Source organism: Triticum urartu, chromosome 1A, assembly GCF_056163025.1.
Source record: "Triticum urartu cultivar PI428250 chromosome 1A, HENAU_Tu73, whole genome shotgun sequence".
NCBI classification, from domain to species: Eukaryota; Viridiplantae; Streptophyta; class Magnoliopsida; order Poales; family Poaceae; genus Triticum; species Triticum urartu.
In genome coordinates, this window is record NC_141873.1 from 255,162,118 (window position 1) to 255,234,206 (window position 72,089).

Consider the following 72,089-nt stretch of genomic DNA (forward strand, 5'->3'; position numbering starts at 1 on the left):
TACTGCTTAGTATAGGATGCTAGTGTTCCATCAGTGGCCCTACACTCTTGTCCGTCTGCCATGCTATACTACTGGGCCGTGATCACTTCGGGAGGTGATCACGGGCATTTACAATATACTTTACACAGTTACCTTACCTGTGATACTGTTCAGAGATGGGGGCTGAAGGGGCAGGTGGCTCCATCCAGGTAGTGGTGGGCCTGGGTTCCCGATGGCCCCCGACTGTTACTTTGAGGCGGAGCGACAGGGCAGGTTGAGACCACCTAGGAGAGAGGTGGGCCTGGCCCTGGTCGGCGTTCGCAGATACTTAACACGTTTAACGAGATCTTGGTATTTGATCTGAGTCTGGCTACTGGCCTATACGCACTAACCATCTACGCGGGGACAGTTATGGGCACTCGACGTCGTGGTATCAGCCGAAGCCTTCGTGACGTCAGCGACTGAGTGGCGCGCGCCGGATTGGACCGTAAGCCTGCTCTTGTATTAAGGGGGCTAGTTCTGCTTCCGGCCGCGTTCGCAACGTGCAGGTGTGCAAAGGGCGATGGGCCCAGACCCCTGCGCCATAGGATTTAGACCGGCGTGCTGACCTCTCTGTTGTGCCTAGGTAGGGCTGCGACGTGTTGATCTTCCAAGGCCGGGCATGACCCAGAAAAGTGTGTCCGGCCAAATGGGATCGAGCGTGTTGGGTTATGTGGTGCACCCCTGCAGGGAAGTTAATCTATTCGAATAGCCGTGATCTTCGGTAACAGGACGACTTGGAGTTGTACCTTGACCTTATGACAACTAGAACCGGATACTTAATAAAACACACCCTTCCAAGTGCCAGATACAACCGGTGATCGCTCTCTCACAGGGCGACGTGGGGAGGATCATCGGTTAGGGTTATGCTATGCGATGCTACTTGGAGGACTTCAGTCTACCCTCTTCTACATGCTGCAAGACGGAGGCTGCCAGAAGCATAGTCTTTGAAAGGACTAGCTATTCCCCTCTTATTCCGGCATTCTGCAGTTCAGTCCACATATGATAGCCTTATTCCAGTTGATACCGATGCATACATATGTAGTGTAGCTCCTTGCTTGCGAGTACTTTGGATGAGTACTCACGGTTGCTTTCTCCCTCTTTTCCACCTATCCCTTCTACCTGGTTGTCGCAACCAGATGTTGGAGCCCAGGAGCCATACGCCACCTTCGACGACGACTCCTACTACACCGGAGGTGCCTACTACTACGTGCTGCCCGCTGACGACGACCAGGAGTAGTTAGGAGGATCCCAGGTAGGAGGCCTGCGCCTCTTTCGATTTGTATCCCAGTTTGTGCTAGCCTTCTTAAGGCAAACTTATTTAACTTATGTCTGTACTCAGATATTGTTGCTCCCGCTGACTCGTCTATGATCGAGCTCTTGTATTCGAGCCCTCGAGACCCCTGGCTTGTTATATGATGCTTGTATGACTTATTTTATTTGTAGAGTTGTGTTGTGATATCTTCCCGTGAGTCCCTGATCTTGATCATACACGTTTGCGTGTATGATTAGTGTACGATTAAATCGGGGGCGTCACACGAGTTTGGCATACAATTAAGACATTGTGGAAATTGTTTCACAACTAATACCGCCTGGACCACCATAGTGTGATGGTGTGTCCGAACATCATAACTGCACCCTATTGGATATGGTGCATACCATGATGTCTCTTATCGAATTACCACTATCGTTTATGGGTTAGGCATTAGAGACAACCGCATTCACTTTAAATAGGGCACCACACAATTCCGTTGAGCCGACACCATATGAACTATGGTTTAGAGAAACCTGAGCTGTTGTTTCTTTAAAGTTTGGGGCTGCGACGCTTATGTGAAAAAGTTTCAGGCTGATAAGCTCGAACCCAAAGCGGATAAATGCATCTTCATAGAATAACCAAAAATAGTTGGGTATACCTCCTATTTCAGATCCGGAAGCAAAAGTGATTGTTTCTAGAAACGGGTCCTTTCTCGAGGAAAAGTTTCTCTCGAAAGAATTGAGTGGGAGGATGGTGGAGACTTGATGAGGTTATTGAACCGCCACTTCAACTATTGTGTAGCAGGGCACAAGAAGTTGTTCCTGTGGCACCTACACCAATTGAAGTGGAAGCTTTGATAGTGATCATGAAACTTCGGATCAAGTCACTACCAAACCTCATAGGTCGACAAGGATGCGTACTACTTCAGAGAGGTACGTAATCCTGTCTTGGAAGTCATGGTTCTAGACAACAATGAACCTATGAGCTATGGAGAAGCGATGGTGGGCCCGGATTCCGACGAATGGCTCGAGGCCATAAAATCCGAGAGAGGATCCATGTATAAAACAAAGTATAGACTTTGAAAGAACTACTTGATGGTCATAAGGCTGTTGGGTGCAGATGGATTTTAAAAGGAAGACGGACAATGATGGTAAGTGTCACCATTAAGAAAGCTCGACTTATCGTTAAGATGTTTCCCGACAAGTTCAAGGAGTTGACTACGATGAGACTTTCTCACTCGTAGCGATGCTACGAGTCTGTTGGAATTATGTTAGCAGTTACTGCATTATTTATGAAATCTTGCAGATACGATGTCAAAACATTGTTTCCTCGATGATTTTCTTGAGGAAAGGTTGTATGTGATACAACCAGAAGGTTTTGTCAATCCTGAAAGATGCTAACAAGTATGCAAAGCTCCAGCAATCCTTCTAAGGACTGGAGTAAGCATCTCGGAATTGGAATGTACGCTTTGATGAGATGATCAAAGATTTTGGGTTTATACAAAGTTTATGAGAAACTTGTATTTCCAAAGAAGTGAGTGGGAGCACTATAGAATTTTTGATGAGTATATGTTGTTAACATATTGTTGATCAGAAATGATGTAGAATTTCTGGAAAGCATGCAGGGTTATTTGAAAAGTGTTTTTCAATGGAAAACCTGGATTAAGCTACTTGAACATTGAGCATCAAGATCTATAAGGATAGATCACAAACGCTTAATAGTACTTTCAAATGAATACATACCGTGACAAGATTTTGAAGAAGTTCAAAATAGATCAGCAAAGAAGGAGTTCTTGGCTGTGTTACAAGGTGTGATTATTGAGTAAGACTCAAGACCTGACCACGGCAGAAGAGAGAGAAAGGACGAAGGTCGTCCCCTATGCTTTATACGTAGGCTCTACAGTATGCTATGCTGTGTACCGCACCTGAAGTGTGCCTTGCCATGAGTCAGTCAAGGGGTACAAGAGTGATCCAGGAATGGATCACATGACAGCGGTCGAACTTATCCTTAGTAACTAGTGGACTATGGAATTTTCTCGATTATGGAGGTGGTAAAAGAGTTCGTCATAAAGGGTTACGTCGATGCAAACTTTGACACTAATCCGGATGACTCTGAGTAGTAAACCGGATCCGTATAGTAGAGCAGTTATTTGGAATAGCTCAAAGTAGCGCGTGGTAGCTGCATCTAAAAGATGACATAGAGATTTGCCAAGCACACATGGATCTGAAAGGTTCGGACCCATTGACAAATAAACCTCTCTCACAAGCAAGATATGAACAAACCCCATGGGTGTTGGATTCATTACAATCACATAGTGATGTAAACTAGATTATTGACTCTAGTGCAAGTGGGAGACTCTTGGAAATATGCCCTAGAGGCAATAATAAAATGGTTATTATTGTATTTCCTTGTTCATGATAATTGTCTATTATTCATGTTATAATTGTATTAACCGGAAACCGTAATACATGTGTGAATACATAGACCACAACATGTCCCTAGTAAGCCTCTAGTTGACTAGCTCGTTGATCAATAGATGGTCATGGCTTCCTGACCATGGACATTGGATGTCGTTGATAACGGGATCACATCATTAGGAGAATGATGTGATGGACAAGACCCAATCTTAAGCGTAGCACAAGATCGTGTAGTTCGTTTGCTAAAGCTTTTCTAATGTCAAGTATCATTTCCTTAGACCATGAGATTGTGTAACTCCCGGATATCGTAGAATGCTTTGGGTGCACCAAACGTCACAACATAACTGGGTGGCTATAAAGGTGCACTACAGGTATCTCCGAAAGTGTCTGTTGGGTTGGCACGAATCAAGACTGGGATTTGTCACTCCGTATGACGAAGAGGTATCTCTGGGCCCACTCGGTAATGCATCATCATAATGAGCTCATTGTGACTAAGTAGTTGGTCACGAGATCATGCATTACGGAATGAGTAAAGTGACTTTCTGGTAACGAGATTGAACAAGGTATTGGGATATCGACGATCGAATCTCGGGCAAGTAACGTACCGATTGACAAAGGGAATTGTATACGAGATTGCTTGAATCCTTGACATCGTGGTTCATCCGATGAGATCATCGTGGAACATGTGGGATCCAACATGGGTATCCAGATCCCGCTGTTGGTTATTGGCCGGAGAGTTTTCTCGGTCATGTCTGCATGATTCCCGAACCCGTAGGGTCTACACACTTAAGGTCCGATGACGCTAGGGTTATAGGGAAAGTTTGTACGTGGTTACCGAATGTTGTTCGGAGTCCCGGATGAGATCCCGGACATCACGAGGAGTTCCGGAATGGTCAGTAGGTAAATAATAATATATAGGAAGTGAGGTTTTGACCACCGGATGTGTTTCGGGTGTCACCGGGACCACCGGAGGGTTCCGGGGGTCCACCGGGAGGGGCCACCAGCCCCGAAGGTTTGCATGGGCCAAGAGTGGGAAGGGACCAGCCCCTGAGTGGGCTGGTGCGCCTCCCACCAGGGCCCAAGGCGCAGCTAGGAGGAGAAAGGGGGAAACCCTAGGCGTAGATGGGCCTAAGGCCCACCCTAGCCCTCCCTTTCCCCCTCTTGGCCGCCCCCTCCATCCCATCTAGGGCTGCCGCCCCCTAGGGGTGGGAACCCTAGAGGGGGCACACCCTCCTCCCCTCTTCCTATAAATAGTGGGGTTTTTAGGGCTGCCGAACACACGAGTCTCTCCCTCTTGGCGCACCCCTACCCCTCTCCCTCCTCATCTCTTGCAGTACTTGGCGAAGCCTTGCTGGCGTGCCACACTCCTCCACCATCACCACGCCGTCGTGCTGCTGCTGGACGGAGTCTTCCCCAACCTCTCCCTCTCTCCTTGCTGGATCAAGGAGTGGGAGACGTCACCGGGCTGTACGTGTGTTGAACACGGAGGCACCGTTGTTTGGTGCTTAGATCGGAATCGACCGCGATCTGAATCGCTGCGTGTACGACTCCACCAACCGCGTTCTTGTAATGCTTCCGCTTAGCGATCTTCAAGGGTATGAAGATGCACTCCCTCTCTCTCGTTGCTAGTATCTCCTAGATTGATCTTGGTGACACGTAGGAAATTTTTGAATTATTGCTACGTTCCCCAACATCTTCTTAGGCTATAGTGATGAGCATAAGGGATACCATTCTTGGCATCCCGTCGGTCGTCGGATGCATATTTCTCGGGGTGTGACTTTTGATGAGTCTTTTCCCCTCTACCCGCGTTCATCTTCCCCGACCTTTTTAGTGGAGGATATCTCTTTCCTCAGTTTTTCTGACACACCTATCACTCTGGGTGAGCCCTTGTCCATCTGTCCCATTGCCCCTGCTTCTCCCACTATTGCAGATCCGATGCTGATACGTTTCCCACGTATCTATAATTCTATTGTTCCATGATGTTATATTATCATTCTTGGATGTTTTACAATCAATTTATAGAAAATTTATATCATTTTCTAGGACTAACCACTACTGCAGGATGCTGCTAACGCGACACTACGATCAGACACCCTTCGAGAAACTGTGTGCGATGCCATAATCGCAAACGGTGCTGTATGAAAACCGTCAGAAATGTGTAAAACATTTGTGATGAAAGATGCATCAAACACGGTTCAGGTTTTAGTTGCGTGTGAAATGAAGGGCATACGGTTCAGTTTAATCAACTGTTTGAGATGAGGAGGAACAAAAGAAACGGGCAGCCAGATGAAGGCGTGTGCGATACACAGCATACAGTTCACTCGGATGAACTGTTTGTGATTAGGCAACACAAAAGAAACGGTCAGCCAGATCAAGGTGTGTGTGATTGAGGGCATATGCTTCAGAAGGATTAACTGTTTTCGATTAGGCAACAGAACAGAAACGGGTCAGCCAAATCAAAGTGTTTGCGATTGATGGCATACACTTCACATGGATGAAATGTTTGCGATTAGCCACAACAAACTGAAACAGTTAGATAGATCAACGTGTGTGCGCTAGACGGGCACACACATTCTAATTAAAAGAACTGTGCGCGATGATGCTAACATTGCCTATTGCGGTGCACCCTATGGTGTAAACGCCATGTACGCGGCCGAGAAGGCGTACGTGCCCACGTTATGCCTTCCGAGAATAGTGCTGCACTTATAACCGTCAGTAAATTTTGAGCATGCGTCCCATCACAATTTTTTTAGAAGAACAGGGAGGCCGCATCCTGTCACATTCCAAATTGCAAACCTGTTCACACCGATCAAAACCTAAACGGTTTCCCACTTAGGAGCGTATTACTACGCGGTTATAAATACTACTACTCCAAGATGACTGCACATTCCTCCTCAACTCCTCATCCACAAAAAGTCAAAAACAAACAAGTCATTCATCATCGTTCCCTTGCGTCCGCCATGGCCAGCGTGAGTTCTGGGTCGAGAGATTGCCACCAGGGAGAGGTGAGCCTGGAAGCGGGAGCACGAGAGATGTCCCGCCTCGCCGCCAAAGCAGCCAACATGTCCCGCTATCATACAGTTTTATAAACAAAGGTACGCAGAGAGATATGTTATATTACTATTTAACATAAGAAATGTCTTCCAAAGAAAATAGTCCCGCTATCGATTCCTTTCTTTGGGTTGTCATGCTAAGCATGATCATGAAACCTCAGCTCTAATGTAAGAGCAAAATAATGAGGATTTAGTTTGGGAGGCCAGTTACTAGCCCCCAGTAGTGTTCGGCGACAGTCGAGGTCAAGCCATAAACACTTTGGCCAATGTTATGAATGGCCCATCATTTAACACAGTCATCGGATGCTGACTAGTTTACGCTTATTTGTGACAGCCAGTTTTTGGCTTTCTCCACTGAGGTGCTTAACCATGTGAGCTGGAAGCACAATCGCAGTGGTTCTCCCTTTGCACACCTAGCTGAACAAAGCGGAACGTAGGAGGCAAGCGCAGGAGCCAGGCAACCCAACTATTGACCGAAGACACAATTCGAAACCGATGCATACATAGCAATATCCGAGAATGTTTTTGCCGAATCTCTAAAGGTGTCCGGCGTTGCACTGCGAGACTTGTGCTGAAAACACACAAATAGTTTAAAAGTGCCAAAAGCTTGGAAAACCAAAAAACGTCAGTAAAAACATGACGTCCGAACAAGATCAAGTGTTCGGTGCCAATCCAAAAATTGGAAGAGAAAAAAAAGTGTGCTTCTGTCGTGTTTTGACAACAACCAAGAAGAAAGCACATTTATAGCTCATATATAAATTTTAAGAGCCCCAAGTGACATGGGTAAAAGAATTTTATATACAATGATTGTATGTACCGAAGTACTTATATCATATCTGTGTTCACCTGAACTTTAAACGCATCTTAACCGACCGTCGACTTCTCCCTCTTCGGCCAAGGGCCGAAAAGTGTCATGTACTCTGCCCGTCGAGAGTATTGACGGTGTTTCCGATGACCAGGCAATCAGGCCATAAGGCTGTAACAGACAAAGCGCGCTCAGGGAACTTATGCTATATTACTAACGAAGTGTAAGAAGCATCTTCGAAGAAAATAGTACCCCCACCGATACCTTTCTTCAGTGCTCATTATTACTATGAGACTTGTGCAATAGATTTTTTGTACTCATGAGTTCCGTTGTGTGCCAACCATGATTGAAAACAATAAGAGCGCTAGCTTTCGGCTTCACCCAGTCTGAGGTTAGAGCTCAGATGGCCCGGTCGTGACAATCGCAGAGGTGCTCCCTTTACTCCCTAGCCGAACAATCGGGAACGTAGGGGTAAACACAGGAGCGAGGCAACCCAGCTTGCAAATCGCTTAGGTCAATATGGTGCATATTGTGGCATAATACACAAACAAGGAATGAAGCCATACAAGTATAATCATATGCGAGAGGAAAAGCTCCATCAAGGGAGCCCCAAAATAAATGGGGTATTTGAATATGCGAGTCACAAACAATGTTATGACAAGGAACTTTGTCCCAAACAATTTTGTGCCGAAAAGTATAATGCCTGGTCGAACCGAACAAAACTTAAAACTGAAAGTTTTTGAGCATGAAAGCGACTTAGCTGGTTAATGTGCTTGATGTTGATGACGCAGGCCGAGATTGTGGCGGGACGAGATCCTAGCTCCCAAGCCGGTCCCGAGATGTCTGAGTAAAGAACTCAGCTTGATGAAATGGTGACACAGCATAGTCGATGGGCGAGGCGAAAACCCCAGTCCGACCACGGCGATGGAGCAGGCCGACAGTGTGACGCCGAAGCCCCCAGCGTGTGTTAATGAAGTGATGATGAAGCCCCTGGTCAGCCGAGGTGACGTGGTACATCGGTACGCTATGGTGATAGCGCTGCTCGGATTATCTACCTGTGCACAGAAAATAGTGCAAGCCGGAGATAATAGGAATAATAAAAAAATTGTTGCATAATCAATAATTTATGCAAAGTGAGTAATAAAATAAATGTGGCTTGTGCGCCGAACACTTGATGAGGTAGAGCTCTCTCGGCAATGCCGAAGTCCCCGAGGCAACCGAACTCGTCGGTATGGCAACACGACCAACAAGGTGATCACGCGAGGCGATTTACGCCGATTAGGACAACGACGTCGGCTTGCCGAAGAGACCACGTGACGCAGTCGAAGTCGATCACCTACACACATAAAATAGTGCGGATAATTGCTTTTCGCAAAAAATAATTTATTGAAAGAGATGTGCACTGGAGCCGAAGTCATGTCGATGCAGGGCGTCGGCGTGACGCGGTGAAGGCGTGGCCAAGCCCGAATTCGCAGGCCGGTCTGAGTTCCAGATGCGGCATTCGCCGAACTGTATAGGAAAACTGACCGAACCACCACGCGGCCGTTGTTAATGCGGCCACCATTTGATAGACATGTGTATAGATGATGAAACAAACTGGAGTAATAATTCCTTGGGGAAAATAAACCCAAGCAAGAAAAAAATACTAGGATTAATAGCACCTGGTTTATCTGTTGTAGCAATCTGGAGAAAGGTTACTCCCAAAATTGGGGCTTGATCCGCACACCCATTGCCTAATGGGTGATGAAGCGGTGGCATGGCGATGCTAGCAAAGGTTGGCTCGCCGAGAAAAAGCCCGTGGTCCAGCTAATGTGATGAAGTTGGTCGGCTGGTGACGCCGAAGTCTCCGAAGTTACTTGATGAAGAGATGGTGAAGCCCTCGGTCTAGCCGAGGAGACGGAGCAGGTCAGTAAGGAGACGTTGCAGCTGCCGTGTCAGCCGAGGTGTTGAAGCAGTTCGGCATGATGGACATCGGCTTGAAGAAGCAACAGTGCAGCCATGCCGATGCAGGTCGTAACTTGTGACGCGGTCAATGCCGGCTTGATGAAGTGACCATGCGGCGATGCCTGTGTTCCCGCTCCGTGTATTCCGTGGGGCGGCGATGTTGGTGATGATTTATCCTTGGTGATTCCGAACTCTTGTTCACTCGCCGAGATGATGATCCGAAGTAGTTGAGCTCGGCTCAAAAGGTGACGACGTGTCGAGCGCAGGTCGGTAGCCGTGGAGCAGTATTGCCGTACTGGTTTGACACCAGTATGATAGTGAAGACTGCCTCATAGGAGGCTTAAATTTTTATGGGCACGTGTTTAAAAACAACATACAATACCCTAGGAGAAAATTTCTTTAAGAAGGTTGTTGTCGGTGTCAAAACCGGCGGATCTCGGGTAGGGGGTCCCGAATTGTGCGTCTAGGCCAGATGGTAACAGGAGGCAGGGGACACAATGTTTTACCCAGGTTCGGGCCCTCTCGATGGAGGTAAAACCCTACATCATGGTTGATTAATATCGATGATATGGGTAGTACAAGAGTAGATCTACCACGAGATCAGAGAGGCTAAACCCTAGAAGCTAGCCTATGGTTTGATTTTACGTTGTAGTTGATGTTCTACGGACTAAAACCCTCCGGTTTATATAGACACCGGAGAGGGTTAGGGTTATACAAGGTCGGTTACAAAGGAGGAGCTATCCATATCCGTATTGCCTAGCTTGCCTTCCATGCCAAGTAGAGCCCCATCCGGACACGGGACAAAGTCTTCAATCTTGTATCTTCATAGTGCAACAGTCCGGCCAAAGGATATAGTCCGGCTGTCCGGAGACCCCCTAATCCAGGAGTCCCTCAGTAGCCCCCGAACTAGGCTTCAATGACGATGAGTCCGGCGCGCAGATTGTCTTCGGCGTTGCAAGGCGGGTTCCTCTCCAAATTCCGTGTACCTGTTTAAATAGTGTCCGGCTTCTCATGAATGTTGCGCTCCTTGGCTTCCACGCCCAATAATGGCCACTTTCCACGTGTCGAGCAAATGCGAAGAGCCAGGGTGTTTTTACTTTTACCCCCCTAGCTGTGCGAATGAGCTGTCTATTAAAGAGACGAGGATTTAGATCCAAATCACACCATCCTCCCTTGGCGAGCCTTCATCGGAGCGCATTCGACAGAGATCCATTCCAACATGGCTGGTCGACGTAGCTCCTCTGGCCCCAAGCCCGGAGATTGCGAGAGATGTTCCGTCCCACATGACAAATTAGTGATGCTTCAGGCCAAGAGATTTCTTCCCCCAGCATACATGGTCCCGGTTCGAGCCGGGCTCGCCACCTATAATGGCGGAGAGCAAGCGGAGAGCCTTCCCAACCCCTCCAAGGGAGAGCGGGTATGCCTCGTCCCTCATTTGGTAAGAGGGCTCGGATTTCCAATTCATCCGTTTCTCCGAGGGCTCCTGGATTTCTACGGCCTCTAGTTGCACAACCTTACGCCTGCCTCCATATTGCATATCGTGGGCTTCGTAGCCCTTTGTGAGATGTTTTTGGGCTGTGAGGCTCATTTCGCGTTGTGGAAGAAGTTGTTCTGTCTGGTGCCCCGTTCTCAGGAGGGGTTAATATATCAAGTGGGCGGAGCCGAAGTGTGGCGCATTGCTGGGACCGGATATCTATCCGGAACCCCAAAGAAGACGTCCGAAGACTGGCCTTCAGAATGGTTTTATATAGAAGACGTCCCCCTCCCGGACCCTATTCGGATCGGCCTCCCTGAGTTCAACAACGCCCCTTAAAGAAGCGCCGGAGCTGGCGTCCACGGAGCCCCCAGGAGGAAGATGACAGGGACGTTCTTTACCTGATGAGCCGGATAAGTTTTTTAGCTTGATCCGAATTGACCATGATCGAGGTCATGGCCACATGTATCATGCGGGGGGTGCAGCCGCTTCAGTATAGAGGCCACCCCATGTGGAATTTCAACCGAGAGGATGACGCCACCCGCTACGGCCGTAAAGGGCCGAAAGTGGTTGCTGATCTAACAAAGATCTTATCCACTTTGTACAAGGGAGAAGAGGAGGAGTTCCTCCGTGTCAACCCACAGGGCGGATTTTCCATGTACAATCCGCTGAGCTGGGTAAGCAGACTCTTTTTCTTGCCCATCCGTTTCATATTCCCATAGTTAAGTATTCAGTCCAGCGATTTCAACGCAGGAGTTGCGCCAGGCTGTAAGGGAGATAAACAACCCTCCTCCACAACCCGAGGACCCGGAACGGTCCCTTGACCCAGCCTCCCAAGAGGATCCGGACATATCTGTGAAGCTGATTGATGGGGTATTTTACCAATCGAGCAATGACAACGCCTTGGTGGACATTACAGCCGATTACCCTAGGACACTTCCAGCCTCACAGGTGACTGAGACCGAAGTCCCAATACTTCGAAAAGGGATCCGTCTTTGATTACCGTATAACAACCGTGTTCTGCAGGGGAGGCCCTCGAGGCGGAAGGCCGAGCCTGCGGCGACTAGACAACAAGGGGCCACGAGGCTAGGCAGGCTGAAGAGACACACGGTCTGGATTGAGACACCGGCGCAGCGGTATGGTGCGCCGTTTTTATTCCAAGGCATTATTCTTGGAGGCATACTAACAACCGTGCCTTCTTTTTAGGAAAAAGAGCGCTCGCCGGAGTATATCCGGAGAGGCTACTAATCACGCCTCCACCAGCCAGGCTCCAAGGCAGGATTCGAAGGCGGGAATGAATACGAGGCGTGTGCCGGGCGGTCCTCCAACAGAGGATGCGGATAGACTGTCTGCCACCCATTCCGAGGTGGAAAGTGCCATGAACCACAAGCATTGCCGGACTGTTCTTCGTGACGCTTGTTTCTCCCAGGAGGCATTGGATGCCTTCACCTCGGGAGATGCGTACCTCCGTGCCGCTCAGAATGGTCTAGCCAGAGCCATGGAGCAGTATGTAAAAGACATAGTGGTGGGAAAATTTGGTGATCATATATATCAGTAGCCCCTGAGACTTGAAACAGTTAGAATAACTGATTTAAGGATCATTTGTTATACAGGTTCTTACAGAAAAGAATACCCAACTGTCCCAGGAGCTAGAAGGGTGCAAAGCCCAACTTCAGGCCGCACTAGCCGCGGCGGGGGAGCCCAAAGAGACCCCCTCTGGTAATATATTCGTCAAATGATAAGTATCATATAAAGTGCGGCGTATATGCAGATCTGACGGTAAAATTGCAGATGATGCTAGAGTAAATCCGGATAGGCAACAACTCCTATGCCAGCTAAAGGCCGGTGAGAGCGTGCTTACGAGGGTGAGGCAGGAGAAGAACGATCTCCAAGATGCCAACACCAAGCTGGGCGTGGAGTTAACAGATGTTCGTGCCCAACTATCGGACTCTGTTAAGGAGAACCGACGGCTTTGACGCGGCATATTTAGTAAGTGCTTGAACGAACTTTGAAAAAGAGTTCGGCGAGGAAGCTGGCTGACAGAGTTATGTCTGTAGGTATGCTAATAGGTCATCCTGCCGAGGAAATGCCCGGTTCTATGGGTGACCTTCTTCCCGAGCTCTCACAACTGCACGAACGAGTTCGGCAGGTGATGCAAGGCGTCGCCCAGGCCTTGTGGCCTTCCGTCTCCATGCCCGAAGGCCTTGGAGAGCTTGCAGAGAAGATGAAGGGAGCGCGGCGGCGCTTCCGATTATGGAAGATATCGGCCTGCCGTCAGGGCGCCAGGGAAGCCTGGGCCATGGTGAAGACGCGGTACACGAAGGCTGACCCAAACCACATGGCCGAGGTCGGACCAGTGGGGCCCGATGGGAAGGAGATCCCTGTGAGTTTAGTGTACGGCCAAGTAGAATTGGCCGCAAAGTATTCCCAACAGGACTGTAGACTAGACAGCCTATTGGATGGTATTAAAGAGGAATTCAACCAGTCAAATTGACTATGTAATTTAAAGTGACATGTATAATGCCTTCTAGCCGGATTGTAGATCGTTTGTCGTGGCGGACCTTTTCGCTTCAACCTCGGGACCCGACGGTCCGGAGTGTATCCGAATACCCTCTCGGTTATGGAAGAACCGGGGCATGCATGGAGACCAGGCGTAGGGGTCATTAGTGCTTGAACAGACAAGTGCCCAACTAGTTATGTTATATTACATGGTTAGTAAGAAACATCTTCCAGGGGGAATAGTTCCGTTAGGGGTTCCTTTCCCTGGGAGGCATGCCCTAAAGTGCATGTCTGGACTGCGAGAAGAGACGCAGAAAAAACATCTGGGGGCGTATAAGTAAATAAGTGAAAAAGTCATCTTTAGTTCACCGACCGAATATTCCCTTAAGAACGCTAGCTTTCGGCTTCACCCAGTCTGAGGTACACATCCGGCTGACCCAGCAGTAACAATCGCAGAGGTGCTCCCCTTATGCCCTAGCCGAATTAACGGGAACGTAGGGCATATATACAAGAGCCGGGCAACCCAGCTTGGCCAAAACTTAAGTCATATCGATGCATATAATGGTGAATAAAGGGTACATGTGGAAGGGTAACACATGTGTTGGGCATCAAGCCCGTATCAATAAGCTTCTGTTAAAGAAGCCCCCAGGTACAATGAGCGCGGGTAGCGCGTCAGTTGTGTGCAAACGAGGCACGAATGGGCCCTTAAAGACTGTGAGAGAAAAGAAATGGAGAAGGAGAAACATAGAAGACAAATAGTGTATATAAAAAATGGACAAAGGAAGGATACGAACACAGAGTCTGGCGTTAAGCGTAGAATCTTCGGAGTCGGGCTGCGTTCCATGGGTTCGGCTCGAGTCGGTTATCCGCATCCCGCAGACGGTACGCTCCACCAGTCAGGACTTGGTCAATGATGAATGGACCTTCCCATTTGGGCTTGAGTTTGTCCTTTTTCTTATCCGGCAGGCGTAGAACTAACTCACTAACATTGTAGGTTTTGGCCCGTACTTCTCTACTTTGGTATCTTCGAGCCTGCTGTTGATAGAATGCGGAACGGGATTTTGCCACGTCACGCTCCTCCTCCAAGGTGTCCAAACTGTCCTGCCGATCGAGCTCGGCTTCTCTTTCTTCGTACATGCGCACTCGAGGTGAGTCATGAATTATGTCGCAGGGCAGAACTGCCTCTGCGCCGTATACCATAAAGAATGGTGTGTATCCGGTAATGCGATTTGGCGTGGTCCGCAGCCCCCAGAGTACGGAGTCGAGCTCCTCTACCCAATACGTGTTAGATTCCTTGAGGGACCACACTAATCTAGGTTTGATGCCGCTCATGATAAGACCATTTGCCCGCTCGGCCTGACTGTTGGTTTGTGGGTGATAGACGGAAGCATAATCGAGCTTGATACCCATGTTTTTGCACCAGAGTTTTACCTCGTCGGCCGTGAAGTTCGTGCCATTATCAGTGATGATGCTGTGGGGGACGCCGTAACGGTGTACTACCCCGGATATGAAGTCTATCACCGGTCCGGATTCGGTCGTCTTAACAGGCTTGGCTTCTATCCATTTGGTGAATTTATCCACCATGACCAGTAAATATTTTTGCTTGTGGGTTCCTCCTTTAAGGGGTCCAACCATGTCAAGCCCCCAGACCGCGAAGGGCCAGGTGATGGGGATAGTGCAGAGGGCGGTGGGTGGCATATGGCTTTGGTTTGCAAAAAGCTGGCAACCAGCACAACGTTGGACTAAGTCCTGAGCGTCTGCCCGGGCCGTCGGCCAATAAAAGCCTGTACGGAAGGCCTTGCTTACAAGGGCCCGAGCTGCAGCGTAGTGACCGCCGAGTCCGGCATGAATTTCCGCCAGAAGATTCCACCCTTCCTCTTCGGAGATGCACCTTTGAAGGACTCCGGTGGTGCTTTTCTTATAAAGCTCTCCCTCATGGACTTTATAGGCTTTAGATCGCCGCACTATGCAGCGTGCCTCGTTTTGGTCCTCAGGAAGTTCCTGCCTAGTTAGGTAGGCTAGGAATGGTTCTGTCCACGGGGCGATGACTGCCAGTATTACATGGGCAGAAGATGTTATTTCGTTGGCAGAGCCTCCAATTATGTCAGAATGTTTAGTGTCGGGCAGTGCGGTTGGGTCCGGGCTATTACTTCCGGGTTCCCCCTCCCATACTATGGATGGTTTGAACAGCCTCTCCAAGAATATGTTGGGGGGGACGGCGTCGCGTTTTGCGCCGATGCGTGCTAGGACATCTGCTGCCTGATTGTTTTCCCGGGCTATATGGTGAAATTCGAGCCCCTTGAACCGAGCTGACATTTTTAGGACGGCATTGCGATAAGCTGCCATTTTCGGATCCTTGGCATCAAAGTCTCCATTTATTTGGGATATCGCGAGGTTCGAGTCCCCGCGCACCTCTAGGCGTTGAATGCCCATGGATACTACCATCCGGAGACCATGTAGAAGGGCCTCATATTCGGCTGCGTTGTTGGAGTCCGTATACATCATCTAGAGTATGTATTGAACAGTATCTCCTGTTGGGGACGTCAAAACGACGCCAGCCCCTAGTCCAGCCAACATTTTGGAGCTGTCGAAGTGCATGATCCAGTTGGAATATGTGACGTACTCTTTAGGGAGTTCGGCTTTCGTCCATTCGGCGACGAAGTCAGCCAAAACTTGCGACTTAATAGCTCACCGTGGCTTGTAAGTTATGTCGAACGGGAGGAGCTCAATGGCCCATTTGGCAATCTGGCCCGTCGCGTTGTGGTTGTTTATAATATTGTTAAGTGGTACTTCCGAGGCTACCGTTATCGAACACTCTTGAAAGTAGTGTCGCAGCTTTCGGGATGCCATAAATACCGCGTACGCTATCTTTTGATAATGCGGGTACCGTGACTTGCATGGAGTAAGGACAGTGGACACATAGTAAACCGGCTTTTGAAGGGGGAATTTGTGTCCGTCCGTCTCTCGTTCGAGGACGAGCACTGCGCTTACAACTTGATGAGTGGCCGCAATGTATAATAGCATTGGTTCGCCAATGTTTGGCGCGGCCAGGACTGGGTTTGTTGCCAATATGGCTTTTATTTCTTCGAGTCCGGTCGTGGCGGCCTCCGTCCACTCGAAGTGTTCGGTGCGCTGGAGGAGGCGATAAAGGGGTAATGCCTTTTCTCCTAAGCGGGAGATAAAGCGGCTTAGAGCCGCCACGCTTTCGGTTAATTTTTGTATTTGTTTAAGGTCCTTTGGGATGTCCAATTGTGACAGAGCTCGGATCTTGGCTGGATTTGCTTCAATTCCTCTACCGGATACAATGAAGCCCAAGAGCTTTCCGGCTGGTACGCCGAAAACGCATTTTTCCGGGTTGAGCTTGATGTCATATGTTCGGAGGTTATCGAATGTGAGCCTCAAGTCGTCTACTAGAGATTCGACATGCTTGGTTTTGACGACCACGTCATCTACGTATGCCTCCACTGTTTTGCCGATCTGGTTTGCCAGACATGTCTGAATCATGCGTTGATATGTTGCGCGGCATTTTTGTGCCCGAAGGGCATTGTGTTGAAGCAGAATGGGCCGTATGGTGTGATGAATGCCGTTGCGGCTTGGTCTGGCTCTGCCATCTTAATTTGATGGTAGCCGGAGTATGCGTCGAGGAAACACAATGAATCGTGTCCTCCGGTAGCGTCGATAATTTGATCGATGTGGGGGAGGGGGAAGGGATCCTTTGGGAAAGCTTTGTTGAGGTCCTTAAAATCGACGCACAAGCGCCAGGATTTGTCCTTCTTTGGTGCCATCACCAGGTTTGCTAGCCAGTCCGGATGTTTTATGTCTCTGATGAATCCGGCCTCTAATAGCTTGGCTAGTTCCTCTCCCATGGCTTGTCTCTTAGGTTCGGAGAAATGCCGAAGAGCCTTCTTAACTGGCTTGAATCCTTTTAGGACATTTAGGTTGTGCTCGGCTACCCTGCGTGGGATTCCTGGCATGTCTGAAGGGTGCCAGGCAAAAATGTCCCAGTTTTCACGTAGGAACTCTCGTAGTGCAGCGTCTACATCAGGGTTTAATTGTGCCCCGATGGAAGCTGTTTTTGTAGGGTCCGTAGGATGGACTTGGAATTTGACTATTTCATCCGCCGGTTTAAAGGAGGTGGACTTGGATCTTTTATCGAGTATTACGTCATCCCTGTTTACCGTGGAGCGCAGCATAGTCAGTTCCTCGGCCGCAAGGGCTTCAGATATTGCCTCGAGGGCTAGTGCGGCTGTCTTATTTTCGGCGCGGAGTGCTATGTCCGGATCACTAGCAAGGGTGATGATTCCGTTGGGCCCGGGCATTTTGAGCTTCATGTACCCGTAATGGGGTATGACTTGGAAAATTGTAAACGCCTCGCGCCCTAATAGAGCGTGGTATCCGCTACTAAACGGGGCCACTTGGAACGTGACCTCTTCGGACCTGTAATTATCCGGCGTGCCGAACACCACATCTAGTGTGATTTTTCCTGTACAGCGCGCTTCCCGACTGGGGATTATTCCTCTAAAGGTTGTGCTGCTTCGCTCAATGCGGTTCCAGTCTATTTCCATTTTTCGAAGGGTTTCCTCATAAATGAGGTTCAATCCGCTGCCACCGTCCATGAGTACCTTGGTGAGTCGAAAGCCGTCCACTATTGGGCTGAGGACCAATGCGGCTGGTGCTCGGGCTGTTCGGAATTTAGGTTCGTCACTGGCATTAAAAGTAATAGCCGTGTCACTCCAGGGGTTTATTATTGCCACGTGGTAGACTTCGGCAAGGCTGCGGAGTGTTCGTTTTCGCATATTATTTGATGTGAAAGTCTCGAAGACTGTTAAAACCGTATTGGTATCCCTGGTCTGGTGCTCTGTGGCTTCTGGGGTTAGAAGATCTTCGTCACTTTTGGCCACCTGCCGGAGTATCCAACATGCTCTAAGGCTATGAGTTGGTGTGGCGCCTTCTGCACTGTGAATTTTACAAGGTCCATTGAGCCATCCCTCCAGTACGGTTCCATGCCCTGTAGAGGGTTTTTGCTTTTTGGTGTTTAACACGGGTGTCTGGTGATAATGCACCCTTTTATTTCGGAATGGGTTTGTATTCAGGGCCGGATTGTCCCAAAATTTTATGTCGGTTTTCCAGGCACTTTCCATCGCACAGTACTTACGTACAATGGACGCCAAGTCGGTGAAGCGTGTAATTTCACGGCGACTTATGGCGTTGAGGATTCCCTTGTCCATGCAATTATTACAGAAGAAAGAAATTGCGTCTTCCTCGCAGCAGTCCTTTATCCTGCTCATGACCAGGAGGAATCTGGCCTAGTAATGGTGTACTATTTCTTCGGGCCCTTGCCTAATTTGGGATAGATTGCTTATGTTTGGGTGGGTGGGTGGAATTGAATCCGGAACCTCACCCAATCTGAGACTCAGGGGCCAAGGAGTTTCCGAACTCGGGAGTTTGGATTCTTGGATGTTTCCACTAAATCTAGCTCGCCGCCTGACTCTAGGTTCAGGTCTTGAGTGACGTCCTCCCCTCCGTGGGTATCCGGTTCGGAGGGATCAGGAATCCGGACATAGCTAGTCCTTAAGATAGATGAGGGGTCGCCGCATTGTTCCTCCACCACGGCAACGTGATGGGTGACATGGGGAGAGTTGATTTCTCTCAGATCAGGTTTAGGCCCAATCCGTAGTCTGTAGCGACTCCCAAGACGGCAATGCGATCCAAGAGCTCGTTTAAGGAAGAGAGCTCCATTGGATCTAACTGCTCGGCGAGTTCCGAGTTGATGTGAAGATTGTTTTTGATGACCCGAGAAGTCATCGTCGGCGCAGTAGCCGAACAGGCGGTCATAAGGAAACCACCTAGCCGGAGAGTTTGGCCGATAGCGAAAACTCCTTCGGCAACGGTACCATCTTTAAAGACGGGATGAGGCATCCTTCCTGATGGCGACGGCACAGAGGAACTCTCAATGAAAGCACCAATGTCGGTGTCAAAACCGGCGGATCTCGGGTAGGGGGTCCCGAACTGTGCGTCTAGGCCGGATGGTAACAGGAGGCAGGGGACACAATGTTTTACCCAGGTTCGGGCCCTCTCGATGGAGGTAAAACCCTACGTCCTGCTTGATTAATATCGATGATATGGGTTACAAGAGTAGATCTACCACGAGATCAGAGAGGCTAAATCCTAGAAGCTAGCCTATGGTTTGATTGTACGTTGTAGTTGATGTTCTACGGACTAAAACCCTCCGGTTTATATAGACACCAGAGAGGGTTAGGGTTACACAAGGTCGGTTACAAAGGAGGAGATACCCATATCCGTATTGCCTAGCTTGCCTTCCACGCCAAGTAGAGCCCCATCCGGACACGGGACAAAGTCTTCAATCTTGTATCTTCATAGTCCAACAGTCTGGCCAAAGGATATAGTCCGGCTGTCCAGAGACCCCCTAATCCAGGACTCCCTCAGTTGTCCCATGTCACGTTCATAAAGAAAAATGAATTCGGGCCGGATCCGTATTCGCGCAGAAAATAGACCCGAAAAGTGATGCACTAATCGGAAGGTTCCCGGAGTTTGGACGGTCGGATTGAGCTGACATTTCCAGAGGTGTTAGATATAGGAATTCCTCAGGCGATCAATAGTTGGATCTTCCAAAGGACATCCGAGCTAGGTGCTGGAGTCCACGCCCTAAACTCGTCCAGATTCCCGTCCAGATTTGACAAGGCTCCGGTATATAATAGATTGCCGGAGATTCCTCCATCGGAACTTGACGAAATTTTGCATGGATGTTGTAGACTCAATTCTGCACAATTCCACCAAAGGGATCGTCAAAGCGATGCTCTAAGAGGTGGTGGCAGCGGATACAAATTCGTTGTTCAGAAAAACAGCACGGTCGCCCGATGGCAATGTTGACGTTGAGCCCCCGAGCTCCATGGATGATTCCTCCATGATCTTGATAGAGATCGGAGTTGATGTTGATGAAAGCCCTTGTCCTAACATGACAATCGGAGATGGAGCACGATCCTCAGTTGAGCTAAGGTGACCAGTCGAGCCGGCGACGAAGATGCCGGCATCGCAGTTGACTTGCAGACGAGCCATCGATCCTTTTGCCGATCACACAGTGGAACTCTCAATGAAAGCACCAATGTCGGTGTCAAAACCGGCGGATCTCGGGTAGGGGGTCCCGAACTGTGCGTCTAAGATCGATGGTAACAGGAGACAGGGGACACGATGTTTACCCAGGTTCGGGCCCTCTTGATGAAGGTAATACCCTACGTCCTGCTTGATTGTTCTTGATGATATGAGTATTACAAGAGTTGATCTACCACGAGATCGTAGATGCTAAACCCTCAAAGCTAGCCTATGGTATTATTGTATGTATATCTCTATCGACTAGCCTGACCCTGGTTTATATAATGCACCAGAGGCCTAGGATAACAAGAGTCCTAGCCGAATACGCCGGTGGGGGAGGAGTCCTTGTCTTGACCACCAAGTCTTGTGGAATCTTCCTTGTATGCGGCAGCTGTCCGAACTGGCCCATGCGTATACGGCCATGGGGGTCCTCGACCCAATCTAACTGACCGGGAGATGGCATGGTGAGTACCCGCTAGTCGAGGACACCGTCACTCGTCCTTAGGCAGATAGATCAGATCTCCAGGTGAGCAAGGTTGCAGGATGTCCTGCAAGCCTTGTTTGAATAGTCTACCAACGTCATCCGGTAACTAAATGAGAGCAATGGGAAGCTCTGAGCTGAGCACGACCTGCTGAGGACGAAGATCGTCGGAAGTGTGGAGTAGCAGGAGCAGACCACTGCCTTGTTGAAGAAGACCGGTGTCATCGTCGAGAAACTTATGGACGAGAATGCCATGTTGCGCATCGAGCGCAGAAGGCTGGTGGAGAAATCCATGGACACTCTCAACCAGCATCTTGAGGACAAGAAAGAGCTGGTCGCCGCCCGCCGCGGAGACTAGTTGTCTTCCTTCTTCTTTTGCCCTTGTGTATATCGGGCGTTGCCGCATGTGAATTTTTTTAATTATGTTTATAAATATGTAAGACAATTATTATCCAATGTCATCGTCCTTACATTCATCATGCTTGCTATAAGTCGCAGTCGATGCTATATAGGTCTGTTGAATCTTACATCAAGATCCGTGCACAACTTTATTTTCAGATTTTCATTTTTCTCTCTTAAATCTCAGTCCAGTGAGACATATAGCCACGCCATAGAATAGGTGCTTGGGCACCATTAATGGAGACGTTGGGAGGGAGGTGCGCGGCGGGTAGCGGTCAAAAGGGCTCTCCTCCCGATGAGCACGCGCAAGGGTCTGATCGCACACCTCCTGTACTCAAATAGCTACCCCGCACGTCACCTCCTAGCCAATAAAAAAAGGGAACGCGTGGCCACACGTAATTGATAAGTCGAACGCCCACGGTTTCAATAATACTTGTGTTTCCGATTTGTAACATGCATCACTTGTTCCAAAATGACTTTTTTGATTGTTAATGTATGCGCCTTCGCAAATCGGACAGAAAAATTACCACACCATGTCGGTGCCATGTCATGAGACCATGCCAAGTTTCATAATTTTCAGGCGTGTTTTGTAATTACTGGAATTAAAAAAACCAAGTTTCTCAGTCTTTCCGGCGGAGCCATGACATCCAGATGTTTGAATTTCACTCCCATCTCTTGCATGGGACCTAGAAATTCACCCAAGGACACACATGTGATTTTTTAAACAACTTTGGTGCACTGGAGCATGTGCTTGTAGTTCAAATTTGAATTATGCACATTAAATGCCCAGAAACTCAATTAATGTATAAAAAGGCCAAACGAACCCGAAATAATTCCAAAATTTAGCACGATACTTCTATTTGGTCTAATCTGGTGTGTAAAAAAATTAAGGTGGGAGAAGGCGGTGTATGTATGTCGTTTCGCACAGGGAGGTGACATGTTCCCTCTCGGAACCACGAGCCTTCTTGAGGGAAGCTCCAGTTTGCAAGAAGCTTACGCCAAAGCTTGTCCCAATTCGGCCAAAAAAATTACCGCAACATGTTGGTGCCATGTCATGACACCATGCCAAGTTTCATGATTTTCAGGCGTGTTTTGGAATTAGAGGAATTAAAAAACCAAGTTTCTCAATCTTTCCGGCCAAGCCACGACGCCCGGATGTTTGAATTTCACTCCCATCTCTTGCATGGGACCTAGAAATTCACCCAAGGATACACATGTGATTTTTCAAACAACTTTGGTGCACTGGAGCCTGTGCTTGTAGTTTAGATTTGAATTATGCACATTAAATGCCCAAAAACTCAATTAATGTATAAAAAGGCCAAACGAACATGAAATAATTCCAAAATTTAGCACGATACTTCTATTTGGTCTAATATGTCTGTCTAAAAAAATTAAGCGGGAGAAGGCAGTGTACGTATGTCATTTCGCACACGAAGGTGACACGTTCCCTCTCGGAACCAGGAGCCTTCTTGAGAGAAGCTCCCGTTTGCAAGAAGCTTACACCAAAGCTTGTCCCAATTCAGCCAAAAAATTACTGCAGCATGTTGGTGCCATGTCATGACACCATGCCAAGTTTCATGATTTTCAGGCATGGTTTGGAATTACAGGAATTAAAAAACGAAGTTTCTCAATCTTTCCGGTCGAGCCACGACGCCCAAATGTTTGAATTTCACTCACATGTCTTACATGGGACCTAGAAATTCACTCAAGGACATACATGTGATTTTTCAAACAACTTTGGTGCACTGGAGCCTGTGCTTGAACTCAATTAATGTATAAAAAAGGCAAAATGAGCCCAGAATAATTCCAAAATTTAGCACGGTACTTCTATTTGGTCTAATCTGGTTGTGTAAAAAAATTAAGGCGGGAGAAGGCAGTGTACGTACGTCGTTTCGCACACGGAGGTGACATGTTCCCTCTCGGAAGCACGAGCCTTCTTGAGGGAAGCTCCGGTTTGCAAGAAGCCTACATCAAAGCTTGTCCCAATTCGGCCAAAAAAATTACCGCAACATGTTGGTGCCATGTCATGACAGCATGCCAAGTTTCATGATTTTCAGGCGTGTTTTGGAAGTACAGGAATTAAAAAACCAAATTTCTCAATCTTTCCAGCCGAGCCACGATGCCCAGATATTTGAATTTCACTCCCATCTCTTGCATGAGACCTAGAAATTCACCCAAGGAGACACATGTGATTTTTCAAACAACTTTGGTGCACCGGAGCCTGTGCTTGCAGTTCAAATTTGAATTATGCACATTAAATGCCCAGAAACACAATTAATGTATAAAAAGGCGAAACGAGCCCGGAATAATTCCAAATTTCAGCACAGTACTTCTATTTGGTCTAATCTGGCTGTGTAAAAAAATTAAGGCAGGAGAAGGCAGTGTACGCATGTCGTTTCACACACGGAGGTGACACGTTCCCTCTCGGAACCACGAGCCTTCTTAAGGGAAGCTCCGGTTTGCAAAAAGCCTACACCAAAGCTTGTCCCATTTCGGCCAAAAAAATTACGGCCGCATGTTGGTGCCATGTCATGACACCATGCCAAGTTTCATGATTTTCTGGCGTCTTTTGGAATTATAGGAATTAAAAAACCAAGTTTCTCCATCTTTCCGGCCGAGCCACGACGCCCAGATGTTTGAATTTCACTCCCATCTCTTGCATGGGACCTAGAAATTCACCCAAGGACACACATGTGATTTTTTAAACAACTTTGGTGCACTGGAGCCTGTGCTTGTAGTTCAAATTTGAATTATGCACATTAAATGCCCAGAAACTCAATTAATGTATAAAAAGGCCAAACGAACATGAAATAATTCCAAAATTTAGCACGATACTTCTATTTGGTCTAATATGTCTGTCTAAAAAAATTAAGCGGGAGAAGGCAGTGTACGTATGTCATTTCGCACACGAAGGTGACACGTTCCCTCTCGGAACCAGGAGCCTTCTTGAGGGAAGCTCCGATTTGCAGGAAGCTTACACCAAAGCTTGTCCCAATTCGGCCAAAAAAATTACTGCAACATGTTGGTGCCATGTCATGACACCATGCCAAGTTTCATGATTTTGAGCCGTGTTTTGGATTTACAGGAATTAAAAAACCAAGTTTCTCAATCATTTCGGCCGAGCCACGACACCCAGATGTTTGAATTTTATTCCCATTTCTTGCATGGGACCTATAAATTCACCCAATGACACACATGTGATTTTTCAGCAAACTTCGGTGCATTGGAGCATGTGCTTGTAGTTCAAATTTTAATTATGCACATTAAATGCCCAAAAACTCAATTAATGCATAAAAATGCCAAACAAACCCGGAATAATTCCAAATTTAAACACGACACTCATGTACGAGTTGCATGTTCACTTTACGTAAATGTTCTAGCAATTCAAACACCATCCTTTCCCTCCGTAACACTATTTTGTCTTTCAAAACATAATGAAAAAATCAGGTATACCACAAATAGTTTACTAGGAAGAATCGTGTGGGATGCGATATAAAATAGCTTGGTGCACCGTCTTGTCTGGCTTACGCAAGAAGCTTCGTCGTCTACAGTTCACCGCCCCCGCTTGAACCACACTTGCACGTTAGTTTCTCGTGGCACCGAGCGAATTTTTTTTGCCACCGCAGAAATATCTATCTCCCCGCCCCCTCCCTCCTACCAAAAGCCACATTTCCATTGTTCCTCCTTGCTTTCCAAGTTCAAACCTTCACTGCCGCTTACAGGAAGCTCAGCCTCCTCGCCGGCGACCCTTCTTCTTGCAGCACCGCCTCCTCACCGGCTACCCTCCTTCTTGCAGCGCCGCCTCCTTGCTGGTGACCCTTCTTCTTGCTGCGCAGCCTCCTCGCCACCGACCCTTCTTCTTGCTGCGCGGCCTTGGTGATATGGTCAGGTAATCCACACCCCACCCACACCATCCTCCTCCTTTCCCGTCCCACATGCCCCGATTGACGGAGCGACACCTTCCACCGAAATCACTGCCCCCTCCTCCAATTAAGCGCCGCCCACAACCATTTTACATGCAGTATAACGTGGATCTAAGTCGCATGCGGCCGCACACACGAACGAGATCGCTATGGCTGACATGCGTGTCGACCGCCAGATCTTGGAGGAGCACCTCATCTTCGAGGCCACCGTCGACACCGCCGCGCAGTTGTCTACTTTAAAATACAGTTCGTGATGTTTTCTCGAGGCCACCGCCAGTGCCTTCTAGTGATTTGTCCTCTATAATGTTAATATGCAATCTAATGTTCAGCTAATAGTTTGGTCCTCTGAAATGTAATGTTCAGTTAACACTTTGGTCCAATAATTGCTACATTTCGTAGTACTGTTCTCAAGCATTCTTTGTTTTGTTAACTGTCTTATCTTCTCATACATGTCTCTACTCTGCAATGTCGTGCTCAGTTAACTATTTTGGTTCATTTGGTCTGCTGTCCATTTAACTGTTTGGTTCAGTTCTGCAATTTGATTTTCATTAGCCGTGGGTACAATTTTGTATTGTTATGCATGTGACACCAATTGAATTTGGCTATGCTCAATACATATTCTACTGATAGTATGGCAACTCTCAGTTAATCTGGTCAAGATCTACCTTATGTGTGTTGCAGGAAAACAATGGGAGACACTGCGGTTTACCATCGAGGTTTGTTCAAGCAGGGTCCTTTGGCTAATAGCACATTATTGTGCAGTTGCAGGAATCATTCTAATATTTAGGTTTCTCAATTTGGTCTTGCACATGTAGGTCCTGCTGTCAAAGGCTTAGACCCACTGTTCGACCCATTTTGCATATGGGGAAATGAGATGTCCATGAATATCAGTCAAGTCAAGAAACTCAAAAAGATTGTTAGGATGAAGAAGTTTGCGACGAATAACAACAAGATCTTTGTTTGCACAATGAAGAAGACATCAGTCAACTATAGGATGGTACCAACTCTTTTACCTTGTTTGTACCCCTTGCGCCATTTCAAAATTTACAACAGCGATTTATGCATAGCTTTATTTTCAGTACTTTTCAAAGCAGTTCACCGATGATTACCTCTCAAACCACCTGCATGGTCAAGAGGCGAGGAAGGTATTCATTCAACACCCACGGTACAATATTCAAGTCTTGCTGGAGAGGACGAAGGTTGGGCGGGCAATTATCCATAGCCACTGGCCTAAAGTTGCAAGGACATTCAACATCATTAAAGGCTCAATATTGGCCTTCCACTTCTGTAGTTTCCCAGATGAGATTCATCTGTCTATTTACCGTGTATGATGCTACTTTCCAAAGGTTTTTGATGCTGCATGTGAAACTTGGTGCTGTTGTGTAATGGCGTAACTGAGTGCCGAAGCTATCTGATGTAATTCGATTATGAAATCCTGGTTGTTTTTATAAGTATATGAAATATCTGGCGTGTTTTATAAGAAATATCAGTTTGATTAGTACATGGATTATCAATAATAAGCTAATACCCTGCTTATTGGGGTTTTCTATTGCAAACGGTTACTCAGACAGCACCGTGGGCGATGAACTCAAACAACCCGCACGGTTTCTAGAAAGTAGGCGTGGTCAATCAACTAAGAATCACACACGGCTTCCGGCAGTGAACTGTTTGCGTTAGGCCACCTTGCACAAATGTTTCCACACAAAGAACTATGTGGGATGTACATACCTACGGAACTGATTTTCTGGGATTCACCGTGTGGGATGTACATACCTATGGAAATGATTTATGGGATTCACCGTGTGGGATGTTGATACGACCATTTTACATCATGATTTTATATTGATATTTATTGCATTATGGGTTGTTATTACACGTTATGTCATAATACTTATGCCTATTCTCTCTTATTTTACAAGGTTTACATGAAGAGGGAGAATGCCGGCAGCTGGAATTCTGGGCTGGAAAAGGAGCAAATATTAGAGACCTATTCTGCACAACTCCAAAAGTCCTGAAACTTCACGGGAGCATGTTTCAGAATATATAAAAAATATTGGGCGAAGGAAGCATCAGAGGGGGGCCACCCACCATCCATGAGGGTGGGGGGCGCGCCCTACCCCCCTGGGCGCGCCCCCCTGCCTCGTGGGCCCTCTAGCAGCCCTTTGATGCCCATCTTCTGCTATATGAGGTCTTTCATCCGGGAAAAAATAATAAGCAAGCTTACGGGACGAAACTCCCCCGCCACAAGGCGAAACCAATCTAGGGCTCCGACGGAGCTGTTCTACCGGGGAAACTTCCCTCCGGGAGGGGGAAATCATCACCATCGTCATCATCATCGATTCTCTAATCGGGAGGGGTTCAATCTCCATCAACATCTTCACCGGCACCATCTCATCTCCAACCCTAGTTCATCTCTTGTATCCAATCTTTGTCTCAAAACCTCAGATTGGTGCCCGTGGGTTGCTAGTAGTGTTGATTACTCCTTATATTTGATGCTAGTTGGTTTACTTGGTGGAAGATCATATGTTCAGATCCTTTATGCATATTAATACCCCTCTGATTATGAACATGAATATGATTTGTGAGTAGTTACGTTTGTTCCCGAGGACATGGGAGAAGTCTTGCTATAAGTAGTCATGTGAATTTGGTATTCGTTCGATATTTTGATGAGATGTATGTTGTCTTTCCTCTAGTGGTGTCATGTGAACGTCGACTACATGACACTTCACCATTGTTTGGGCCTAGAGGAAGGCATTGGGAAGTAATAAGTAGATGATGGGTTGCTAGAGTGACAGAAGCTTAAACCCCAGTTTATGAGTTGCTTCGTAAGGGGCTGATTTGGATCCACATGTTTCATGCTATGGTTAGGTTTACCTTAATACTTTTGTTGTAGTTGCGGATGCTTGCAATAGAGGTTAATCATAAGTGGGATGCTTGTCCAAGTAAGGACAACACCCAAGCCCCGCTCCACCCACATATCAAATTATCAAAGTACCGAACGCGAATCATATGAACGTGATGAAAACTAGCTTGACGATAATTCCCATGTGTCCTCGGTAGTGCTTTCCTTTATATAAGAGTTTGTTCAGGCTTTTACTTTGCTACAAAAAGGATTGGGCCATCTTTCTGCACCTTATTTACTTTTATTACTTGTTACCTGCTACAAATTATCTTATCACAAAACTATCCGTTACCGATAATTTCAGTGCTTTCTTAGAATACCTTACTGAAAACTACTTATCATTTCCTTCTACTCCTCGTGGGGTTCGACACTCTTACTTATCGAAAGGACTAGATAGATCCCCTATACTTGTGGGTCATCAAGACTCTTTTCTGGCGTCGTTGCCAGGGAGTGAAGCGCCTTTGGTGAGTGGAATTTGGTAAGGAAAATTTATATAGTGTGCTGAAATTTATTGTCACTTGTTACTATGGAACATAATCCTTTGAGGGGCTTGTTCGGGGTATCTTCACCCCGACCAGTAGAGAAAAGAGTTGCTCCTCAACCAACTGAACCTACTGAAAATGTTTATATTGAAATTCCCTCGGGTATGATAGAGAAACTGCTAGCTAATCCTTTCATAGGTGATGGAACATTACATCCTGATTTGCACCTAATCTATGTGGATGAAGTTTGTGGATTATTTAAGCTTGCAGGTATGCCCGGGGATGTTATCAAGAAGAAGGTCTTCCCTTTATCTTTGAAGGGAAAGGCATTAACATGGTTTAGGATATGTGATGATATGGGATCATGGAACTACAACCGATTGAAATTGGTATTTCATCAGAAGTTTTATCCTATGCATCTTGTTCATCGTGATCGTAATTATATATATAATTTTTGGCCTCGCAAAGGAGAAAGCATCTCTCAAGCTTGGGGGAGTCTTAAGTCAATGTTATATTCATGCCCCGATCATGAGCTCTCAAGAGAAATTATTATTCATTTTTTTATGCTCGGCTTTCTCTCAATAATCGCTCCATGCTTGATAGTTCTTGTACCACATCTTTTATGATGAAGACTATTGAATTCAAATGGGATTTATTGGAAAGAATTAAACGCAACTCTGAATATTGGGATCTCGACGAAGGTAAGGAATCAGGTATAATACCTAAGTTTGATTGTGTTAAATCTTTTATGGATACCGATGCTTTCCGTGAATTTAGCACTATATATGGACTTGACTCTGAGATAGTAGCTTCTTTCTGTGAATCCTTTGCTACTCATGTTGATCTCCCTAAGGAGAAGTGGTTTAAATATAATCCCCTCATTGAAGTAAAAGTAGTTGCACCTATTAAATTTTAAGAAAAGACTATCACTTATAATGATTCTGTTGTTCCTATTGCTTATATTGAGAAACCACCTTTCCTGTTAGAATAAAGGATCATGCTAAAGCTTCAACTGTGGTTCGTAAGAGTAATATTAGAACACCTACACCCTTTGAGCAAATTAAAGTTGAACCTAGTATTGCTATGGTTAAAGATCTCTTGGCTGATAATCTTGATGGGCATGTTATTTACTTCTGCGATGAAGCTACTAGAATCGCTAGACTTGATACTAAAAATAAGCATAGATCTGTTGTATGCATGCCTGTTATTTCTGTTAAAATAGGAGATCATTTCTATCATGGCTTATGTGATATGGGTGCTAGTGCAAGTGCAATACCTCATTCCTTATACAAAGAAATTATGCATGATATTGCACCTGCTGAGATAGAGGAAATTGATGTCACAATTAAGCTTGCCAATAGAGACACTATTTCACCCGTTGGGATTGTTAGAGATGTTGAAGTCTTGTGTGGGAAAGTCAAATATCCTACTGATTTTCTTGTTCTTGGTTGCCCACAAGATAACTTTTGTCCCATTATATTTGGTAGACCATTCTTGAATACTGCTAATGCTAGGATAGACTACAAAAAGGATGTTGTTACTATTGGTTTGGGGGATATGTCTCATGAGTTTAATTTTGCTAAATTTCGTAGACAACCCCATGATAAAGAATTGCCTAGTAAAGATGAAATTATTGGTCTTGCTTCTATTGTTGTGCCTCCTAATGATCCTTTAGAACAATATTTGCTCGGCCATGAAAATGATATGTTTATGAATGAAAGAAGGAAAATAGATGAAGTATTCTTTAAACCGGGACCTATTTTGAAACACAACATGCCTGTTGAAATCCTAGGGGATCCTCCTCCACCCAAGGGTGATCCCGTGTTTGCGCTTAAACCTTTACCTGATACTCTTAAATATGCTTATCTTGATGAGAAAGACATATATCCTGTTATTATTAGTGCTAACCTTTCAGAGCATGAAGAAAAGAAATTATTGAAAACTCTGAAGAAGCACCGTGCTGCTATTGGATATACTCTTGATGATCTTAAGGGCATTAGTCCCACTCTATGCCAGCACAAAATAAAATTGGAGAAAGACGCGAAGGAGAAAGACGCGAAACCGGTTGTTGATCACCAATGACGGTTAAATCCTAAGATGAAAGAAGTGGTAAGAAAAGAAATACTAAAGCTTCTGGAGGCATGTATAATTTATCCCGTTTCTGATAGTTAGTGGGTAAGTCCTGTCCATTGTGTCCCTAAGAAGGGAGGTATTACTGTTGTTCCTAATGATAAAGATGAATTGATTCCACAAATAATTGTTACAGGTTATAGAATTGTAATTGATTTCCGCAAATTGAATAAAGCTACTAAAAAGGATCATTACCCTTTACCTTTTATTAATCAAATGCTAGAAATATTATCCAAACTTACACATTATTTGCTTTCTAGATGGTTATTCTGGTTTCTCTCAAATACCTGTGTCAAAGGAGGATCAAGAAAATACAACTTTCACTTGCCCTTTCGGTACCTTTGCTTATAGACGTATGCCTTTTGGTTTATGCAATGCACCTGCTACCTTTCAAAGATGTATGACTGCTATATTCTCCGATTTTTGTGAAAAGATTGTTGAGGTTTTCATGGATGATTTCTCCGTATATGGAACTTATTTTAATGATTGCTTAAGCAACCTTGATCGAGTTTTGCAGAGATGTGAAGAAACTAATATTGTCTTGAATTGGGAGAAGTGTCATTTTATGGTTAATGAAGGTATTGTCTTGGGGCATAAAATTTCCGAAAGAGGTATTGAAGTTGATAAAGCTAAGGTTGATGCTATTGAAAAGATGTCGTGTCCTAAGGACATTAAAGGTATAAGAAGTTTCCTTGGTCATGCCGGTTTTTATAGGAGGTTCATTAAGGACTTCTCTAAAATTTCTAGGCCTGTGACTAATCTCTTACAAAAAGATGTTCCTTTTGTGTTTGATGATGATTGTGTAGAAGCATTTGAAATACTTAAGAAAGCTTTGATTTCTGCACCTATTGTTTAGCCACCTGATTGGAATTTACCCTTTGAAATTATGTGTGATGCTAGTGATTATGCTGTAGGGGCTGTTTTAGGACAAAGGGTTGATAAGAAATTAAATGTTATCCAATATGTTAGTAAGACTCTTGACAATGCCCAGAGAAATTATGCTACTACTGAAAAGGAATTTTCAGCGGTTGTATTTGCTTGTGACAGACCTTATATTGTTGATTCTAAAGTAATTGTTCATACTGATCATGCTGCTATTAAATATCTTATGGAAAAGAAAGATGCTAAACCTAGACTTGTTAGATGGGTTCTCTTGCTACAAGAATTTGATTTGCATATTATTGATAGAAAGGGAGCTGAGAACCCCGTTGCAGACAACTTGTCTAGGTTAGAGAATGTTCTTGATGACCCACTACCTATTGATGATAGCTTTCCTAATGAACAACTAGCTGTCATAAATGCTTCTCATACTGCTCCATGGTATGCTGATTATGCTAGTTATGTTGTTGCTAAATTTATACCACCTAGTTTCACATACCAGCAAAATAAAAAGTTCTTCTATGACTTAAGACATTACTTTTGGGATGACCCACACCTTTATAAAGAAGGAGTAGATGGTGTTATTAGACGTTGTGTACCTGAGCATGAACATGAACAGATGCTACGAAAGTGTCACTCTGAGGCTTATGGAGGACACCATGCTGGAGATAGAACTACACATAAGGTATTGCAATCCGGTTTTTATTGGCCTACTCTCTTCAAGGATGCCCGTAAGTTTGTCTTGTCTTGTGATGAATGTCAAAGAATTGGTAATTGTTGGAAATATGCCCTAGAGGCAATAATAAAATGGTTATTATTGTATTTCCTTGTTCATGACAATTGTCTATTGTTCATGCTATAATTGTATTAACTGGAAGCCGTAATACATGTGTGAATACATAGACCACAACATATCCCTAGTAAGCCTCTAGTTGACTAGCTCGTTGATCAATAGATGGTTATGGTTTCCTGACCATGGACATTGGATGTCATTGATAACGGGATCACATCATTAGGAGAATGATGTGATGGACAAGACCCAATCCTAAGCATAGCACAAGATCGTGTAGTTCGTTTGCTAAGAGCTTTTCTAATGTCAAGTATCATTTCCTCAGACCATGAGATTATGCAACTCCCGGATACCATAGGAATGCTTTGGGTGCACCAAATGTCACAACGTAACTGGGTGGCTATAAAGGTGCACTACAGGTGTCTCCGAAAGTGTCTGTTGGGTTGGCACAAATCGAGACTGGGATTTGTCACTCCGTATGACGGAGAGGTATCTCTGGGCCCACTCGGTAAAGCATCATCATAATGAGCTCATTGTGACTAAGTAGTTGGTCACAGGATCATGCATTACGAAACGAGTAAAGTGACTTGCTGGTAATGAGATTGAACGAGGTATTGGGATACCGATGATCGAATCTCTGGCAAGTAACGTACCGATTGACAAAGGGAATTGTATACGGGATTGCTTGAATCCTCGACATCGTGGTTCATCCGATGAGATCATCATGGACCATGTGGGAGCCAACATGGGTATCCAGATTCTGCTGTTGGTTATTGGCCGGAGAATTGTCTCGGTCATGTCTGCATGATTCCCGAACCCGTAGGGTCTACACACTTAGGTCTGATGACGCTAGGGTTATAGGGAAAGTTTGTACGTGGTTAACGAATGTTGTTCGGAGTCTCGGATCAGATCCCGGACGTCACGAGGAGTTCCAGAATGGTCCGGAGGTAAAGAATAATATATAGGAAGTGAGGTTTTGACCACAGGAAGTGTTTCGGGCGTCACCGGTAATGTACCGGGACAAGTGGAGGGTTCCGGGGGTCCACCGGGAGGGGCCACAAGCCCCGGAGGCTTGCCTGGGCCAAGAGTGGGAAGGGACCAGCCCCTAAGTGGGCTGGTGCGCCTCCCACCACGGCCCAAGGCGCAACTAGGAGGAGAAAGAGGAAACCCTAGGCGCAGATGGGCCTAAGGCCCACCCTAGGGCGCCCCCCTCTCCCCCTCTTGGCCGCCCCCTCCATCCCATCTAGGAATGCCGCCCCCCTAGGGATGGGAACCCTAGAGGGGGCGCACCCTCCTCCCCTCCTCCTATAAATAGTGGGGTTTTGGAGCTGCCCAGCACACGAGTCTCTCTCCCTCTTGGTGCAGCCCTACCCCTCTCCCTCCTCGTCTCTTGCAGTGCTTGGCGAAGCCCTGCTGGCGTGCCATGCTCCTCTACCATCACCACGCCGTCGTGCTGCTGCTGGACGGAGTCTTCCCCAACCTCTCCCTCTCTCGTTGCTGGATCAAGGCGCGGGAGACATCACCGGGCTGTACGTGTGTTGAACGCGGAGACGCCGTTGTTCGGCGCTTAGATCGGAATCGACCGCGATCTGAATCGCTGCGTGTACGACTCCACCAACCGCGTTCTTGTAACGCTTCCGCTTAGCGATCTTCAAGGGTATGAAGATGCACTCCCTCTCTCTCCTTGCTAGTATCTCCTAGATTGATCTTGGAGACACGTAGGAAATTTTTGATATTGCTACATTCCCCAACAGTGGTATCAGAGCCAGGTTTAGGCGTAGATTCTATGCACGAGTAGAACACAAGTAGTTGTGGGCGATGATTTGTTCACTTTGCTTACCGTTACTAGTCTTATCCTGATCTAGCGGCATTGTGGGATGAAGCGGCTCGGACCGACCTTACACGTACGCTTACGTGAGACTGGTTCCACCGACTGACATGCACTTGATGCATAAGGTGGCTGGCGGGTGTCTGTCTCTCCCACTTTAGTCGGATCGGATTTGATGAAAAGGGTCCTTATGAAGGGTAAATAGCAATTGGCATATCACCGTTGTGGTTTTGCGTAGGTAAGAAATGTTCTTGCTAGAAACCCATAGCAGCCACGTAAAACATGCAACAACAATTAGAGGACATCTAACTTGTTTTTGCAGGGTTTGCTATGTGATGTGATATGGCCAAAAGGATGTGACAAATGATATATGTGATGTATGATATTGATCATGTTCTTGTAATAGGAATCATGACTTGCATGTCAATGAGTATGACAACCGGCAGGAGCCATAGGAGTTGTCTTAATTTATTTATGAACTGCGTGTCAATGAAAACGCCATGCAATTACTTTACTTTATTGCTAACCGTTAGCCATAGTAGTAGAAGTAATAGTTGGCGAGGCAACTTCATGAAGACACGATGATGGAGATCATGATGATGGAGATCATGGTGTCATGCCGGTGACGATGGTGTTCATGCCGCGCCTCAAAGATGGAGATCAAAGGCACAAGATGATATTGGTCATATCATGTCACTTTATGATTTGCATGTGATGTTTGTCATGTTTTTACATCTTATTTGCTTAGAACGACGGTAGCATAAATAAGATGATCCCTCATTAAAATATCAAGAATTGTGTTCCCCCCTAACTGTGCACCATTCTAAGGTCCGTTGTTCCGAAGCACCACGTGATGATCGGGTGTGATAGGTTCTAACGTTCACATACAACGGGTGTAAGCCAGATTTACACACGCAATACACTTAGGTTAAGTTGATGAGCCTAGCATGTACAGACATGGCCTCGGAACACGGAAGACCGAAAGGTCGAACATGAGTCGTATAGTGGATGCGATCAACATGAAGATGTTCATGATGATGACTAGTCCGTCTCACGTGATGATCGGACACGGCCTAGTTGACTCGGATCATGTATCACTTAGATTACTAGAGGGATGTCTATCTAAGTGGGAGTTCATTGAATAATTTGATTAGATGAACTTAATTATCATGAACATAGTCAAAAGGTCTTTGCAAATTATGTCGTAGATCACGCTTTGGTTCTACTGTTTTAGATATGTTCCTAGAGAAAATTTAGTTGAGAGTTGACAGTAGCAATTATGCGGGCTGGGTCCGTAAACTGAGGATTGTCCTCATTGCTGCATAGAAGGATTATGTCCTTAATGCACAGCTCAGTTTGTTGAACCTCAAGCGTCGTCTGTAGATGTTGGGAAACATCTGACATACACGTTTTGATGACTACATGATAGTTCAGTGACTAATACTAACGGTTTAGAATTGTGGCACCAAAGACGTTTTTGAAACGTCGCAGAACATATGAGATGTTCCAAAGACTGAAATTGGGATTTCAGACTAGTGCCATTGTCAAGAGGTATGAGACCTCTGACAAGTTTCTTAAGCCTGCAAACTAAGGGAGAAAAGCTCAATCCTTGAGCATGTGCTCAGATTGTCTGAGTACTACAATCACTTGAATCGAGTGGGAGTTAATCTTCCAGATGAGATAGTGATGGTTCTCCATAATCACTGCGACCAAACTATTGGAGCTTCGTGACATATCAGGGATAGACATGATGATCCTTGAGAAACTCGTGATGTTTGACACAGCAAAAGTAGAAATCAAGTAGGAGCATCAATTGTTGATGGTTAAACCACTAGTTTTAAGAAGGGCAAGGGAAAGAAGGGATACTTCATGAAACGGCAAATCAGTTGCTGCTCTAGTGAAGAAACCCAAGGTTGAACCCAAACCCGAGACCAAGTGCTTCTGTAATGAGGGGAGCGGTCACTGAAGCAGAACTACCCAAGATACTTGGTAGATGAGAAGGCTGGCAAGGTCGACAGAAGTATTTTGAATATACGTTATATTATTGTGTACTTTACTAGTACTCCTAGTAGCACTAGGGTAATAAATACCGGTTCGGTTGCTAAGTGTTAGTAACTCGAAATAAAAGGCTGCGGAGACTAGCTAAAGGTGAGATGACGATATGTGTTGGAAGTGTTTCCAAGGTTGATGTGATCAAACATCGCATGCTCCCTCTACCAACGGGATTGGTGTTAAACCGAAATAATTCTTATTTGGTGTTTGCGTTGAGCATAGACATGATTGGATTATGTTTATCGCCATAAGATTATTCATTTAAGGAGAATAATGGTTACTCTGTTTATTGAATAATACCTTCAATGGTCTTGCACCTAAAATGAATGGTTTATTGAATCTCGATCATAGTGATACACATGTTCATGCCAAAAGATATAAGATAGTAATGATAGTACCACATACTTGTGGCACTGCCATTTGAGTCATGTTGGTATAAAACGCACGAAGAAGCTCCATGTTGATGGATCTTTGGACTCACTCATTTTTGAAAAGATTGAGACATGCGAACCATGTCTATTAGTAGATAAGCATGAAGAAACTCCATACAGATGGATCGTTTGGACTCACTTGTTTTTGAATCACTTGAGACATGCAAATCATACCACATGGGAAGATGACTGAAAGACCTCGTTTTCAGTAAGATGGAACAATAAAGCAACTTGTTGGAAGTAATACATTTTTGATGTGTGCAGTCCAATGAGTGCTGAGGTACGCAGTGGATATCGTTATGTTCTTACTTCACAGATAATTTGAGTAGATGCTGAGTATATTTACTTAATGAAACACAAGTCTGAATTATTGAAAGGTTCAAGTAATTTCAGTGTGAAGTTGAAGATCGTCGTGACAAGTGGATAAAATGTCCATGATATGATCATAGAGATGAATATCTAAGTTACGAGTTTGGCACACAATTAAGACATTGTGGAAATTGTTTCACAACTAATACCGCCTGGAACACCATAGTGTGATGGTGTGTCCGAACATCATAATTGCACCCTATTGGATATGGTGCATACCATGATGTCTCTTATCGTATTACCACTATCTTTTATGGGTTAGGCATTAGAGACAACCGCATTCACTTTAAATAGGGCACCACGCAATTCCATTGAGACGACACCGTATGAACTATGGTTTAGAGAAACCTAAGTTGTCGTTTCTTAAAAGTTTGGGGCTGTGACGCTTATGTAAAAAAGTTTCAGGCTGATAAGCTCGAACCCAAAGCGGATAAATGCATTTTCATAGAATACCCAAAATAGTTGGGTATACCTCCTATTTCAGATCCGTAAGCAAAAGTGATTGTTTCTAGAAACGGGTCCTTCCTCGAGGAAAAGTTTCTCTCGAAAGAATTGAGTGGGAGGATGGTGGAGACTTGATGAGGTTATTGAACCGTCACTTCAACTAGTGTGTAGCAGGGCACAGGAAGTTGTTCCTGTGGCACCTACACCAATTGAAGTGGAAGCTTATGATAGTGATCATGAAACTTCGGATCAAGTCACTACCAAACCTCGTAGGTCGACAAGGATGCGTACTACTTCAGAGTGGTACGTAATCCTGTCTTGGAAGTCATGTTGCTAGACAACAATGAACCTACGAGCTATGGAGAAGCGATGGTGGCCCCAGATTCCGACGAATGGCTCGAGGCCATAAAATCCGAGAGAGGATCCATGTATAAAACAAAGTATAGACTTTTGAAGAACTACTTGATGGTCGTAAGGCTGTTGGGTGCAGATGGATTTTAAAAGGAAGACGGACAATGATGGTAAGTGTCACCATTAAGAAAGCTCGACTTGTCGTTAAGATGTTTCCTGACAAGTTCAAGGAGTTGACTACGATGAGACTTTATCACTCGTAGAGATGCTAAGAGTCTGTCGGAATTATGTTAGCAGTTACTGCGTTATTTATGAAATCTTGCAGATAGGATGTCAAAAACATTGTTTCCTCGACGATTTTCTTGAGGAAAGGTTGTATGTGATACAACTAGAAGGTTTTGTCAATCCTGAAAGATGCTAACAAGTATGCAAAGCTCCAGCAATCCTTCTAAGGACTGGAGTAAGCATCTCGGAGTTGGAATGTACGCTTTGATGAGATGATCAAAGATTTTGGGTTTATACAAATTTTATGAGAAACTTATATTTCCAAAGAAGTGAGTGGGAGCACTATAGAATTTTTTATGAGTATATGTTGTTAACATATTGTTGATCAGAAATGATGTAGAATTTCTGGAAAGCATACATGGTTATTTGAAAAGTGTTTTTCAATGGAAAACCTGGATTAAGCTACTTGAATATTGAGCATCAAGATCTATAAGGATAGATAAAAACGCTCAATAGTACTTTCAAATGAATACATACCGTGACAAGATTTTGAAGGAGTTGAAAATAGATCGGCAAAGAAGGAGTTCTTGGCTATGTTATAAGGTGTGAGTATTGAGTAAGACTCAAGACCCGACCACGGCAGCAGAGAGAGAAAGGACGAAGGTCGTCCCCTATGCTTTAGACGTAGGCTCTACAGTATGCTATGATGTGTACCGCACCCGAAGTGTGCCTTGCCATGAGTCAGTCAAGGGGTACAAGAGTGATCCAGGAATGGATCACATGACAGCGGTCGAACTTATCCTTAGTAACTAGTGGACTAAGGAATTTTCTCAATTATGGAGGTGGTAAAAGAGTTCGTCGTAAAGGGTTATGTCGATGCAAACTTTGACACTAATCCGGATGACTCTGAGTGGTAAACCGGATTCGTATAGTAGAGCAGTTGTTTGGAATAGCTCCAAGTAGCGCGTGGTAGCTGCATCTACAAGATGACATAGAGATTTGTAAAGCACACACGGATCTGAAAGGTTCAGACCCATTGACTAATAAACCTCTCTCACAAGCGAGATATGAACAAACCCCATGGGTGTTGGATTCATAGTGATGTGACCTAGATCATTGACTCTAGTGCAAGTGGGAGACTGTTCGAAATATGCCATAGAGGCAATAATAAAATGGTTATTATTGTATTTCCTTGTTCATGATAATTGTCTATTGTTCATGCTATAATTGTATTAACTGGAAGCCATAATACATGTGTGAATACATAGACCACAACATGTCCCTAGTAAGCCTCTAGTTGACTAGCTCGTTGATCAATAGATGGTTATGGTTTCCTGACCGTGGACATTGGATGTCATTGATAATGGGATCACATCATTAGGAGAATGATGTGATGGACAAGACCCAATCCTAAGCATAGCACAAGATCATGTAGTTCGTTTGCTAAGAGCTTTTCTAATGTCAAGTATCATTTCCTTAGACCATGAGATTGTGCAACTCCCGAATACCGTAGGAATGCTTTGGGTGCACCAAACATCACAACGTAATTGGGTGGCTATAAAGGTGCACTACAGGTATCCCCGAAAGTGTCTGTTGGGTTGGCACGAATCGAGAGTGGGATTTGTCACTCCATATGACGGAGAGGTATCTCTGGGCCCACTCGGTAATGCATCATCATAATGAGCTCATTGTGACTAAGTAATTGGTCACGGGATCATGCATTACGGAACGAGTAAAGTGACTTGCTGGTAACGAGATTGAATGAGGTATTGGGATACCGACGATCGAATCTCGGGCAAGTAACGTACTGATTAACAAAGGGAATTGTATACGGGATTGCTTGAATCCTTGACATCGTGGTTCATCCGATGAGATCATCATGGAACATGTGGGAGCCAACATGGGTATCCAGATTCCGCTATTGGTTATTGGCCGGAGAGTTGTCTCGGTCATGTCTGCATGATTCCCGAACCCGTAGGGTCTACACACTTAAGGTCCGATGACGCTAGGGTTATAGGGAAAGTATGTACGTGGTTACCGAATGTTGTTCGGAGTCCCGGATGAGATCCCGGATGTCACGAGGAGATTCGGAATGGTCCAGAGGTAAAGAATAATATATAGGAAGTGAGGTTTTGACCACCGGAAGTGTTTCGGGCATCACCAGTAATGTACCGGGACCACCGGAGGGTTCCGGGGGTCCACCGGGAGGGGCCACAAGCCCCGGAGGCTTGCATGGGCCAAGAGTGGGAAGGGACCAGCCCCTGAGTGGGTTGGTGTGCCTCCCACCAGGGCCCAAGGCGCAGCTAGGAGGAGAAAGGGGGAAACCCTAGGCGCAGATGGGCCTAAGGCCCACCCTAGGGCGCACCCCCCCTCCCCCTCTTGGCCGCCCCCTCCATCTCATCTAGGGCTGCCCCCCTAGGGGTGGGAACCCTAGAGGGGGCGCACCCTCCTCCCCTCGTCCTGTAAATAGTGGGGTTTTGGGGCTGCCTAACACACGAGTCTCTCTCCCTCTTGGCGCAGCCCTACCCCTCTCCCTCCTCGTCTCTTGCAGTTCTTGGCGAAGCCCTGCTGGCATGCCACGCTCCTCCACCATCACCACGCTGTCGTGCTGCTGCTGGACGGAGTCTTCCCCAACCTCTCCCTCTCTCCTTGCCGGATCAAGGCGCGAGAGACGTCGCCGGGCTATACGTGTGTTGAACGCGGAGGCGCCGTTGTTCGGCGCTTAGATCGGAATCGACCACGATCTGAATCGCTGCATGTATGACTCCACCAACCGCGTTCTTGTAACGCTTCCGCTTAGCGATCTTCAAGGGTATGAAGATGCACTCCCTCTCTCTCGTTGCTAGTATCTCCTAGATTGATCTTGGTGACACGTAGGAAAATTTTGAATTATTGCAATGTTCCCCAACAGTAATATTAGTAGATGTCAAGAAATGCCTATGAATTATTCACTTGTTATTGAACCATTTGATGTTTGGGGCTTTGATTATATGGGACCGTTTCCTTCCTCTAATGGGTATACACATATCTTAGTTGCTGTTGATTACGTTACTAAGTGGGTAGAAGCTATTCCAACTAGTACTGCTGATCATAACACCTCTATTAAGATGCTTTAAGAAGTTATTTTTCTGAGGTTTGGAGTTCCTAGATACTTAATTACTGATGGTGGTTCACATTTTATTCATGGTGCTTTTCGTAAAATGCTTGCTAAGTATGATGTTAATCATTGAATTGCATCTCCATACCACCCATGGTCTAGTGGTCAAGTAGAACTGTGTAATAGAGAGCTTAAATTAATTTTGCAAAAGACTGTTAATAGATCTAGAAAGAATTGGTCCAAGAAACTTGATGATGCATTATGGGCCTATAGAACCGCATACAAAAATCCTATGGGTATGTCTCCATATAAAATGGTTTATGGAAAAGCTTGTCACTTACCTCTCGAACTAGAACATAAGGCATATTGGGCCATTAAAGAGCTCAACTATGACTTCAAACTCGCCGGTGAGAAGAGACTATTTGACATTAGCTCACTTGATGAATGGAGAACCCAGGCCTATGAGAATGCCAAACTGTTTAAAGAAAAAGTTAAAAGATGGCATGACAAAAGGATACAAAAACATGAGTCTAATGTAGGTGATTATGTATTGCTATAAAACTCTCGTTTAAGATTTTTTGCAGGTAAACTCCTTTCTAAATGGGAAGGCCCTTACGTCATTGAGGAGGTCTACCGTTCCGGTGCCATAAAAATCAACAACTTCAAAGGCACGAATCCGAGGGTGGTGAACGGCCAAAGAATCAAACACTATATCTCAGGTAATCCCATAAATGTTGAAACTAATGTTATTGAAACATAACCCCGGAGAAATACATAAGGGACACTTCCCAGAACGTCTCAGACTCCGAAAAGAAATAGGTATATGGTACGGTAAGTAAACCGACTCCAAAACAGTTCTAATAGCAATTTTTCTCTGTTTTGGAATATTTAAGAAAATAGGAAAATAAGAAGTAGTCCGGAAAGGACACGAGGCATCCACGAGGGTGGAGGGTGCGCCCTACCCCCTGGGTGCCCCCTGCCTCATGGGCACCTCGTGTGCTCTCCGGACTCCATTTTCTTGCACGATACTTCTTTTGGTCGGTAAAAATTCATTATATAATCTCCCAAAGGTTTTGACCACCGTGTCACGCAAATATCTTCTATCTTTGTTTTGAGCTGTTTTTCTGACAGATCTAGATCGCCATGGTGTCTTCAAGTGCCCCCAAGGACAGGTTCTTCAAGAAGGCCATCAACCCCTACCTCGCGGAGGTGCTGCAACACCCTCAAACCATTGAGATGCGTGAGGGGTTGCTGCACATCCGCGATATTGAGGGACCAAGGAGGACCGGAAGCGTGGAGACAAGACTCGAAGCAATGGAGCAACAAGTTTTCAAGTGCCAGGAGATGGTGGACACCAACCACATAATGATCACGGAGTTCACCAACACCGCCAAGCTAGATGCCAGAAACATCGGAGAGACCATCTTCAAGCTTCACGAGAAAATTGAGCATCTCCAGGCCCAGATCTATGACCTGCAAAACCAAAACTATGAGTGTGAATATAGATTCAAGAGGATGAGTTTGGCTGCAGATTCGAGGATTCCGGAGACTCGATCATCCTTCTATGATGGTGAGCCTATGCCTTGGAAGATGGACGACAAGCCTACATCATCAACAACTCCATCATCACCACCTCCGAGGAAGGAGATATAAACACATGGGTATGGGCACTCCCCTTGGCAACTGCCAAGCTTGGGGGAGGTGCCCCGGTGTTGTATCACCATCACACTTTTATCATTACCGTTTTTCTTAGTCCGATCCTTTTGGTAATATCTTGATTTAGTAGAATAATGTTTTAGTATGATCTAGTTCTGAGTTTTTGCTTTATGATCATTCTATGTAATCGAGTCTGTGAGCTATATAATAAAGATTAGTGTTGAGTCAAGGGCTTGATTATCTTGCTATGATCTGGAGGGAGTAAAAATAAAAGAGAAAGAATAAAAAGAAATAAAGGGATCATATGGATCTTATGGAGAGTAATGACTTCACATATAAAGAGTATGATGAATAAAAGTTGTTGAGAGTTGACAAACATAGTTTTGGTCATCGTTGCAATTAATAGGAATTAATAAAGAAAGAGAGGTTTTCACATATAATTGTGAGCACTCATTAGAATATGACATGCTAAAGAGTTGATGTTGGACAAGGAAGACAACGTAATGGGTTATGTTTTCTTACATCTGAAATAAATTATATTGTCATGGATCATCCAACATGTTGAGCTTGCCTTTCCCTCTCATGCTAGCCAAATTCTTTGCACCAAGTAGAGATACTACTTGTGCTTCCAAATATCCTTAAACCCAGTTTTGCCATGAGAGTTCACCATATCTACGTATGGATTGAGTAAGATCCCTCAAGTAAGTTGTCATTGTTTCAAGCAATAAAAATTGTTCTCTAAATATGTATGATTTATTAGTGTGGAGAAAATCAGCTTTATGATCTTGTGATGTGGAAGAAATAAAAGCGACGGACTGCATAATAAAGGTCCATATCACAAGTGGCAATATAAAGTGACATTCTTTCGCATTAAGATTTTGTGCAGACAACCATAAAAGCACATGATAACCTCTGCTTCCCTCTGTGAAGGGCCTATCTTTTATTCTTGTCTTATACTTCATACAAGAGTCATGGTGATCTTCACCTTTCCTTTTTTTACATTTTATCCTTTGGCAAGCACAATGTGTTGGAAAGATCCTGATATATATAGCTAATTGGATGTGAGTTTTCATGAACTATTATTGTTGACATTACCTTGAGGTAAAAGGTTGGGAGGCAAAACTATAAGCCCCTATCTTTCTCTGTGTCCGACTAAAACCTCATAACCATAAATATTGCATGAGTGTTAGCAATTGTGAAAGACTAAATGATGGTTGAGTATGTGGACTTACTGAAAAGCTCTTATATTGACTCTTTCCTATGTTATGATAAATAGCAATTGCTTCAATGAATGAGATTATAGTTTGTTGGTTCTCAATGATGTTTCTGATTCATACTTGAAATTGTGAATGAATTGTTACTTTATCATAAGAAATCATATGACAATATATATATATATGTTGCTGTTCTAAGAATGATCATGATGCCTTCTTGTCCGTATTTTATTTTATCGACACCTCTATCTCTAAACATGTGGACTGCTACCTCTTAAGCACTGCGTTGGATTTCCCAGAAGAGGAGAGGATGATGCAGCAAAGTAGCGTAAGTATTTCCCTCAGTTTTTGAGAACCAAGGTATCAATCCAGTAGGAGGCTACGTGCGAGTCCCTTGTACCTACACAAAAACAATAGCTCAACGCAACCAACGCGCTTAGGGGTTGTCAATCCCTTCACGGTCACTTACGAAAGTGAGATCTGATAGAGATGATAAATAACATTTTTGGTATTTTTGGTATAGAGATGCAAAGTAAAAAGTAAAAACAAAGTAAAAGCAAAGCAATAATAAAGTGATGGAGATTGATATGATGAGAAAGAGACCCGGGGGCCATAGGTTTCACTAGTGGCTTCTCTCAAGAGCATAAGTATTCTACGGTGGGTGAACAAATTACTGTTGAGCAATTGACAGAATTGAGCATAGTTATGAGAATATCTAGGTATGATCATGTATATAGGCATCACGTCCGTGACAAGTAGACCGACTCCTGCCTGCATCTACTACTATTACTCCACTCATCGACCGCTATCCAGCATGCATCTAGAGTATTAAGTTAAAAACAGAGTAACGCCTTAAGCAAGATGACATGATGTAGAGGGATAGTTTCATGCAATATGATAAAAACCCCATCTTGTTATCCTCGATGGCAACGATACAATACGTGCCTTGCTGCCCCTTCTGTCACTGGGAAAGGACACCGCAAGATCGAACCCAAAGCTAAGCACTTCTCCCATGGCAAGAAAAACCAATCTAGTAGGCCAAACCAAACTGATAATTCGAAGAGACTTGCAAAGATAACCAATCATACATAAAAGAATTCATAGAAGATTCAAATATTATTCATAGATAGACTTGATCATAAACCCACAATTCATCGTTCTCAACAAACACACCACAAAAAGAAGATTACATCGAATAGATCTCCACAAGAGAGGGGGAGAACATTGTATTGAGATCCAAAAAGAGAGAAGAAGCCATCTAGCTACTAACTATGGACCCGTAGGTCTGAAGTAAACTACTCACACTTCATCAGAGGGGCTTGGATGATGATGTAGAAGCCCTCCGTGATCGATGCCCCCTCCGGCGGAGCTCCGGAATAGGCCCCAAGATGGGATCTCGTGGATACAGAAAGTTGCGGCGGTGGAATTAGGTTTTTGGCTCCGTCCCCGATCGTTTGGGGATACGTGGATATATATGGGAGGAAGAAGTAGGTCGGTGGAGCTTCGAGGGGCCCACGAGGCAGGGGGCGCCCCCTCCACCCTTGTGACCGCCTCGTGGCTTTCTTGACGGAGGGTCCAAGTCTCTTGGATCTTATCTGATGAGAAAATCACGTTTCCGAAGGTTTCATTCCATTTGGACTCCGTTTGATATTCTGTTTCTCTGAAACACTGAAATAGGCAAAAAAAATAGCAATTCTGGGCTGGGCCTCTGGTTAATAGGTTAGTCCCAAAAATAGTATAAAAGTGGATAATAAAGCCCAATAATGTACAAAACAGTAGATAATATAGCATGGAGCAATCAAAAATTATAGATACATTGGAGATGTATCATGGACATATTTTTCGATATCGGCTTTCGCTTGAGGACAAGCGAGGTCTAAGCTTGGGGGAGTTGATACGTCCATTTTGCATCATGCTTTTATATTAATATTTATTGCATTATGGGCTGTTATTTCACGTTATGTCACAATACTTATGCCTATTCTCTCTTTTTTACAAGGTTTACATGAAGAGGGAGAATGCCGGCAGATGGAATTCTGGGTTGGAAAAGGAGCAAATATTAGAGACCTATTCTGCACAACTCCAAAAGTCCTGAAACTTCACGGGAGCACCTTTCAGAATATATAAAAAATATTGGGCGAAGGAAGCACCAGAGGGGGGCCACCCACCATCCACGAGAGTGGGGGGCGCGCCCTACCCCCAGGGCGCGCCCCCTACCTCGTGGGCCCTCTGGCAGCCCTCTGATGCCCATCTTCTGCTATATGAGGTCTTTCGTCCGGGAAAAAAATCATAAGCAAGCTTATGGGACGAAACTCCGCCGCCACAAGGCGGAACCTTGGCGAAACCAATCTAGGGCTCCGGCGGAGCTGTTCAGCTGGGGAAACTTCCCTCCGGGAGGGGGAAATGACCACCATCGTCATCATCATCGATCTTCTCATCGGGAGGGGGTCAATCTACATCAACATATTCACCAACACCATCTCATCTCAAACCCTAGTTCATCTATGTATCCAATCTTTGTCTCAAAACCTCAGATTGGTACCTGTGGGTTGCTAGTAGTGTTGATTACTCCTTGTAGTTGATGCTAGTTGGTTTACTTGGTGGAAGATCATATGTTCAGATCCTTTATGCATATTAATACCCCTTTGATTATGAACATGAATATGATTTGCGAGTAGTTATGTTTGTTCCTGAGGACATGGGAGAAGTCTTGCTATAAGTAGTCATGTGAATTTGGTATTCGTTCGATATTTTGATGAGATGTATGTTGTCTTTCCTCTAGTGGTGTCATGTGAACGTCGACTACATGACACTTCACCATTGTTTGGGCCTAGAGGAAGGCATTGGGAAGTAATAAGTAGATGATGGGTTGCTAGAGTGACAGAAGCTTAAACCCGAGTTTATGAGTTCCTTCGTAAGGGGCTGATTTGGATCCATATGTTTCATGCTATGGTTAGGTTTATGATATAGGGTGGAACCCTATGTGGAGATCTTTCACGAATTGGAGGGGGAATCCCCAAGAACAAGATGAACACAAGAGGGAAAACACTCAATTTACTAGATCCAATCACACATATGCTAGATCCAATCACACAAAGAGAGATACAATGATTCAAAGACAATAAAGGAAAGATACAAGGTGCTATCTCATCCCAATCATATGACGAATGAGGTCTTGGTGATCCTATGATGGGGATCTATCCACTAGGGATCTTCTCCCTTAGGAGGTCTTGAGGTTGGTCACTCCAAGAGGAGGTCTTGATCTCCTAGTGGAGTGGATCCATGGAGAATAGCTCTCATATGTCTATCATAGCCTTTGCTAACCCTAACAAACGGTCTAGGTACGGAATATATAGGTGGCTGGAGGTGAGGGATGAGGTGGATGAAGAGGAGGCCCAAACAGCAATCACAGCCGTCCATCCTGTAGGGCCCGTGCGCACGAGGTAAGTTGGGCCCGTGCGCACGGGGGTCCCGTGGGCATGGTACAGGCCCGTGCGCATGGGGTGCTCCAGCGCCAGCTCTGTGTGTAGCCCGTGCGCACGGGGTCTTCGAGGCCCGTGGGCACGGGGTCGCCTGGGAGGTGCAGAGTTGGTCTTGTTGCACTCCTTCTTCCTCCTTGTGGCCTTGGGGTCCTTCTCCTTGGTCTCCAGGATGCTCCCCAACTGCTTGGTGGCGGTCGCCCTCGTACCTAGTGATGCACAATGATCCAAGGTGAGGTAGCGACCAAGTCCAATAGATATTCATGTAAATCTTGAAGAGGAGAGGGTTCACCTTAAGTCCGGTAGGTCCACTTGGAGCTTGACGTGCTATGAAGGTGTACATGGAGATGAACGTAGGATGCTCCGCATCATCCCCCCCCCCTTGGGAGAGATCCGACCTCGGATCATGATCCTCATCACCATGGAAATGGTTGTCGTCGACAGACTTGAAGTTGGACGGAGTTGAAGACATGGCGCAATCCAAGTACTCCAAGGTGTCTCCGTAGTGGTAGACATGCAAAAAGAGCAAATACAAGCGACACTCGGAAATACAATGGTTAGCGCACACAAAGTGTCCATCAAATAAGCATAAGTCCGTGCGGCAAGATTGTTCGTGACAAAGCGCATGAAGCTTATCAAGATGATGTAAAATGACATGTAAAGCATTCATGGGAGGAAAAGCATTCATTGTGCACACAAATGTATTGTGAATATGATCAATGCAACCACGGTGCAAAATGATGTCATAGTGAGACGGTTTATCAATAGCATGAATATGGTAATGGATGCTCAATGTGATATGATCATGCAATTGATGGTAGGCAATAAGATCATGATGTATGAATATGCCATCAAGGTATATCACAACAAATTTGCTAATGAAATGCACAAGCTCATATATCATGGATGACATGGGAATACAAGATGCAACAAGGCAATCATGATGTGAGTCAATCCATGCATAAGATGCAAATTTGTTATGGGTGGTGTTGTACCATAGCTCAATGTTGTGGTAGAAGTGGTGGTCCGATGGTGAGTCCACTAAGTCCGAGCGCTCCTCAACTTGAAGGTTCATGGGTTCCATCTCCAATGTCGGTCCTCCATCCAATAGATGTAACATGTAGACAAGAAGAAGGAAACAACAATGAAAGAGTGACCCATCCAATATGCATATTTGAGGATGGCTCAAAGGGAAGGAGTTCACCTTTAGGAGATTCTCGCAAATGTTGGTGTGGCACATCATGTATGCCTTCACATGACCAAATTGTCTCATGATGGTATGGCCTTGTGAATCCTTCAACATGAAAGAACATAACAAACACTCAGAAAAACAAATGAGGTTAACGGAGATGCAAAACCTATCATTCGTGTGGTAAAATACCCAACAAGTGGATGCATCATGCTCATCATAAGAAAGTACAAGGGAGCATTTCATAGTATGGAGGCATATGATGATGCGAGGACAACCAAATTGTGACGCCCCCGGTTTAATCGTACACTAATCATACACGCAAACATGTACGATCAAGATCAGGGACTCACGGGAAGATATCACAACACAACTCTACAAATAAAATAAGTCATACAAGCATCATATTACAAGCCAGGGGCCTCGAGGGCTCGAATATAAGAGCTCGATCATAGACGAGTCAGCGGAAGCAACAATATCTGAGTACAGACATAAGTTAAACAAGTTTGCCTTAAGAAGGCTAGCACAAACTGGGATACAGATCGAAAGAGGCGCAGGCCTCCTGCCCGGGATCCTCCTAACTACTCTTGGTCGTCGTCAGTGGCAGCACGTAGTAGTAGACACCTCCGGTGTAGTAGGAGTCGTCATCGACGGTGGCGTCTGGCTCCTGGACTCCAGCATCTGGTTGCGACAACCAGAAAGAAAGGAATGGGGAAAAAAGGGGAGAAAGCAACCGTGAGTACTCATCCAAAGTACTCGCAAGCAAGGAGCTACACTACATATGCATGGGTATCAAATGGAAAAGGGGCTAATATATGTGGACTGAACTGCAGAATGCCAGAATAAGAGGGGGATAACTAATCCTGTCGAAGACTACGCTTCTGGCAGCCTCCTTCTTGCAGCATGTAGAAGAGAGTAGACTGAAGTCCTCCAAGTAGCATCGTGTAGCATAATCCTAACCGATGATCCTCCCCTCGTCGCCCTGTGAGAGAGCGACCACCGGTTGTATCTGGCACTTGGAAGGGTGTGTTTTATTAAGTATCCGGTTCTAGTTGTCATAAGGTCAAGGTACAACTCCAAGTCGTCCTGTTACCGAAGATCACGGCTATTCGAATAGATTAACTTCCCTGCAGGGGTGCACCACATAACCCAACACGCTCGATCCCATTTGGCCGGACACACTTTTCTGGGTCATGCCCGGCCTCGAAAGATCAACACGTCGCAGCCCCACCTAGACCAACAGAGAGGTCAGCACGCCGGTCTAAACCTAAGCACCCAGGGGTCTGGGCCCATCGCCCTTAGCACACCTGCACGTTGCGTGGGCGGCCGGAAGCAGACCTAGCCTAGTAGGCGTTCCAGTCCAATCCAGCGCGCGCCGCTCCGTTGCTGACGTCACGAAGGCTTCGGCTGATACCACGACGTCGAGTGCCCATAACTGTCCCCGCGTAGATGGTTAGTGCGTATAGGCCAGTAGCCAGACTCAGATCAAATACCAAGATCTCGTTAAACGTGTTAAGTATCTGCGAACGCCGACCAGGGCCAGGCCCACCTCTCTCCTATGTGGTCTCAACCTGCCCTGTCGCTCCGCCACAAAGTAACAGTCGGGGGCCGTCGGGAACCCAGGCCCACCTGTACCGGGATGGAGCCACCTGCCCCTTCAGCCCCCATCTCCGAACAGTATCATAAGTAATGTAACTGTGTAAAGTATTTAGTATATGCCCGTGATCACCTCCCGAAGTGATCACGGCCCAGTAGTATAGCATGGCAGACGGACAAGAGTGTAGGGCCACTGATGGAACACTAGCATCCTATACTAAGCAGTAGGATAGCAGGTAATGGTAACAACAGTAGTAGCAAGGACAGGCTATGCATCAGGATAGGAATAACGAAAAGCAGTAACATGCTACACTACTCTAATGCAAGCAGTATAGAGAAGAGTAGGAGATATCTGGTGATCAAAGGGGGGGCTTGCCTGGTTGCTCAGACAAGAAGGAGGGGTCGTCGGTGACGTAGTCGACCACAGGGGCATCATCATCGCCACGGGGTCTACCGGAAAGAATTAACGGAGGGGGAACGCAATAAATAACAGAGCAATCAAAGTATAACATGGCAATGCGCGGTGCTAGAGATGACCTAACGCGGTATGAGGTGATACTGGTGAAGGGGGGAAACATCCGGGAAAGTATCCCCGGTGTTTCGCGTTTTCGGGCAGAGGAGCCGGAGGGGGAAAGTTGCGAGTTTGGTATGTTAGGGGTGTGTGGCGGACGAACGGGCTGCGTATTCGGATTCGTCTCGTCGTTCTGAGCAACTTTCATGTACAAAGTTTTTCGATCCGAGCTACGGTTTATTTTAAAATGATTTTCTAAAGTTTTATTAAATGGTTTTATGTATTTATCAATATTTCGAAAAGAAAACAGAATATATTTTTGTGACCTAGTGCTATCCTAGCCTGTGTGTATGACAATGGGATCAGTGGGGTTTGGTTGACCCAGTCAAAGGCTGACTGGTCAACATATGAACAGTGTAACTGGGTGCCGCGTGTCATTGCCTTTAGTTTAATAAAATGATAATTAACATGGGTGATCCTACATGTCATCTCTTAGGCTAAATTAGCACTATATTAGTACTAATTGATCCTAGACCTAAATCTAAACAAGGGCCGGCGTGATGGCACAGCCATGCACACACACAACACAAACACACACGCTGCATACTCGGCCATGGCCTTGGCCATGGCCAACCGCAAGCAGCAGCATCGCAGCGTTGAGCAGCAGCTAATAAGCAGTACGCATCCGCAGTAGCAGAACGCAGTACAGCAACGAGCGGCACACGCAACAGCTGCCGCGGCCACAAGACTAGCAGGCAGAGCAACGCAGCAGCAACGAACGCACGGGGCGGGAGTAGGCAGCAACAGCGCAACGACAGCAGGAGGCGAGCGGGGGCTCGGCCACGCGCGTGCGTCGGCACGGCCAGGGTGCGGCGGGCGCGAGCGGGGGCACGCGCAGGCGGCCAAGGGTGTGGCGGACGTGGCCAGGGGCGCGCGGGAGCGCGGACAGCGACGCGGTGAGCTGAACCTCCGACGGCATCGGGCACGGCGGTGACGGCGGCCTACGGCGGTGGTTCGATGGGGAAAACAGGGGAAACCAGAGGAGGGCCTCACAGCGGAGCTCGAGGGCGCGTCGGGGAAGCCGGTGGATCTCGGGAGGCGGCGAATCGAGGCGTGGCGGCTGTGGCGAGGAAGACGGTGACCGAGCCGTCGTCTTGGGGCTCCCTGGCGCGAACTAAGTAGCCGGAGAGGACGGGCGCGACGTGATGGAGCTCCTGGATAGGGCCTCGAGCAACGGGGACAGCGGTGGCCGCGCTCATGGAGGTAGCACGGCGATTGCTGCGCTCGGGCAAGTGCGGGGAAGAAGAAAAATGACGCGGACGGAAGGGGGAGTGAAGCTAGGGTTCGAGGGAGGGGGCGCTGGCGTCTTGTAGGAGTCCAGGGGGTAGCCGGATGGCCGGCGCGTGGCCAGGCGCGGCCATGGCGCCGCCGGATGCCTGCCACGGCGTCCCTGTGAACAGAGAAACAAGATGAGGCGGGAAGTTGGGCTGGGCCGGCTGTAGTGCTAGATGGGCCAACACTCCCACTAGATTAGGTCCTGGCTTTTTTCATTCTTTTTTGAAACCTGTTTGTATTTATTAGCTCATGTTTTTGTTTAGATTCTGCTATTAAATGAATCTTTTTGACCATGTAAATTTGCACATAATTCAAGCACTATATTTTGTGGCTGTAAAAAATAATGTTTGGGGGCAATTGGAGTTAATTTAAATTATGATTGTATTCAAAATGGCTAAAAAGGTGTTGTTGGTCACTGTTTAAAATCCATCGGCATTTCAAACATCTCCAAAAATGTTTGTCTAATGTACGAAAATTATGTAGTGAATATTTCCAACCTCAAGAACATTTTTAATTTATGGTTTTATAAAATTATAATTTGACTTGGCATTAGAATTTGGATTTGAGTTTGGTTTGAAGCAAAGTGAGGTTTATCAAAATAATTATGATGTCATAGCATCATTAGGCACGAGATTACTATAGCATGACACCGGGGGCATTACAAATCTCCTCCACTACAAGAAATCTCGTCCCGAGATTTTAGGAGGTGGGGTAAGGGGAAATTTTGGTTACGGGCTTCTAGCAGATCTTCTCGGCCTTGGTTGCTCTTCTCGAAGAGGTCGATCCATTATGTTGATATCTTCATTTCTCTGCTTCAGGCCATCATGATGAAGTCAGTGTCCTCTTTCTACGGGACTCCATCATACTTACGAAAGAATAAAGGGTGGACATTCCGGGAGAACTGACCTCTACAAGGTCGACTATCTGGTCGATAACATCAAGGAAGGTGGCGGATGTAACTCTTGAATTGAAACTTACGAAAATATCGAGAGCAAAGTAAGAAAGTATCATGAGAAGTTTTCAGCGGGTAGGCAATCGTTCGATGCCTAATCAGTAGGTGAAAGGGTTTCAGGGCAGCGAGAATAGGTATTGCGCCTCATACCAGAATAGATCACTAGACATGTGGTCCGTGAATTACATACGAAGTCAAGCGCGAGGAACAACCTTGGGAACAGGTGGTGTACAGGAGAGTCAGGTTTCGATCCTGTGGAACTGTGGGTTATGGGCCCACCATGTGGGATAAAAGTAGGAGTGGTGACATCTTGCATGGTCACGATAGCAAGGCATGTCAGAGGCTAGCCTGTCAGTTATGTCGGCAACAACATCGATACCAAGGGCGAGGGACGAAGAGAACCATTTTCCTACTCGTTGAACGAGGCGGACCAAGAGGCAAAGTTCTCGTCCATCGGTGGTTACCGCGCTGCTATCAACAATGGTAACAGGGTCTTACTGACAGAGTTGTACAACGAGGTGCTTACTAAGCAGGGAATTATCACTGCTCAGTTAAGTCAGATTACAAGAAAGCTTAACAAGAAAATGGAAAGGAAAATGCGATTATCAGGTTTAAACAGAAGAATGGAAAGGAAAATGTGTTTTAAACACCTAATTCAGGGATATATCCTTCCCAAGGACAAGCAGAGCATGATATCCGTGGCAGGATATCATGTAGAAAACCCCTTAGGTAAGGGGAGAGAAATTTCATGACATTACCCATACAATGGTGTTTGGATAATTGAGCAAGAAACATTTAGCATTGGCTTCAAATGTTCTTGTTGAAAATCGGAGTACCACAGACAGGCTTCGAGATAGCATTGACATGGTCATCAGGTAAGGATCAGGCTATGGATACACAAAGGATCCATCAGGAACAACTTATAGAATAAGTCTTACCATTTTCTCATGGAAGAAAGGATAACCTTACTAAAATGGAAACTATAACCACAAGTCCTCCGGCCAGGTGTGATGGGCATGACATCACCTTACCAATATATAAGGACCAGTGTTATAACTCTTAGAGATATGTCCCAACCATCATATCTGACCGGGATTCATATCTGATTGGTGTTAGGATATCTCAGACTCGGGGTGCCTGAGAAGAAGAGGTGCAACACAATTGACGAGATGACATTATATGACTCTTGGGAAATGAACTATGAAAGCGAGTCCCGATCAAGGGTTCATCATTAAGCCAAGGGGAGGATGAGGAAGTGGCTGATGGACTCAGCAATAATTCAACGAGGTATCCAAAAGGATGCATCTCCACAATTATGTGGATAGGGAGATAGCATTTGTCCGATCAAATAATATAATGAAGTATGCTCGAGGAAAACATACACAATTAAACATTGGTTGAAAGGTGCGTCCGAATTATGGGTTGGGTTGCACGACCAATGTCAGAATGGTGATTCAATAATCAATAGTCTAAGAATGAACGGATATGGCAAGAAGTATCACTTGTACCAAGAATGCATAAGAGGTGGTGAAATTCCCACAACATTCTTGACATAAAAGGTGGTAATATCCAAGGTAAAGAAGAACAATGCTAGGTAGCAAGGGACTCAAGGTATAACACAAAACACGAACAAGTTTGTGTCGAACGGAAGGCAATAAAGTGGTAGATGATAAAACAAATCATCAAGGGCAAGGATGGTATTTCTCATCATGAATTCAATATATATCTTGGAAGAGCTCAGGATGTTGCTGATGACCACGACACATTTGTCGAGATATTTCATGAAGATGTAATCAGTCGGCGATGACATCAAGTCAAATGATGATGCAGTGAAAGTCAAATAATACTTGAAGAAGAACTCATAAGAAGTTATGCAGTTCCGTGATAATCTCGAGATACCAGAGGGGGTAATACTCGATGACAGATCAAAGTAGCGGTTGGACTGGGGTATTGCTCTACAGAAGACAAGCGCTTAAACTTGCACGCGAAATGGTATTTAAAGGAGAACATGGTCGAAACCACGATTGCAAAAGGCCAGATCCCGGATATAAGATGAACTTATACCAAAGGAATAATTTAATTTAAGAGAAGCTTTAATGATAAGATCTACATCGTGTCCATGGGCATGAACACAAAGTTCAAGGTCGACTCCCACTTCTCCAATGCATAACCTTTCATTCACTTCTCACTTTCGAAGAAGTTGTAGTGTTGAAATTTTATCTGGTAAAATACCAGAAGTGTATGACTCGTGAAAACTTTCGAGTTCACACAGTTTAGAGAAGGCATATGTTCAACCCATAGGGGCTTCTTAGAAACATATACCACAAGTTTCAAGAGTAAATATCACAAGCTCGAAAGTAGAGCAAGGTTGAGAAAGTAGATGATACCATTTACCAAAGGCATTATGTATCCGAGGGAAGGCTCACAAGGTTATTGAATATGAAGGACGCTGTCAGATAAAATCCATTAAAGGATCTGCTGGTCCATAATAGAGCTGACGTGAGCATCGACACACAACCAGAGGAAGTAACAATGCAAAGGCATTGGATAATGGAAACAACTGACTAATCCAAAGCTCAAATGCAAAGGAATTATGATTTTCAAGTCAAGGGATCAGAAGCAATGTTCTGATTAGGGATGGATAAGTTGAATAGCCTTAGGGGTACAATCGACGGCAATTGGATTTGTTGAGAACCAGCTCATGTTTAAAATGACGTCCGAGCCGGAAAGATAATTTAAAAGGATCAACTGATGATTGCGTGCATTCGCACTCATGTTGAATCAAAGGGATCAAAATGACGGTGTCTAAGGATACTAACGAATATTGCGAGACATATGGAAAGCATCCATCATGCAAGCAGACAAGTATTGCACAACAATAAGCTACTAAGGATTTTTGGAGGATCGAATAGTATTTTGATGGCCATTGTGAAACACATGAACAACTGGGGGATGAGCAGATACTCGATAAGTGCGAGAATTATCCATAGGGGTATTCAGGTGACAAAGAACAGCAAGGCAGTAAGATCAAAGGATTATCGAAACAATGATGAGTATTTCGGGGTATCTTGTAATAACAAGACCAACTGGGAATAAAAGTAAGAACGACAGGTGTAAGTATTTATCCATAGGGATTTTTCGATGGTAGGGAATTGTAAAAGCAATGGCACAAAGTTTCAGGAGAACATCGGAGAGTATTATCAGAATCTTCTGTTGAAGCAGTCGATCATCTGTAATGAAGGGCTCTCCGGGAGAAAATGATAACGAGATCCTAATGTTAGATTTAGCAAAATTCATTTAACCCGAATAGAAGAGAGTTCAGAGTCCCAGAGTAAGGATCGAGGAGTAAAAGATCCTAATACCACCCAGATGGCGACGTGGGCCCGTAAGCCACACAGCCATGTTAGTAAAAGTTTTTCAATGACTAGACTCGACTTCGGCCAAGGAGCGTGGAGGGGGGATTCCTACAGGCAGTCGGCTCTGGTACCAACTTGTGACGCCCCCGGTTTAATCGTACACTAATCATACACGCAAACATGTACGATCAAGATCAGGGACTCACGGGAAGATATCACAACACAACTCTACAAATAAAATAAGTGATACAAGCATCATATTACAAGCCAGGGGCCTCGAGGGCTCGAATACAAGAGCTCGATCATAGACGAGTCAGCGGAAGCAACAATATCTGAGTACAGACATAAGTTAAACAAGTTTGCCTTAAGAAGGCTAGCACAAACTGGGATACAGATCGAAAGAGGCGCAGGCCTCCTGCCCGGGATCCTCCTAACTACTCTTGGTCGTCAGTGGCAACACGTAGTAGTAGACACCTCCGGTGTAGTAGGAGTCGTCATCGACGGTGGCGTCTGGCTCCTGGACTCCAGCATCTGGTTGCGACAACCAGAAAGAAAGGAATGGGGAAAAAAGGGGAGAAAGCAACCGTGAGTACTCATCCAAAGTACTCGCAAGCAAGGAGCTACACTACATATGCATGGGTATCAAATGGAAAAGGGGCTAATATATGTGGACTGAACTGCAGAATGCCAGAATAAGAGGGGGATAACTAATCCTGTCGAAGACTACGCTTCTGGCAGCCTCCTTCTTGCAGCATGTAGAAGAGAGTAGACTGAAGTCCTCCAAGTAGCATCGTGTAGCATAATCCTAACCGATGATCCTCCCCTCGTCGCCCTGTGAGATAGCGACCACCGGTTGTATCTGGCACTTGGAAGGGTGTGTTTTATTAAGTATCCGGTTCTAGTTGTCATAAGGTCAAGGTACAACTCCAAGTCGTCCTGTTACCGAAGATCACGGCTATTCGAATAGATTAACTTCCCTGCAGGGGTGCACCACATAACCCAACACACTCGATCCCATTTGGCCGGACACACTTTTCTGGGTCATGCCCGGCCTCGAAAGATCAACACGTCGCAGCCCCACCTAGACCAACAGAGAGGTCAGCACGCCGGTCTAAACCTAAGCGCCTAGGGGTCTGGGCCCATCGCCCTTAGCACACCTGCACGTTGCGTGGGCGGCCGGAAGCAGACCTAGCCTAGTAGGCGTTCCAGTCCAATCCAGCGCGCGCCGCTCCGTTGCTGACGTCACGAAGGCTTCGGCTGATACCACGACGTCGAGTGCCCATAACTGTCCCCGCGTAGATGGTTAGTGCGTATAGGCCAGTAGCCAGACTCAGATCAAACACCAAGATCTCGTTAAACGTGTTAAGTATCTGCGAACGCCGACCAGGGCCAGGCCCACCTCTCTCCTAGGATGGTCTCAACCTGCCCTGTCGCTCCGCCACAAAGTAACAGTCGGGGGCCGTCGGGAACCCAGGCCCACCTGTACCGGGATGGAGCCACCTGCCCCTTCAGCCCCCATCTCCGAACAGTATCATAAGTAATGTAACTGTGTAAAGTATTTAGTATATGCCCGTGATCACCTCCCGAAGTGATCACGGCCCAGTAGTATAGCATGGCAGACGGACAAGAGTGTAGGGCCACTGATGGAACACTAGCATCCTATACTAAGCAGTAGGATAGCAGGTAATGGTAACAACAGTAGTAGCAAGGACAGGCTATGCATCAGGATAGGAAAAACGAAAAGTAGTAACATGCTACACTACTCTAATGCAAGCAGTATAGAGAAGAGTAGGAGATATCTGGTGATCAAAGGGGGGCTTGCCTGGTTGCTCAGACAAGAAGGAGGGGTCGTCGGTGACGTAGTCGACCACAGGGGCATCATCATCGCCACGGGGTCTACCGGAAAGAATTAACGGAGGGGGAACGCAATAAATAACAGAGCAATCAAAGTATAACATGGCAATGCGCGGTGCTAGAGATGACCTAACGCGGTATGAGGTGATACTGGTGAAGGGGGGAAACATCCGGGAAAGTATCCCCGGTGTTTCGCGTTTTCGGGCAGAGGAGCCGGAGGGGGAAAGTTGCGAATTTGGTATGTTATGGGTGTGTGGCGGACGAACGGGCTGCGTATTCGGGTTCGTCTCGTTGTTCTGAGCAACTTTCATGTACAAAGTTTTTCGATCCGAGCTACGGTTTATTTTAAAATGATTTTCTAAAGTTTTATTAAATGGTTTTATGTATTTATCAATATTTCGAAAAGAAAACGGAATATATTTTTGTGACCTAGTGCTATCCTAGCCTGTGTGTATGACAATGGGATCAGTGGGGTTTGGTTGACCCAGTCAAAGGCTGACTGGTCAACATATGAACAGTGTAACTGGGTCCCGCGTGTCATTGCCTTTAGTTTAATAAAATGATAATTAACATGGGTGATCCTACATGTCATCTCTTAGGCTAAATTAGCACTATATTAGTACTAATCGATCCTAGACCTAAATCTAAACAAGGGCCGGCGTGATGGCACAGCCATGCACACACACAACACAAACACACACGCTGCATACTCGGCCATGGCCTTGGCCATGGCCAGCCGCAAGCAGCAGCATCGCAGCGTTGAGCAGCAGCTAATAAGCAGTACGCATCCGCAGTAGCAGAACGCAGTACAGCAACGAGCGGCACATGCAACAGCTGCCGCGGCCGCAAGACTAGCAGGCAGAGCAACGCAGCAGCAACGAACGCACGGGGCGGGAGTAGGCAGCAACAGCGCAACGACTGCAGGAGGCGAGCGGGGGCTCGGCCACGCGCGTGCGTCGGCACGGCCAGGGTGCGGCGGGCGCGAGCGGGGGCACGCGCAGGCGGCCAAGGGTGTGGCGGACGTGGCCAGGGGCGCGCGGGAGCGCGGACAGCGACGCGGTGAGCTGAACCTCCGACGGCATCGGGCACGGCGGTGACGGCGGCCTACGGCGGTGGTTCGATGGGGAAAACAGGGGAAACCAGAGGAGGGCCTCACAGCGGAGCTCGAGGGCGCGTCGGGGAAGCCGGTGGATCTCGGGAGGCGGCGAATCGAGGCGTGGCGGCTGTGGCGAGGAAGACGGTGACCGAGCCGTCGTCTTGGGGCTCCCTGGCGCGAACTAAGTAGCCGGAGAGGACGGGCGCGACGTGATGGAGCTCCTGGATAGGGCCTCGAGCAACGGGGACAGCGGTGGCCGCGCTCATGGAGGCAGCACGGCGATTGCTGCGCTCGGGCAAGTGCGGGGAAGAAGAAAAATGACGCGGACGGAAGGGGGAGTGAAGCTAGGGTTCGAGGGAGGGGGCGCTGGCGTCTTGTAGGAGTCCAGGGGGTAGCCGGATGGCCGGCGCGTGGCCAGGCGCGGCCATGGCGCCGCCGGATGCCTGCCACGGCGTCCCTGTGAACAGAGAAACAAGATGAGGCGGGAAGTTGGGCTGGGCCGGCTGTAGTGCTAGATGGGCCAACACTCCCACTAGATTAGGTCCTGGCTTTTTTCATTCTTTTTTGAAACCTGTTTGTATTTATTAGCTCATGTTTTTGTTTAGATTCTGCTATTAAATGAATCTTTTTGACCATGTAAATTTGCACATAATTCAAGCACTATATTTTGTGGCTGTAAAAAATAATGTTTGGGGGCAATTGGAGTTAATTTAAATTATGATTGTATTCAAAATGGCTAAAAAGGTGTTGTTGGTCACTGTTTAAAATCCATCGGCATTTCAAACATCTCCAAAAATGTTTGTCTAATGTACGAAAATTATGTAGTGAATATTTCCAACCTCAAGAACATTTTTAATTTATGGTTTTATAAAATTATAATTTGACTTGGCATTAGAATTTGGATTTGAGTTTGGTTTGAAGCAAAGTGAGGATTATCAAAATAATTATGATGTCATAGCATCATTAGGCACGAGATTACTATAGCATGACACCGGGGGCATTACACAAATACAATAGGCTCAATCAAGCAAGCATGCATCACAAGTAAAGTGTCCAAGTCTCCACGATCAATAAGCATAGATGCAACAATTGGAGGCAAGGACAATGAACAAAATATATCATGTGAGAGGCATGAACATATATGTCATCAACCCAAGAAAGCAATGAAGAATGGAACATGGGTGATGCAACTAAGCAATCAATCATGTGAATCAAGGCAAGCAAGCCAGTATTGCGAAGATGCAACATACTAGAAAGAATCATGTCAAATATGTCATGTGTGCAAATGGTGGGTATGAATAATGCACAAGACATATCACAAGCATGAAAGCAAGATATGAAGAAGGTATCATCATTGTATTGGCAATAAGTCCTATGTAAATAGCAATGGAACATCATGACTCTCCCAACACAAGAATCAAAACTAGCATGAGGCACATGATAAGCATGGCAATAGCAACAAGGATCTCCACCAAGCATGCAAATACACATAGGAGTAACATAATTGTGAATCATGGATAAATGCAAGCAAGGGTCACAATTGCATGGCAAAGGCATAGGAGCAAGCATAACATGCAAAGTGAACACGGTAAAACGAGCAAGAGAGTGGTATATAGCCCATAGTCGTGCGAGAGCCAAGTGAGAGGGATGCGCGTAGACATTGCGCGAAGAGAGCGGTGGTAAGGATAGTTCACGGGATCCCAAGTCATCTTTGCTCTCAAGAGCTCGTTTCATCAACTCATGGGATTGAGAGGTTGACGATTGTGCATGATTACCTACACAAAACAAAGACAAAGGAAAAATTGTGTGTGCATGGTAGAGGTACACATCATCCATCGTGATGCGCACGTGCTTGTGTTGGTTAGCACAAAATATCCAATGCTCAAACAAATGAGATGCGTGATATAGAAACATGTCATCCATCATGATAGGTTTGTTGTTATGTATAGCATAATGGAGACTCAAATTGTGTAATGCATCACAAGAAATATGTAGAGCATTGTTATTCGTGGAATGCATATGGTGCAAACAATTACGAGAATCATGCAAAGTATGGAATGTATCAAAATATCCTAATATGGATGAGGAAACTATGGGGGTCTCCTCATGATCATTAGTGAAACCATCACATGGATAATTTTGACAACATCCAAAACAATGCATATTTGGAGCAATGTGATCATGGCATGGCATAGTAGATGAATTGCGCAAATCATGTATAGGAAGCATAGCAATATCATCACAAGAGAAACAAAAGCCAATGACCATAATCTCGTCATCTATGCCATAAGTGCAAATGGGATTGATTTTAATGGGGCATGCATAGCTACTATATTGAGATTGAAATGATGCAATATGGGATATCTCACTCATAGCATATGGCAAGGTTAATGGATTGTCAAACATGATGTGACCAAAAGAATTTTCACATGATATCCTATGTAGAATGGCATCACAACTAGGCAAATCAACATGCTCATCATCATATTTATCATAAATAGGTAAGTCATGACATGAGGAAGTCGCACTAGCATGAAGCATGGGAATAGGTGTGTCAACATCATGCAAGCAATCATTCGTAAAATAGTCCACTAGTGGGACAAGAGAAGCACCATCACCTATGTTACCTTTGGAGCATCGCTCATGTGTTGTAGGTGAGGTGTCGAAGACCAAGTCGTGGTCAACTTCATCTTGATGGAACCATGTGGGGGGTGCATCATCATCCACCATGGCCATCGTCATCTCCATTGGAGGTATGGACTCGTCAAGGATAGGTGTGTCATCATGTAGGAGACCTAGCACCAAAGAATAAAACACACTCGGAGTAGAGGGTAAGTCGTTAGGAAACATAGTGGCCTCACATGCTGTGTCAACTACCTCACTCACTAAGTGTTGTGGCTCACTCACTCCCTCTCGGATGCTCTCACTCATATGGTTGGTGGAGTCACTCAAATGGCCCTCAACCTCACATAGGATGTGTGGCATGCTCTCAAATGTTGGGCTAGTGGTGGCCACACTCATCCTCTCATAGGAAATGCTCTCAATGTCACGTGTGGTGGAGTCACTCATGTCACTCATGTGGTGGTGGCTCTCCTCACATGGCAATTGGGGCATCTCATCACATGTCGTTGTCAGAGAGATGTTGGTGCAAATGTCTCCATGCTCAATCATGTCGTGGTCGTAGTCGTGGATGAAGACCGAAGATGGCACATCATCACTCTCCTCGAAGACCAAAGATAAGGTCTCATGTGCGGTCTCGTAGCTTGACTCGGAGTATGAGTCCAATATGGGCGCCGTCTTCATGTTGTTGAAGAGGTTCATGCTCGTCGCCGTGGTCGAAGGGGTTGGCTCTAGCTCGACCTTCTTGTCGTCGTCTTGTTGTAGGAGGTCCATATGATGTGGCACCTCACAGCTCGTCTCCATGACCGAAGGGAAATTCCCATGCTCGGCCATCTTCCTTGAGGGGCTTCCGAAGATGGAAGTGTCGCCCTCACTTGTAGGTGGTCGCCTTGGACTTGATGAAGTCAATGTAGGTGTACTCGTGGGAAGCAGGCGAATATGCCATACGTCCAAAGGCGAAGATGCCTTGATAGCACTTGGCGAAGATGCCGAAGTGGTTGTTATAGCCGTAGCTCTGTCTTGGTGGTGCTCGTCTCGCGATCTTCTCTTATGCTCATGAAGCTTGGACTTGGCGTGAAGTAGGGCTTGTTCGAACTTGTACGTTTGCGCTTATTGGGCATCTTCATGTTGATGATGTCATTATCGTGCTTGAGCTCGTAGTAGATGTCGTTCGTTGTTGTTGTGCACATGATGCTTGGAGGTGTCTTGCCCTTCATGACGATGTGGACGTGGACGACTTGCGCTTGCATCATTTTTGCGCTCCGAAGACTTGTGACTTGAATGTTGTCGCCTTGAGGATGATGAAGGGGAAGTAGACTTGATCAAGGCCCGAATCTCCTCCATCCTTGCATCTTGTTCCTCCTTTTGTGCGGAAAGCTTGTTGTCGATGTAGTCCCTTTTCCTCGCGTCGGAGTGGCGGATGTCAATGGAGAGGTTTTCGATGCGCTCTCGCAATCTTGATTGTGTGCCTTGCATTTGTCGTTGTAGATCGAAGATTGGCGCTTTGGTGATGTAGTTGTTCACGCCGTCGTTGTTGTCGAAGACCGGAGATGAAATGCCTTGCCTATCCATCACAAGACTCGCGCAAATATTAGTGGAAGAAAGGAAAGAACTAGACCAATGTACCTTATCCAATGTTGAGGATGAATCAAAGATCACTCAATAATGTATCAAGGAAATAGCACAATTGGTACCGGATATTGTCAATTCTCACACCTACACAAATAAGGCTTATGGTGGAGCTCGGTGAGGATAGTGGCACAAATTTCATGCAAATTGAAGTCCAAGATATTGTAAATGTTGAAATAAATCCAAAGGACTCAAAATGCAAAGCAAGTGATCACAAATATAGAGGAGGGCAATAAAGAAACACACACGGTGGGATAATGGGGCTTGTGCAACTATAGGGATGAGCAATACAAGATTGCCTAATGAAGACTAAGCTCGTGTTGCACAAACACTAGGAGAGCACTAGCTTGATTGTACACTTGGGCACGATTCACTACTTGGCACCAACCTATATGTATGCAAGCTAAATGTTTCCTATTCCATGTAACCTCATGCACATGTATCTCTTTTCATGCTCAACTCTGTTTTGCTTATAAGCTTATGATCATTCTTTTTCTTGCTTAAAAGCTGTTTTTGACTTTTTTTTTGCTCTTCTCTTCCTTTCCACTATGCTTATCGAGCCTCAACAAAATATGAGATAAGTATCACAAGATATGCACGGGAGCAAGCAATTGCACAATATGATATATCTAATGATGCAACAATATGATATCGTGTCACTATGGTGCACAAGTTTTCGCGAAGCCCGGCAGTACTCGGATAGCTAGTCTCAATAGGTATGAAGGTATTCGCAAAGATGGTGGGGCTATCAAGATGTAATGGAAAGGAAGGGAAAGTTTATGACGGAATGGATACCTTCGTCACACTTAACCTTTCACGAAGTCGGGGGTAACCGGCCTTGCTTCCTGTTGAAGACTGTCTCAAAGGATGGATGGGCGTCGTCGATGTGGAAGCTCGTGGTGGATGTAGTCGATGCCCGATACAAGTCACCGGTGGTGGATGAATATTTAGCCGTCCCTAAGTAGCCGAAACACCTTAGGAGACTCAAATCACAACTCAACCGACCACAAATGCAATAAGAACCAAAATGGGTTAGTTTGCGGAAGTTGTATGTGGTGGTGCGGAAGTTATGGCGGAGGGCCTATGCAAAAGATGCAAAAATGGAGAAAATTTGATGGAGGCAAATGGTGGTGAAACCAAGATGAGCAGCTCGGTCACGTTGCTAGCTTTTCAACGAGCCAAAGAACACCCAAATCGGAGTTCGGGAGTGGAAGTTATGACTGAAAACGTAAAGTGGACGCAGCTGATTCTGGGAGGGCCCTGCGCACGGGGTCCAAGGCCCATGGACACGGGGTCCCGTGTGCACGGTACATGTACCGAGGACACGGGGTCACCAGAGACTTCGCGGGGGCCCGTGGGCACGGGGTGGGGAGCCCATGGGCACGGGGTAGGCGGAAAATTTGCGATTTTCTTGTCAAATTCGATAGGCGGAAAGAAAAATTGGGGTATGGGGACGCAATAGGAGTTAGATCTACTTGCCAGACACCAGATACACGGATCAAAATCAACAAAAACTCACAAGAAACTTCAAATCACAAAAAATTTGTTATGGCTCTTTTTGTGGGGAATTTTCGAAATTGGGCAAGAACAAGCAAAATTAGGCTAGAAAAACAAAGAGGGGGCTCCAATTTCGTGATCAACCATGGCTCATGATACCAAAATGATATAGGGTGGAACCCTATGTGGAGATCTTTCACGAATTGGAGGGGGAATCCCCAAGAACAGGATGAACACAAGAGGGAAAACACTCAATTGACTAGATCCAATCACACATATGCTAGATCCAATCACACAAAGAGAGATACAATGATTCAAAGACAAGAAAGGAAAGATACAAGGTGCTAGTTCATCCCAATCATATGACGAACGAGGTCTTGGTGATCCTATGATGGGGATCTATCCACTAGGGATCTTATCCCTTAGGCCATGTTCGTTTAATCCCCTCACCACAGGGATTGAAGGGGATTGGGGAGGTTTGAGGTAGATTTTGACTTGCAAGGGATTTAATCCCTTTCAAACCCCTCCAATCCATGCCTAACCGAACAAGGCCTTAGGAGGTATTGAGGTTGGTCACTCCAAGAGGAGGTCTTGATCTCCTAGTGGAGTGGATCCATGGAGAAAAGCTCTCATATGTCTAGCATAGCCTTTGCTAACCCTAACAAACGGTCTAGGTACGGAATATATAGGTGGCTGGAGGTGAGGGACGAGGTGGATGAAGAGGAGGCCCAAACAGCAATCACAGCCGTCCATCCTATAGGGCCCGTGCGCACGGGGTAAGTTGGGCCCGTGCGCACGGGGGTCCCATGGGCACGGTATAGGCCCGTGCGCACGGGGTGCTCCGGCGCCAGCTCTCTGTGTAGCCCGTGCGCATGGGGTCTTCGAGGCCCGTGGGCACGGGGTCGCCTGGGAGGTGCAGAGTTGGTCTTGTTGCACTCCTTGTTCCTCCTTGTGGCCTTGGGGTCCTTCTCCTTGGTCTCCGGGATGCTCCCCAACTACTTGGTGGTGGTCGCCCTCGTACCTAGTGATGCACAATGATCCAAGGTGAGGTAGCGACCAAGTCCAATAGATATTCATGTAAATCTTGAAGAGGAGCGGGTTCACCTTAAGTCCGGTAGGTCCACTTGGAGCTTGATGTGCTATGAAGGTGTACATGGAGATGAACGTAGGATGCTCCGCATCAGTTTACCTTAATACTTCTTTTGTAGTTGCGGATGCTTGCAAGAGGGGTTAATCATAAGTGGGTTTCTTGTCCAAGGAAGGGCAGTACCCAAGCACCGATCCACTCACATATCAAATTATCAAAGTACCGAACGCGAATCATATGAACATGATGAAAACTAGCTTGACGATAATTCCCATGTGTCCTCGGGAGCGCTTTCCTTTATATAAGAGTTTGTTCAGGCTTGTCCTCTGCTACAAAAAGGATTGAGCCATCTTGCTGCACCTTATTTACTTTTATTACTTGTTACCCGTTACAAATTACCTTATCACAAAACTATCTGTTACCGATAATTTCAGTGCTTGCAGAGAATACCTTACTGAAAACTGCTTATCATTTCCTTCTGCTCCTCGTTGGGTTCGACACTCTTACTTATCAAAAGGACTACGATAAATCCCCTATACTTGTGGGTCATTAGATGTACATACCTATGGAAATGATTTCTGGGATTCACCGTGTGGAATGTATATACCTACGGAAATGATTTCTGGGATTCACCGTGTGGGATGTACATACCTACGGAAATTATTTTTGGGATTCACCGTGTGGGATGTACATACCTACGGAAATGACTGGGTTTCCATGCCTTGCCCGATTGCTCACGGCCCCAGCCTGGATCCCACGAGGGCCTATCCCCGACGATTTCTGGGTCGTGTGGGAAGGACCCCCTATCGCCCATACTCACTTGGCGATGGTTCCAAATGCCGTCGCAGAAAGGGGTTTTAAACCGTTTGTTTAGGACGTCGTTGTACCAGTGAACCTTTTGACATAGTGCCCAGTGCCACTTGCTATTTTTTGCTTGTTTTTTACTTCACAGAATATCAGTACCAAATGGAGTCCAAACACAGTGAAACTTTTTGGAGATTTTTTCTGGACCAGAAGACACCCAGTGTCCCAAAGAAGTACCAGAGGGAAGGCCCATGGGGAGCACAACCCACCAGGGCGTGCCAAGGATCCCAGGCGCGCCCAGGGGGGTTGTGCCCCCCCCCATGGAGCCCCCCTGGACCGCCTCTTCGCCCTATAAATTCCCAAATATTCCAGAAACCCTAGGGGAGTCGATGAAACACAACTCCAACTGCCACAAGTTCCAGAACCACGAGATCCAATCTAACACCATCACAGAGGGGTCCATCATCCTCATTGGTGCCTCTCCGATGATGCGTGAGTGGTCCACCTGAAGGAAATATGCCCTAGAGGCAATAATAAAGTAGTTATTTTCTATTTCCTTATTCATGATAAATGTTTATTATTCATGGTAGAATTGTATTGACCGGAAACCTTAATACATGTGTGAATACATAGACAAAACAGTGAGTACCTTGTGAGCCTCTATTTGACTAGCTCGTTGATCAAAGATGGTTAAGCTTTCCTAACCATGGACATGAGTTGTCATTTCATAATGGGATCACATCATTAGGAGAATTATGTGATGGACAAGACCCATCCGTTAGCTTAGCATGTTGATCGTTCAGTTATATTGCTATTGCTTTCATGTATGTCAAATACATATTCCTTTGACTATGAGATCATGCAACTCCTGGATACTGGAGGAATGCCTTGTGTGCTATCAAACGTCACAACGTAACTGGGTGATTATAAAGATGCTCCACAGGTATCTCCGAAGGTGTCTTGTTGGGTTGGCGTGAATCGAGATTAGGATTTGTCACTCCGAGTATCGGAGAGGTATCTCTGGGCCCTCTGTGTAATGCACATCATAATAAGCCTTGCAAGCAATGTGACTAATGAGTTAGTTGCGGGATGATGTATTATGGAATGAGTAAAGAGACTTGCCGGTAACAAGATTGAACTAGGTATGAAGATACCTACGATCGAATCTCGGGCAAGTAACATACCGATAGACAAAAGGGAATTGCGTATGTTGTCATAAGTTCGACCGATAAAGATCTTCGTAGAATATGTAGGAGGCAATATGGGCATCCAGGTTCCGCTATTGCTTATTGACCATAGAAGTGTCTCGGTCATGTCTACATAGTTCTTGAACCCGTATGGTCCGCACGCTTAATGTTCGTTGATGATATAGTACTATATGAGTTCTTCATTGATGATATAATACTATATGAGTTATGTATGTTGGTGACTGAATGTTGTTCGGAGTATCGGATGAGATCATAGACATGACGAGGAGCTCCGGAATTGTCCAGAGGTAAAGATTGATATATAGGATGATATGGTTCGACCAAGGGGTGAAGCCCACGGGGCTTTAGGTCCGTGCAAAAGGAGTTTTGCGGAGGCCAGGGGGCCAAATGCCGGAGACCCCGGCGTCTGGCCCTGGGCCAAACGCCGAGGCCCATGGCGTCTGAGCCAGACGCCGAGGCCCATGGCGTCTGGTGCTAGAAGTCCGAGAAGGACTCTTCCTTGCGGGCAAAACCGACTTTAAGGAGGCTTGTACTCCAAGTTTCGATCCCTGGCTCAACATATAAATAGAGGGGCAGGGCTAGCACCTGGAACACATCAAGAATCACCAAGCCATGTGCCGGAAACCCCATCCCCTCTAGTTTATCCTTCGTCATAGTTTCTGTTGTGCTTGGCGAAACCCTGCAGAGATTGTTCTTCACCAAGACCGTCACCATGTCGTCGTGCTAACGGAACTCATCTACTACTTCGCCCGTCTTGCTCGATCAAGAAGGCGAGGACGTCATCGAGTTGAACGTGTGCTGAACACGGAGGTGCCTGATAACCCACGAGTAAAGGGGATCGCAACAGTTTTCGAGGGTAGAGTATTCAACCCAAATTTATTGATTCGACACAAGGGGAGCCAAAGAATATTCTCAAGTATTAACAATTGAGTTGTCAATTCAACCGCACCTGAAAGACTTAATATCTGCAACAAAGTTTTTAGTAGCAAAGTAATATGGAAGTAACGGTAACGGTGGCAAAAGTAACAATATTAGTTTTGTAGTGATTGTAATAGTGGCAACGGAAAAGTAACAAAGCAAAGATCAATATGTGAAAAGCTCGTAGGCAATGGATCAGTGATGGATAATTATGTCGGATGCGATTCCTCATGTAACAGTTATAACATAGGGTGACACAGAACTAACTCCAGTTCATCAATGTAATGTAGGCATGTATTCCGAATATAGTCATACATGCTTATGGAAAAGAACTTGCATGCCATCTTTTATCCTACCCTCCCGTGGTAGTGGGGTCCTATTGGAAACTAAGGGATATTAAGGCCTCCTTTTAATAGAGTACTGGAACAAAGCATTAACACTTAGTGAATACATGAACTCCTCAAACTATAGTCATCACCGGGAGTGGTCCCGATTATTGTCACTTCGGGGTTACCGGATCATAACACATAGTAGGTGACTATTGATTTGCAAAATTGTAACATGCCAAATTTTCAATTTGGAATGTTATACATAGATCATTCATGCATATCATATTTTATTGCATTTCGTTCCGCGATCCTCGAAATTCTAAGCAACTCAAGGACCCATGGAGAGAGTTGAGGATTTCATCATTTTCATATTTGAATTTTTCTCAAATATCGAAACAAGGATCATTTTGGTTTTAATTATTTTTCTCTCCGAAAATATTTCAAGATTAAAATATATGAGCGGAGATAATATGACTTCTCCAAAATAAATGAAATATTGGAGGAAAGATATTAAAATCAAATAAATAATTTTATTTGGATTTAATTGCTAATTTATTTGAATTAGAAAAATATACATTTTTCAAAATTGCATTTTAGGCCAAGAAAATGTTCACTTTGTTCTAAATATTCTATTTCGACGGTGAAAATTTGTTTTGGTATTTTTAGATTTTTATTTTATTTTCTAGGATTTTTCCGGTGGAATATGTCTTTTTAAAGTTAAACCGACCTAACGGGCCATTCCCGAGCCGGACTCCTTCGGCCAAGGCTTTAAAAGACGCCGCCCGAGGCCCCAAGGCCCAAGTCGCCGCCGCCAGCCCGCGCCCCCCCCCCCGAAACCCTAGCCGCCGCAGACAGTCCATGTCGTCGCCCGCGCCGCCGCCGCCTCCCGCTGCTGCCGCCGCACTGCCGCCCGTCGTCGCCGCGTTGGATCTCGCCGTTGACCCCGCCGCCGTTGACCGGTCGGTTTTCTTCGGTTAACCTCGGTTTTTTTAGTTTCCGGTTTAATCTATTATATCAGTTTTTTTCTTTTTCGATCGGTTTGTTTATTTAGCGGACGTTCATCCGTTCGTTCGTATTAAGAACGTGTTCACCGGTTAGGTTCAGACAGCGAGCGTTCGTTCGTTAGTCTTTTCTTTTTATTTTATTTTTGGCCAAGGACTTATCCGCGATTATTTTTATCGCAGATTAGCCCCTAATCTTCAAACGCTCGTCGTTTCTTAACCGTTTGTCCAAATCCAGTGAAACCAACGCCAAAATCTTCATCTCGAAACCCTCTTTCTGTTTAATCATCTTTAACAAGGTTTTGACAATTTTAAATTTTGGTTTCAAGCAGATTTGTTTTCGAAGTTCTTTTGACCGTAGTTTCAGTTCCGTAGCTCCAATTCGATTGATTCTTTTTCCAGATCGAATATCTTCAGTTGATTTTTCAGATTTGATCTTCTTACTCAATATCTACCCATGCATCTCTTCTTGAGTGCTTATGTATGCTATTGTTTGTTTGTGATAGAATTCCCGGAGGGCGCAACGTGCTACTACGAGTCACTAGGTTTTGCGGATCATCATCAAGGCAAGTAACACTTTGATCATATCCCTTTTACCCAGTTTTTATGCATTAGTTTCAACCCCTCAAACATTGCATGAGTAGGATCTCTTAACTTGTGGGTTTGGGAAGTAGATGATGAGGTAGAACCTATCACCCTTTATTATCAAACCCTGGGAGTTACTTCTGCGTTATGCTACTTATTGCCATGCTATGCTCGTAGACGTGGATTGGGTTTGAGAGTATCCATGACAGATGTGAGTTTATTAATTAATAGTTTACTTAAGGTGGCTACTTAAACACACATCTGAGTGGATTGGTTGCGGGCACCTGGGGATATACCAGTGCTGTCCTTTTTGGTTCGCCACCCAGGCTCAATGGGATCATAAGATTATTCATGCTGGAAACTTCCATGTGCAGCCACAAGCTATTATGGGCTCTAGCATAGTTGAGTAAGTTGTGGGAAACCTTTCCGTGATGGGCTAGCAGATGTAGGGGATTGTAGGTGTACCGACCTATCTATAAGTTAAGGGGACCTCTTCAGAAAGACTGTGTCTCGGTCATCCGTTTCTCAAACACCATGCGGTGGATAAATACAATGGAGGAGATCGAGTCTTGTGGGGAAAAGTGCACAAACCTCTGTAGAGTGTACAAACTAATCATGGTTAGCCGTGTCCCCGGTTATGGACATCTTGAGTATCTGGTTCTTGGATTATCATGTGGATCTCATCACTCTAAATTAATTTGCTGGGATGTTAATTACTTTTAATTGGGATTGAGATGGGGTTACCATTCTCAATGTTTTTCAACCAACTTTGAAGTTAATTAAATTATATTCCTTTGTTGTAGGAAAAAATTGGCT

General features: G+C 45.7%; 2 protein-coding genes across 2 annotated transcripts; both read right to left on the minus strand.

Moving 5' to 3' along the window:
• Positions 1 to 49,256: 49,256 nt before the first annotated feature.
• On the minus strand, positions 49,257 to 52,598 carry LOC147990752 (uncharacterized). Its single transcript, XM_087518083.1, has 3 exons — positions 52,057 to 52,598; positions 50,869 to 50,942; positions 49,257 to 49,577 (listed from the first exon to the last, which is right to left on the minus strand). The coding sequence occupies exons 1-3, from the start codon at positions 52,260 to 52,262 to the stop codon at positions 49,474 to 49,476; spliced, it is 384 nt and encodes a 127-aa protein (XP_087374209.1). The 5' UTR covers positions 52,263 to 52,598; the 3' UTR covers positions 49,257 to 49,473.
• Positions 52,599 to 56,881: 4,283 nt separating this feature from the next.
• On the minus strand, positions 56,882 to 60,103 carry LOC147990753 (uncharacterized). Its single transcript, XM_087518086.1, has 3 exons — positions 59,657 to 60,103; positions 58,469 to 58,542; positions 56,882 to 57,177 (listed from the first exon to the last, which is right to left on the minus strand). Exons 1-3 carry the CDS (start codon positions 59,860 to 59,862, stop codon positions 57,077 to 57,079), a joined length of 381 nt encoding a protein of 126 aa, XP_087374212.1. The 5' UTR covers positions 59,863 to 60,103; the 3' UTR covers positions 56,882 to 57,076.
• Positions 60,104 to 72,089: the final 11,986 nt, after the last annotated feature.

Bases quoted from the DNA above. Each gene is read 5' to 3' on its own strand.
- LOC147990752 (XM_087518083.1), bottom strand. From the start codon at position 52,262: ATGAGCGCGGCCACCGCTGTCCCCGTTGCTCGAGGCCCTATCCAGGAG. The intron at 50,943-52,056 runs GTGAGGCCCTCC...TCTTTCCGGTAG, and splicing joins ACGCGCCCTCGAGCTCCGCT to ACCCCGTGGCGATGATGATG. The intron at 49,578-50,868 runs GCAAGCCCCCCC...TGTCGCAACCAG, and splicing joins CTTCTTGTCTGAGCAACCAG to ATGCTGGAGTCCAGGAGCCA.
- LOC147990753 (XM_087518086.1), bottom strand. From the start codon at position 59,862: ATGAGCGCGGCCACCGCTGTCCCCGTTGCTCGAGGCCCTATCCAGGAG. The intron at 58,543-59,656 runs GTGAGGCCCTCC...TCTTTCCGGTAG, and splicing joins ACGCGCCCTCGAGCTCCGCT to ACCCCGTGGCGATGATGATG. The intron at 57,178-58,468 runs GCAAGCCCCCCT...TGTCGCAACCAG, and splicing joins CTTCTTGTCTGAGCAACCAG to ATGCTGGAGTCCAGGAGCCA.